The sequence below is a fragment of the Mus musculus genome, chromosome 6 (genome assembly GCF_000001635.26).
Source record: "Mus musculus strain C57BL/6J chromosome 6, GRCm38.p6 C57BL/6J".
In the NCBI taxonomy this organism is placed as follows: domain Eukaryota; kingdom Metazoa; phylum Chordata; class Mammalia; order Rodentia; family Muridae; genus Mus; species Mus musculus.
Genome location: NC_000072.6, coordinates 53,832,168 through 53,904,256, shown reverse-complemented (window position 1 = coordinate 53,904,256; position 72,089 = coordinate 53,832,168). Strand labels below are relative to the sequence as shown.

The 72,089-nt window shown below is 43.4% G+C and overlaps 1 protein-coding gene, 2 long non-coding RNA genes and 1 other non-coding gene across 16 annotated transcripts in view; 2 read left to right on the top strand and 2 right to left on the bottom strand.

Moving 5' to 3' along the window:
* The window catches only part of Cpvl (carboxypeptidase, vitellogenic-like), a 105,553-nt gene extending 74,417 nt beyond the window's left edge, over positions 1–31,136 (top strand). For 7 of the 10 annotated variants that reach the window (XM_006506615.4, XM_006506619.3, XM_006506617.2 and 4 more), the window contains 2 exons: positions 7,651–7,833; positions 30,733–31,136. In XM_006506615.4, the coding sequence (XP_006506678.1) occupies positions 7,651–7,833; positions 30,733–30,843 (294 nt within the window). In that variant the 3' untranslated portion in view covers positions 30,844–31,136. The remainder of the gene's footprint in view (positions 1–7,650; positions 7,834–30,732) is intronic. The other 3 variants (NM_001289714.1, NM_001289713.1, NM_027749.2) reach the window with 1 other exon arrangement.
* Positions 21,156–23,221, bottom strand: Gm33716. The gene is made up of 3 exons (XR_377691.3): positions 23,134–23,221; positions 21,775–21,988; positions 21,156–21,199 (listed from the first exon to the last, which is right to left on the bottom strand). It is a non-coding gene; the product is annotated as a predicted gene, 33716 (long non-coding RNA).
* A 972-nt stretch (positions 31,137–32,108) lies between the features above and the next one.
* On the top strand, positions 32,109–32,240 carry Gm22910. The gene has a single exon (XR_003956611.1). It is a non-coding gene; the product is annotated as a small nucleolar RNA SNORA17 (small nucleolar RNA).
* A 13,069-nt stretch (positions 32,241–45,309) lies between these two features.
* Gm16499 lies at positions 45,310–59,358 on the bottom strand. Of its 4 annotated transcripts, none has more exons than XR_001785253.1 (6): positions 59,147–59,358; positions 53,124–53,159; positions 48,208–48,616; positions 46,884–47,061; positions 45,652–45,739; positions 45,310–45,418 (listed from the first exon to the last, which is right to left on the bottom strand). It is a non-coding gene; the product is annotated as a predicted gene 16499 (long non-coding RNA). The 4 variants fall into 4 exon arrangements; XR_001785255.1 differs by having other exon boundaries at positions 48,208–48,613; XR_001785254.1 differs by lacking the exon at positions 48,208–48,616.
* Positions 59,359–72,089: the final 12,731 nt, after the last annotated feature.

The following is a 72,089-nucleotide window of genomic DNA, read 5'->3' as shown; positions in this document are numbered from 1 at the left end:
AGGGAAATTCCCTGTGATGTTAAATTCCAGACTTTTAAGTGCTTTTAGAGTATTAATAATTTAATAATTTATAGTTCCAACTTTTCAAGAAAAACTGAGGTGTTATAAGCAATGTGCATAAAATAAGTATTGGAAGATTGTTCTCTGGAGAGTTAGAGTGTGTATGTGTGTGTGTGTGTGTGTGTGTGTGTATGAGTGTGTGTGTGTGTGTGTATGTGTGTGTGTGTATGTGTGTGTGTATGCGTGTGTGTGTGTGTGTGTGTGTGTGTGATTTATCACACAGATTTATCCTGGCTGCTTGGCATCCTGCTGAGGATCTGTGTGTGAATTTCATCTGAAATGAATTTTCATTACATGTTTAAAACAAAAAACAAAAAAACTCTGCTGGGCACCTTCATGACCTGTTCATGGAAAAAACATCATAGAACATGAAGGTTTACTTTAAAAGTGTTTCCTGTGGCTGGTGAGATGGCTCAGTGGGTAAGAGTACCGACTACTTTTCCCTACTCTTCCGGAGGTCGTGAGTTCAAATCCCAGCAACCCATGGTGGCTCACAACTACCCAGAATGAGAGACACAAACCAACCAACCAACCAAACAAACAAACAAACAAAAGTGTTTCATGGGTCCTTTCAAGCCATTGTAAGGTAATCAGCACACTGGATGAGAGGGAGTCAAAACACTGGATGAGAGGGAGACAAAACTCTCTAAGCTAATGCACATCAGGTTTCATGCTGGGAGCTCTGAGAGAATCATCTGATTGATTCTCACTTCTGTTGTGTGGATGTCACCATGTCTGTGCCCAAAAAAGCATGCAGAGACCTCAAGACTCACCATGGTGCTCCTGGCTTCAGCATTCAGGCATGAATGGCACTGGTCCAGTGCTGTTTGCATCTAGATTTTGCAGTTTTTAGCAGTGGAAACATGGAATTATTGGTTGAAAGACATTATTGGGTCACAAAATTCTCAGAATGGATGAAGGACAGAGAAAAGAAAGGAACCAAAGAGGGCAGAGAGCTTGTACACTGTTCAGGGTTCCCTGTGTCCCTTTGCCCACCAGCCAAGTTGTAAGTGAAGAGCTTTGAGCCTCTTATCCTAATTCATATACCAGTACTTCCTGCAGAGAGGGAGATGGTGAGTGACAGTCTCTGAGGAGCCATGTTCAGTGTATACAGGGCACCAAAAGCAGTTAACAAGAGAAGTCAGAGTGGACCTGACTAGACAAACAGCAGGCGATTCCACATAACACGGTATAGAAACTTTGAAGAGTGGACTCCCCATCCCGGAAGCAACCGTAGATTTCATGGAAGTAGGGAGTGGGGCAGACACAGCATAGAGTCCTTTCCTCAAGCAGCTCATGGCATTCCACAGTAACCCAGGAAGACCACAGGCATGAGTTTTGAAACTACATATGTGAAAACACTGGGAAATGCTTCAGGATGTAGGACTTTCAGAAACAGACTCCACTAGTACAGGAAATAATAGCAAGACATTACCAGTGGGCACATAACATTGAAAAGCTCCTGCACATCAAAGGAAACCATTACAATAAAGGGACGACCTACAGAATGGGAGGCAATCACTATCAGCCATACATCCAGCAGGGGATTAATATCTATGCTACATAAAGAACTCCAAAATTAAAACATCAAAAATTTAATCCAATCATTGTTCAGTCAAAAGAATGGAACAGATAATGCCCAACAGTAGTACACATGTCCAAGAAATCTATGAAAAAAGTCTTCAGCATCCATAGCCCTCAGGGCAACATGAACCAAAACTGTATAGGAAGGTAGACATTTGCAATCCTGGCACTGGGGATGTGGAAACAGTAAGATTTCTGGGACTTTCTGGCCAGTTAGCCTTCCTTCTTGGCCAGTGAGAGGCCTTGTCTTAATAAAAACAAAAACAAACAGAAAACAAACAAAAGTAGGCAGTCCCTGAAGAATGATTCTCAGTGTTGTACTCTTTCCTCACATGCATGTGTGTGCCTATATACGTAAATATACACTCCTGCTCTGCCTCTGTCTCTGTCTCTGTCTCTGTCTCTCTCTCTCTCTCTCTCTCTCTCACACACATAACCAGGACCAACAAAAAACTCAGTGGAGATTCCATCCCCCCTCGCCCCCCCGCCCCCCCCAGAATGGTCATTGTAAAAACTAAAACTGAGGACAAACACTGGCGAGCAAGGACGGGGTGGTCTTGGTGATGGAACTTTCTATGTTGTTTTGGGGGAATGTAAGCTGACACATCCATTATGGAAGTCATTATGGAGATTCCTGAGAAAACTAAAAATAGAAGTGCCACATGGCACAGCTGCACCACACCTGGGTACATAACAGAGGAACGCAAAACGAGCATTCCACAGAGGCACTTGTACATCCATGCTTACTGAAGCACTGTCCACAACAGTGAAGTTACGGACTCTGCCTTGATGTCTGTCAGCACGTGCAGATAAAGCAAAGGTTGGATAGATACATACAGGGTGGAGTTTGATTGAGCCAGAAAGGAAAACAGAATTTTGCACTTGCAGAAAGGTGAATTGAATGAAAGATCATGTTATAAGAAACTATGCTCAGAAAATAAATATCAGATGTTTTCTTTCCTATGTACATTATAGGGGTGTGTGTGTGTGTGTGTGTGTGTGTGTGTGTGTGTGTAAACAGGGAGAAAAAGTAGGAAGGAAAAGGATGGATAGGAGAGTGATGTGGGGGTAAAATGAACAGAACACAGAAATCATGATGAAACCTAGGATTTTAATAATGAATACATACTAAAAACAAAATTATAATAAAAATCAAGGAAAGCCACCCTCAGGAGAGATGGACAAAGTGCCCAAGGTTGCGGATGGAGGCAAGAACTGGGTTTCACATTCACCCCCCCCCCCACTGCAGTTCCCAGGGGCACTGATCACTTAGTCACAGGGATCAGCATTTTCTCCTTTAGAAGGACTCAGTTGCTTTCTGAAGGAATTGTAGGTAAGAATTTGGAGGTCTGGGATCCATGAGTCCCCAAATACCTCATACACTCATGGCTTCCATAGCAACACAGTAGCTATATTGTCTGTAGCCCCTGCCTTAGTAAGAATAACACCATGTTTAGAGGGATGCACAGAATACAAATTAAAACACTTTTGCTGTGCCGTGTCTTTGCACTTTTAAATGTATTAATGTATGTGTGATCTATAAACTCGTGGACGGCTGTGCCTCAGGACACATGGATGTAATAAGAGAGAGCTAAAATGAAGAAATTTCTCTCCTGTGCATAGGTTCCAGGGGTGAAAGTCAGTCAAGCTTGGTGACAAGACACTTTACCGGCCGAGTCACCCACTGGTCCACCCTCTACCTTTTATCAAAGATGAAGAGACAGTTGCCACCCTTATCACTTAACCGCTCTATCGTGAACACTTCAGTTTAGGGATGAGGTTTTCTATGAACCAACATGAAGTTGTTTTATCTAGTTGCTATGAAAAACTGGGGACTAGTAGTATTGGAAGTTTGCCGGTTCTTTCCCCAGTCATATTCTTTGTCAAACTGCAGCACCTGGCTTGCCCTGAGTATCCCTGCCTGTTAGGCAGTTTTTCATTAGGACAGTACTATTACCATGTGACCTAAAAGACTCGGATGCCGACCAAGCACAAACAAGTTGAACATCCTTTGGCTCCTTGCAGCTGCCATCACGTTTCCTCATTCTCTCTTAGATTAAAAGGATGCACGTGGTTTAAAAACATGGCAATTACAGGGTATAAACAAGTAGGCTGCAGGTTTTGATCGACTTTTTCCATACAATAAGCATGTTTCCATGTTAGTACACAACAACCAGTCCTACTGAGCTAACCAGCTGGCCCTCCACAGAGCAAGGGAAATGCTCCAAGAATGACTTGCCCTTTATCAGCCTCACAGCTGACAGGCAGGCGTGTGGTGGTGGGTGGGCTGGGGCATTCAGGGTGTTGCCTGGTTCATCTCTGAACTCTGAAAAACAGCTCCAACTGTCTTTCCTTGCTCCACGCTTAATCTGATGTACTATGGACAAGGATGTGTAGCTAAAATCTCACGTCTCTCTGTTCTCCTTGTCTCTAGACTTCCTTTGCTTTAATTACCTGCATACCCAGTGGGAAAGTTTCTGTGACTCCCTGCTCTTAGCACTGAAAGTCCCGATCCTGGGAAACTCCTCAGTCTAGGACAGATAGGATTAGATCTCTATTGACCAGTGTGGGAGCAGCCAGGGTGTGTGTGCATCTTTCACTGTTTGCAGGCGTATGGTACCCAGCACAGCCCTAATTCTCTGTGTCTCTCTGGATGTGGATAGATGGCATGCACTTGTGGCTTCCCGACTACAAGCATCTATCTGGGCTTCTCCACTCACTGCTGCTGGATTCTGGGCTCTCTGACCAACTCATTCAGTCTAGAGGTTGCCTGATAAAGACCAAGAAGCCACGCACCCAAACCCCAGGGACTGACAGGTGTGAATGTGCATTGAAAACCCGGAGAATCTGAGTCTGGCGTCTCTGAGCAATGGCAATACCACACTGCATCTGCTGAAGATGGAGCATGCAGCTCACAGGCTCCCGCTTATTCTTGACATTTTGTTCCATCTGGTCCTCCAGTGTGTTAGAGGGTACCATTCAATGTTGAAGGAACGTGTTTCCCCATTTTGATGGTTTGTGTATGCTTGGCCCAGGGAGTGGCACTATTAGAAGGTGTGACCCTGGTGGAGGAGGTGTGTCACTGTGGGTGTGGGCTTTAAGACCCTCATCCTAGCTGCCTGGAAGCTAATATTCTGCTAGCAGCCTTCAGATGAAGATGTAGAACTCTCAGTTCCTCCTGCACCATGCTTGCCCGGATGCTGCCATGTTCCCATCTTGATGATAATGGACTGAATCTCTGAGCCTGTAAGCCAGCCCCAATTAAATGTTGGCCTTATAAGAGTTGCCTTGGTCATGGTGTCCTTTCACAGCAGTGAAACCTTAACTAAGACACCCATTAAGTTCACTAACCTACACCCCAGTTATCTCTGGAAACACCTTCATAGACACATGCAGGATCATGCTTCAGCAAAAATATTTAGACTTCTCTTAGGCTAGCCAAGCTGGCAACCAAGATGGTCACAAGCATTTATTTGATTTCTCTTTGGCTGCATTTGATTTGTGTGCCTTTTAGAAATTAAAAGTAATTTCCCTGCCTTGAAAAGATGATATTCATTGGCTGCTCCCCAAGGTGAGCTTCTACATCACTCTGCACACGCAAGGATTGTGCATATTGGATCCTCACTGCCTTGTTCTAGAATGTTGGTGTTCTGGTTTGTGAAGAGTTTGGAATAATAAGGAAAACAGTCAGGGGTAGGCTGTGTTTCAGTTTAGATCAGCAAACATATCCTGTAGTACTGAGAAGACAAGCCTCTAAGCTATGACTTTAGTTATTGTCCCTTAAGAATGAAGCAAGAAATAAGTGAACAACAACAACAACAAAATCTTACATTGGTTTTTAAGATAGAGTGATGAGGGCTGGAGAGATGGCTCAGTGGTTAAGAGCACCAGTTGCTCTTCCAGAGGTCCTGAGTTCAATTCCCAGCAACCACATGGTGGCTCACAACCGTCTGTATTGGGATCTGATGCCCTCTTTTGGCGTGTCTGAAGACAGTGTGTGTGTGTGTGTGTGTGTCTGTGTGTGTGTGTGTGTCTGTGTGTATAAACTGTGTGTGTGTGTAAAATAAAAAAGATACAGTGACGATATTTTTAAAAAATAGCTCTCAATGACTTCTGAGAGAAGATGCTGGTTTGCAGTGTGGCCACGAAGAGCCCAGATGAATGAACAACCTGGCAAATTGCTAATAAATCTGAATCTTTTCACTGAACTCTGGAAGGAGACTTATTTTGTACATGATTATCTTTGTTAATCAGCCATAATGAGGCCTTCTGAGAACAGTGAGGAATTTGAGCTTTGTCTGCTGGTCCCCACCACGGGTAATTGTTTCCATACTTTGGAGGCTTTGTGCAGGCCATAAGTACTGGGAGCCTTTGAGGCGGTGTTTTGTATAAACAATAGCAAATATTTTATTGCTCAGTTGAGTCAAATCTTTAAAAATGGCCTTAAATCTATCAAGGACTTTTCCCTTTGCGTTCCCGTGTTGGAGAGGGGGTGGCGAGGGTGACTGAGCAACATGAAAGGCAACATGTTCCTATGGTGGAGGCCCAGGACTCTTTCATCTTAGCCTGAATCCTATCCCACCTCTGTCTGAGGCTTGGGAGTGTGTCAAAGTCCTGGGCTTTTTAATTATGTTAAAGCCTTTTAGGAAGTCTGTGCCACGCAGAGATGGAAACATGCGGCAGAACACTTGATAGCCAATTTGAAGACAGAACCAAAGGCCAAAACAGAGCCTGAGAGCAGATCAAAGGTTGCATAGAATCTAGGAAACCCCTCCTTTGGGTGAAATGTCGATGCTTTATAGTGACGAAGAGGTTAGTCCCTCGAGAGCAATGTCAGAAGTACAAAAGGTAAGGGAGGAAGTGGCTCAGGTCTTTACCGTGTGAATTAAGGAACCACATCATTTTCCAAACGTTTCCTTTCACATGTGTGTGTTTGTATATAGAGAGTGTGAGGTCATTGTGATGTGGCTTATGTCTGACTTTCAGCAGTCGTATTTCAAATCTAGGATAAGCATATCCCACCTCACTTAAATGACTTTATATCAGTCCAGAGAACTCCTAAGCCACTGAACACTTAGCTACTCACCAGTTACAGGCTGTTGGCTTTCGTTACGTTCTTGGTTATGATGAGACTCAACATGCATAGTTGTATGCCTCTTAGTTTTCTTTCTTTCTTTTTGTAGAGTGCAAAATGGGGTTACAGGGAACAGAGAGTATCCATATTTATAAATCCTTTCTATGTAAGTTTTGAGTTGTGTGGGAGAAAGCAAGCTGTTGCGACATTCTCTACGGTCTCCATTTATGTGGGAGGGAAAGATTTGTTCTGGAAAGGAAGGACTCCTTTGCATGGATGGATATGATATAGTAAAGCCAAAGAAGTAGCATGGGGCCAATGGATTTGAGAATTTGCATCTATCTTCCTGTTTCAAGAAGCTGTAATTGCTTCAAACCTGACACAGGCGGACTAGGGAATACGGACTTCAAAGTGTAGTGTCTCTTGGTTCCATTACAATGTAACCTCCTTGTTTATGCACACATGAACACACACACGCGCGCGCGCGCGCACACACACACACACACACACACACACAGCTTTTAAGTTCTGTTTTAAATCTTTTAAGAAGGCTGCATCATGAAAGTAGAGATAGCATACACAGTGAAATTCAATTTGAGAACTCAACCAGAGGTCTGCATTCAGACCAAATTGGAGACTGGAGAGATCAACATCATACGGAGTCCAGGAAAACCTCTTTGCTTATCTTTTGGGACACAGTTGTCTGTTGACTTTGATAAGTTAATTTTGGAAGGCTGTTACTAGCTGAGATGGGATCGGAGTTTCTTTCAGGTTGTTGGCCTGTGTGGTGATCTGGGAGCAAGTGAGCATCAGATCTGCTAGGGCAGCCTCTAGGGACCTCTGTCTGCTTCATCTTCACCCTCCATCCCTGAATCTGCCCCTTAGTATTCCTTCTCAATTTCATGTTTGCTGACAGTTGGAATTCATTTCAGGTTCTCATCTACAATGGCCAACTGGACATCATCGTGGCGGCTGCCCTGACAGAGCGCTCCTTGATGGCCATGGACTGGAAGGGATCCCGAGCATACAGAAGGGCACGTCGAAAGGTCTGGAAGATCTTCAAATCGGATAATGAAGTGGCTGGTTATGTGAGGCGTGTGGGCAAATTCCATCAGGTATGCAAACAGTTGGGGCACACAGGTTGTAGGATTAGGTTGGTAAATGTAAACACAAAGCACGAAGGCCAGTAAGCTATGGCTGTCTGTGAGCAAAGTCATAAACAGTCAAGGTGTAAGTATGTGCGCTCTATAGCCCAGTCTTCAACGGAGAACGTATGGCACCATTATCAAAGTTAAGATCACAGATGTCATCACAGACAGAAGTCTAGGCATCTCAGAGGACATAATGAAATGATAGAAAAGTTCAAAGTGGAGCAACATTAATGAGAAAATCCCAGTCTGTTTGGGAAGCAAAGGGAACTTGACCAGTTATTTGAAGAAAATTCAGTGCAACCTCCTCCCACCATATGTGCACATGTTTTTATAAGCCATATGGAGAAATAACTAGAATAAGATCTCTCGCTAGCTGACCCACAGTCTCTGCAGAGTGACTTCCACTTAGAGCTTAAGTATTACTCCCGGAGTTTTCTCTTCGAGTTTTGAAAACAGTCTTTTGTGAATTTTGTAACATGCCTCAGTCAGCATCTCCCATTCTAGTGTCCAGTAATAACTGCCAGTGTTAGGGAACTGTGCAGGTAAGGCCGTCTGACCATGAAGAAAAGACTTCAAAGCATGTATTCAGTTTAACAGAGAATTAATGGAATTTTCCTGTTTCTAAGAAAACATTATTATAGGCTTTAGGGTTTTTTTTCCCCACAAACTACTCAATTTCACCTAAAAATTTAGAATTTATGAGCTCCTACAACTTTCATTTAAGTCCTCCTAAAGACCTGTAGTGATATCAGAAATTTATTTCTCTCTTGCCTGAGGCAAAACGAAATTATTACTGATTTCAAGTAACAAATAATATTACCTTTGTTGATTTTTCCATTGTAGTTTTGTGTCCTATTTTATTATTTATGCCTTTATCATATTATTATCTTTATTGTGAATTATTTGTTATCATTTAAAATTCTTTAAGACAGAGGCTTAGATGATGAAGCTTCAGCCTATTCTTTATATGTGCATTCAATGTCTGTTATATATAGGTTAAGCTTGGTATTAAGTCTACACAGAGATTCATTATAGTTTCAATAATTTAAGTATTTACAATTCCCATTGTGTTTTATCTCCTTTGGCCAGTGGGCTGTTTTAAAGTGTAGTGTTTAATTTTCAAGCATTGTGACTCTTCCTTTCTTGAATTTACTATAAGCAGAAGGGGATATACGCTATCATAGCTTTGTGGTTTAAAAACCCACATATCCTTTCCGGTTTCAACCATTTAAAATTTACTTTCTGGCTTTCAAAGTGGTTGTTTTAGCAAACATTTTCTGTATACTTTTAAAGCAACCACATTCTTTGGTTGTTAGTTGTAATGCTTTTTATGTCAATTAAGGTCTTTTAAAAACATTTTTTTACACTTATTATTTTAAAAATTCAAAATCACTCCCAGACAGCCTTCCCCCATAATTCCTGTGCCCCCTAGTGCCTCTCAAGTTCATGACCTCTTCTTCTCCAAATTATTGTTATACATGCACATATACACATATGCTCATAGGTATATGCATTTAAGGCTGATTTCGTGAGACTCTATAGCCTAACGGAGGACTCATCTCTGACAGGATTGACTCAGTCTTTCTTATTAGTCACTAGTTGGCTGTTGCTCTTCTTTGGGATTAGGGCCTTGTGAGATTTCCTCCATCTATGCTGGGATGTCAAGGGGTGCTGTTCTTACGTGAGTCTTCTTTAGGTGGCCATAGTGTTAATTTCATGGGTATAACTCTGTCTTATATAGAAGACACTATCTGGAGGCAGATGTCCTGTCCGCTGGCTCTTACAATCTTTCCATAACCTCTGCTACAATGCTCCATGAACTCTAGGTATAAGGGCTGTGCTGTCAGCAGGCACCCCCCGCCCAGTCCGTTGTTCTCCACATTTGATCAGTTACTGATTTCTGGAATGTACTTGGTGGTTATACTAGTTTAGAGAATTGGCAGGAGAATGCTCTTCACTAAGTTCTATGACTTCAACAGCCATGTTGCTTGGTTGGCTAGGTTTATAAAACCAGGCATGAAGTTCCTCCTGTTGAGTGGGCTTTCAGCCTAATTGGATGGCTGCTAGTTGGCCAAAGAAAATCTACTCTCACACCCTCAGATGTTGCCTGCCCTGATGGTCATTGTACTTCATAGGCTTTAGAGCTGTGTAGAACAGTTCTCCCCACCCCACCCCGTCTCTTTCTCTCTCTGTCTCTGGTCTCCTCTATCTCTGTTTCTCTCACTCCTCTGTGGGTGTGGGTGTGTCCCTTCCTTCCATCTCTCCCTCCCTTATCTTTTCTTGCCCACAGTTAACAAGAGAGATCTCTTAAAATCTGCTGCCATATTTGAAGTTTGTTTAGTTTTTCCTTTTCCTTTGTGCTGTTCACTGCCTACAGCCACAAACTCCTTGTTCCACATTCCTGGCACTAAATCTTCCTTTCTTATGAATTATCCTGTTTGTTTATAGCAATGCTTCTCGTCTTAAGGCGACTTGATTGATGGTAGAGCAACTATGCCAACTTTCTTTTGAAAGTGTACACATGGGATACTTTTCTTTTTATCAGTGTTTCCCTTCTTGTCATTTTATTGCACCATATTTACGACATACTTTTTAATGCAGTATAGTGGGTTTTATTTTTTGTGGATCCTGACAATATTTTGAATTTAGAGTTGCACATTTGCATTTAATGTAATCACTGATTTTTTAATCTACTGTCTTGTTGTATTGTCCCTTTGGCTCTATGTTTCTGTTTCCTTTAGTTTAAAACTCCTTGGAGCTTTATGTCATTTTATTATTTCCATCAATACATTTGAGTTATCATTCTTTTGAAATTGTTTTTTTTTTAACAGTACTAGCACAATATGCATTCTAGGCTTATTTAATACTAATATAAATTAGAATTTTACTGTTTTTCAGATAAATGTGAGAACCTCAGAATAGTTACATCTTTGCCTATTTCCCAGGGTTTTTGCTATTAAAAACACAACACTTCTATGTCTCCTATACACAGGCACTGTTTACAGCATTTGGTCCAACTGACACTCACTGAGAATCCACCACACATTTAACCTGTGAGAAAACATCAGCCTTTTGTGCATTTCTTGTCCCTTCAAAAGATTTCTCTAGTATTTATTATTAAAATGTACATTGACAGCATGCTCTCTATTTTTGCCTATTTGTGCCTTTCTATCTCCTTCAATTGGGAAGGCCGTGTCTAGTGAAATAGGATTTAGCTGTTTTCTGTGAGCTCCTGAAGGCTGTGGCTTCTGTCATCTTCTGTACCCTTGTGATGACACGTCAGACATTAGCTTTCTTGATCCTGCTTTAAAGGTGATTTTGTTCCGCTTATCACCTTTCAAGATTACCTGTGTGCTGTTTTCTAGCAATTCTACTATTCTGACCTTTGAGGTATGAGGATGACAGTCCCTTTTGCTGTCAGCATTGAGTGAGTCTTGTCTTGTTTTATTCTGACTTGAAACAAGTTAGAATGCCTGGGACGAGACAATGGCAATTGAGAAAATGCCCTCATCAGACATGGCTGTAAGTCTGTAATGCTTGCTTATTGTGGGGAGCGGGTGTGGCGGCAGTCCCAAAGGCGCCAGGGACTGCAGCTAAGTCATATGACTTGCACCTGACTTCCTCATATAAGACACAAACATCTTGAGTGCTGCGCAGGTGTACCAGGATACAGGTGAATCCAATTTGGTGGAGATTTGCCCCTGCTGCCCTGATTAGCTGAAGCTGCGTGCCTGGTGAGGTGGCGTGGCCTGCTGTGCGTGGATGGGAACTGAGAGTATATAAGAGTGAGAGGCCCGGGTTAGAGGGAGGATTATTATTCGAGAGAGGATTACTATTAGTGGGGGAGATATAAAAACAAGGGAGATATAAACAAGGGAGATATAAACAAGGGAGAGATATAAACAAGGGAGATATAAACAAGGGAAATATAGAGAAAGAAGAAACAGGACTGAATAAACGTGTGCAGAAGGATCCTGTAGCAGCGTCATTCTTCCTGGCCAGTTGAACGCGGGTAACAGCTTATTTTACTTATTTATTTATTTATTTATTTATTTATATTGGGGTAAGGACCCCTGTGAGAGGGTCCAGCCCACTGTGAGTGGTGCTACCTCTGGGCATGTGGTCCATAAGAAAGCAAAGCAGGAAGCCAGGGGAAGCAAGCAGCACTCCTCATGGCTCCTGTGCTGGCTTCCCTCCGTGATCCACTGTTAGCAGGACTTGTAAGCTGAGGCAAACCCTCCTCTCCATGCTGCTTCCACCATGCAGAAACCAGGACACTGGGTGTGCATCCTGCCTGGGTTCCTTTAGCTTTTGGAAACTAATATTTTAAGTCATGTTGTTGTTGTTGTTTGTCATATTCATACAGTTCTCAGCTTCTACTCCTTCATGGGCTGGTCATGTTCTATTTCTCTCTCTCTCTCTCTCTCTCTCTCTCTCTCTCTCTCTCTCTCTCTCTCTCTCTCTCTCTCTCTCTCTCTCTCTCTCTCTCTCTGTGTGTCATCTAAGACTGTGTTTAGGTGTTGGGTGTTCACCCAGCTGAGGCCCTGGGTTTGATCCCCTAGCCTGGAAAGGAAAATAATTACCAAAAGATCCTTCAGAATCACCCCAACACATACACACACATTTACACACACACACACACACACACACTCACACACAAACCAACAACCACCACCGCAACAACAACTACCACCACCACCACAACAACAACAATGCAGAAAAGACCATGCCACATTCTTCTTTATGCTTCAAGTTTCTTTTCTACTGGTCTTTCTTTTGGTTTGGTATACTTTTTTGAAAAACTTCTATTTTAAACATATTAGTTAACCCAGTTGTTCATGTTTTGAAGATTTCATGTAGCCTGCTTGCCCTTGACCACATTTTGTGCACACACATGTACAAACACACTTATCCAATTACTATAACCCTACCCCTAATGAATGCATTGTGTGTGACCTTTATGCACCTAAGGTCAAATGAATGTAGGGCCTTTATTTAATGTCCTTCCTCCTCTTAGAAGGGGGAGACACCAGAGAAACACGATCCTGCAAGGTGGGAGAGTATCATCTCCAGAGGCGAAATTAGTCAGTGTCTGGATCATAAACTTCCCAGATGTTCCTCTGTCTTCCTGCCAGAAACCTTTGACGTGATTCACAGAGAGCATTGCTCTTTCTACTTTTATTGTCATTATAGGGGTTGCTTACAAGGATGCATATAGCAAAAGGAAAATTATAAAGGGTGGAATTCATGATCTAAGAAAGTACTTTTCATTCAAAGCCAACCCATAAGGGGAAGCTAGATGTTGATATCTAGGCTACGGGGGCAGATAGATGGTACCTCCCTGACCCACCATGCTCATCTGAGAGATGCAAATCTCAGAAGCACACAGAGATCTCCTCAGCCACCTATCCCTGGTTGCCCACACATCAGTCTTGCTAATTGCTACACTACCTGAGACTGCACACATGTTCTTTTTACATCTTGCAAAAATCTACCAACTAAGGCAGCCAGACTGAGGCTCAGGGCGGTGTGTGTCACAGAGGTAGAAAGAGGAATCAGCCACTCACCAGTCAGAAAACCATGACTGCTCTCACACTAAGCCATCTGACTCTTTCTGTGAAGGCAAGACACACTGAAAGGCAAAATGGTACTGAGGTGGTTTCCAAAAGATGAACAGAAGAAGCAGGAGGTCCACATAGGCTGGCTATAGGGTGGGGGTTGCCTCACAGCAGGGAACCTACATTCTGCGTATATGTTTTAAGCATGCCCAGAAGACCACCCCATCCCACCAACTCCGGCTCAGTGCCTTGGAGCTGCTTGGTGGTTGTTGGGGATGAGGGACTAGAGGTAGGAAAGGAAGACATCGTGCCAGTTCATGGATGACTGGCTGCTTGGTTTTTGTTTGCTTCAGAGCTGGGATCTTCCCTAGGCCAGGCAAGTGCTCTACCTCTGAGCTGTATCCGTGACTCCATTTTCACTTGTATTTTTAGACAAGGTCTCATTCCGATGCTGAGGCTGGCCTTAAACTTGCAATCCTCCTGCCTCGGTTTCCTGGGTAGCCAGGATCACAGGTCCCCACTAGGCTCCAAGGATTTTCCCCCGAGGTTATTCTGACTCATTGAGAAAATTTTAAAATTTTCTGTTAAAAATTTATTAGGTTTCTAGCTACATTGATGAACTGTTCGAGGAACAAGTTTCTATTTTAAACTTCACTAAGCTAAATATTTTGAAGAAAACAGTTTAATCATATCCATTTTTGAATCTTTACTGAAAACATTTATTGACACTAATTATTCTGTGTGAAGATTGTTCAATCTTGAATTACCTGCCTATTTTCATTCCTCAGTAGAGTCTCATTTCTGAGTGAGAAGTCTGTCAAAATTAACTTTTGCATAATTAATAAATCTAAGTTACTTAATCTCAGCTAGCCATAAGTATTGTACTATACATTTTAAGTATCAGAATCAATCTACATTCATTTAGGGCCCGAGGGATGAGTTATTTCAACTAGGAGCTTCTTATAACTGGTACATAGATCTCACTGTCCAAGTGAGGACACCAAGTACCAGAAGCTAAGTATAAGTTGTTTCTGTGTTTGTTACTTTTCAATTGCTGGGTGAAACATTGCAGTTAAACTGACTCATAGAATTAAGAGTTAATTTTGACTTATGGTTCCAGTGTGATGAGAGTTCACCATGGGAGGGAGGCATGGCAGCAAGCAGCTGGTATGGTGGGGGAGCAGGTAGCTGAGGGCTCACATCTTCAAATGTAAGTAAGAGAGAGAGAGAGAGAGAGAGAGAGAGAGAGAGAGAGAGAGAGAGAGAGAGAGTTGGAAAGGGCACAAGGCTTTTAATCTCAAAGCCTATACCTGGTAATGCACTTCCTCCAGCAACACTGTACCATCCAAACTTTCTCAAATAGTGCCACCAACTGAGGATGAAGTGCTCCAGGACTCCAGGGGCACTCCCATTCAAACCACCACTGCCACCTCCTCTCCTCACTTCTTAGTCCCATTTCTTACTGTTGATGAAATAGGATTCTAAGAGTCCTGCTTCTGATTCCATGCTTTCTTACCTCATGCCTGATGATGGAAAGGTGGGATCACAGTGGTGTCCTGGGGCACGAGACCTTGGAGACTGTAGACTTGACTGTCTTAATTAAAGCACCGACTGAATCCCGGGTGGTTACAGTGCCCTGTAGACATAGGACGCTGGGTTTTAAGAGAGCTGTAGAGCTGGGTTGGAGGTGAGGACAGCTTCATCCACTGGTAAGAAGAGGTTTAACTAGGAACCTGGGATATTAATTAACTAACAAAGGTCAGAAGTGGCTAAGTAAGCAGAGAGAACGTGGATGGGGACTTGGATAAGAGACCTGAGCTGCACATTGGCTCATGGTCCAAAGCTGAAGGGGAGCTGGGAAAGAACTGGAAGAGAATGGTGGGGACTGGTGTTGGGTTCAGGGGTGTATGCTCTAGTGTTTGTGCAATTGGAAGTTGCTAAGAGATTTTAAAGGCATATTTATTTACAGCTGCAGGAGAACTTTCAAATGGCAGTGATAGGATGGGTTCAGGCCAGCGAGGCCCTGGAAACATGGTGTCCTGTTAGTAGCTTTACTGTGAGAATGTGGCTTATCACCTTCACGAGGTTGCCTGCTTGGTGATGGATTCACAGCTTTAAATAATGTCCAGGCCATAAAGACAGGTTTCCAGGCAGAGAGATGTTGCTCACTCTGTGTTCATGTCTCGAAAAAGCTAGTGAGGCTCAGAGGAAGTGTGCTCATGGGCTCTGTCCTCCCAGCTGTCCTAAGAACCTCCAGTCCTTGCAGCATATCCCCAGACAAGCTTATGCCAGACCCCGAGGGAAGTCTGTCCTGCAGATCCCTCAGACTTGAGATCTGCCACAGTCTCAGGAACCTCTGGAAAATACCTACCCTGATGTTTGTCGAGAAGGGAAGGGACACAGTGGCTCCGAGCTTGACTCTTCCGGAGATTGGTGATGTTAGATGCAGGTCATTGGTTAGTGAGCACAAGGCAGACTATTGGTTTAGATAAGCCTGGTTTGAATTTAGTTTGGCCACTTACTAGCTACGGGCCAGTTACCAGCTATGGGCCAGTTACCTGTTCTGCAAACCCAGAGTAAGGACAGTTACTCTGTAGGGATGTGATGGAGTGCAAGGGAGGTGCTAAGGATGGTTGACAGTGCTCCTGCATTAGTGAGGCCACCTCGAGCTGTGGCCTGCCAGGTGCGTCTTTATCCTTGGGTTTATGGGATCCCCGGTGCTGCTCTGTAATCTACGGTGATACATTTACTCATTTATAAATGGGGAACTGGAGGCTTCACCTGAGAAACTTGTTCAATGCTTTAAAGACCATAAAGTCATAGTGTATGTTAGGCAGGACATCTGGATCTCTCCACTGTGCCACAGAGAGTGCTGAGATGCCTGAGGACAGGGAAGCAGAGTGGGATGGGATACTCTGGTGGGCAGACCCAGGGCTGCATGCTTGCCCATGGGGTGCATCTGCAGCGGTGATGTCCATAGTACTTGGCAGTGCATCCAGACCACATACAAGACTTTGTTCCCTAAAGGCAAGCGTACCTCTTAGGAGGAGGAGGAAAGAGAGAGAGGCACAAATGTGCAGACAGAAAATAAGACCACCTCAGCCCTCCAGCTGCACAGTTTTAAAACTAACTTTAAAGAGTAGATTTGTGTATGTGTGTGTGTGTGTGTGACCACACATAATTCAAAAAAGAATAAGTGGGAGTGGCCACGAAAGGCCTGTAAATGGAAATGAAAATCAGGTGAGGATGCTTTGACTTTGACTTTGAGGAAAGACACCCAGAAAACACCACGACCCCATACCTGTATTTCCCTGTTGACAATTTATTGATTTTTGTTTTATTTTTACAATTTTAAGTATTATGAGAGATTGTTATGGATGATTGACTTCAAAAAGGTCTCAGCAAGCCCTTGGTGGTATTGACATTATAAAAGGAGGCAAAAAGTAATCCATGCAACTTTGACGTTCAACTAGGTAAGAGAAGATAAGTTCTTTAAAAACAGAGTAAATAAAAATATTCAGAACAAATATACCTATGTCTATATTACCAGATATAGATTAATACTCAGAATGTGCCCTGGATTTGTTATAGCACTTGTTTAAAAAAGATCTTCATCCCCACCCATCCCCCAACACTGTTGCCTTCTGTAGAGAGGTGTGTCCTGACTCTTGAGTTCTATGTCTCCAGACCTGCTGTCTTAGGATCTTACTGCTGTGGACAGACACCATGAGCAAGGCATCTCTTATAAGGACAACATTTAATTGGGGCTGGCTTACAGGCTCAGAGATTCCGTCCATTATCATCAAGGTGGGAACATGGCAGCATCCAGGCAGGCATGGTGCAGGAGGAGCTGAGAGTTCTACATCTTCATCTGAAGGCTGCTAGCAGAATACTAGCTTCCAGGCAGCTAGGATGAGGGTCTTAAAGCCCATACCCACAGTGACACACCTACTCCACCAGGGCCACACCTTCTAATAGTGCCACTCCCTGGGCCGAGAATATACAAATCATCACACCTGGGAATTTTTGTGTTTGTTTGTTTGTTTTTTGGTTTGTTTTGTCTGTGAAATCATTGGCAATGAGTAAGACCACATGGAAGCTACAATCGGGGTCTCCTAAGGACCTTAGGGATTATGTCCTAAGGACCAATGGTAATAGAAGCAGGAAAGGAGGGCTGGAAAGATGGAAGATAAAATAAGATGCAGGCAAGATAAGCCAGAGGGAGCTCTGGAAGAGGACTTCCATCAGGCCAAAATACCTCAGCCACTCAGCTATCACATGTGGGCAGGTCATGGTGACCATCATCTTGAGATAGGCTCAGGGATGGGACACTGCCAGATGAAGACTTCTACTCGCTGCATCCCTTGACAAGAGTCTGACCATACTTAGCGTGTCTGCTGCCAGATGATGCTCATGGCTGTTCTCTGTCCTGGAGGATAAGACAGTGGGAGCTGATGGTTTGGGTAGGACCACACAGGAAACTGTCTCTCTTGTTTTGTGTGATCTACAAAATGTTCAAGCTCAGTACACATTTGTCTTCTCTCTGCCTTAGAGATATAGTAGGGCAGGGTATTCACAGGAGCAAGGTATGTATGTTGTCAAACTATGTACGCACAGAAGTCATAATAATAGTCATAATAATGAACCCTCTTCTGAATGCTAATAAACATTTAACTTAAGAGCAAAGAAAGATAGGTTGGACCTTGGCTTTCAATTCATAGATAAGTTAGGAACTCTAGTCTCTCAGGGAAAAAGAATTGACTAGGACTCTCTCTCTCTCATTATTTACATAAGGCCACAGTTTATTATTTCTCACAAGCATGTGGAGAGATTGGACTTTGTTGGGTGTTTTGATTCAGTCAGGGTAGGTTGAGGTCACACACATACACATCTGTATCCATCTGGATCTTGGCTAAAGCTGGGTTAGCCAGCAGGGGATCCCTCTCCAGAGCTTTGTCTTTGGAGCCTCCTAGGTAGCATGCTAGCCTGGAACTCCTTACAACGTGGCAGCAGGCCTCTCAAATTGAGACTAGAGAGTTGACTGTCCGTTTAAGGTCTGCAGTCAAAAATCACAAAATACCTTTTTTTCTACTGTGTTGTCTTTGTCTAGAAAATCCCATACAAAGGTCAGATTCTTTTAAGGGCAAAGAATTTGAAAATAAAAATTATGTTGTCTTTGGTTCCTGTTGACCCTACTTCAGCCTCTATCTTGCAGGAGCCTCAGGTGACTGTGGACAAACTTCCTCTGATCCACAAAGATATCACCAAATCCCAGCCTGTTTTACTGACTAGCTTTCCAGCTAGAAATCAGAGAGCACAGATCTACTCCTGAAACACCAGCAAGTGGTCAGACACATCACAATATTAGATGACTCTACTGCTCAGTGGAGTCCACATTACAGCCTCGGTTCACAAAAACCTTTAGCCAAAACTTAAGCTAAATTTCTACCTTCTGTTCTTGCCATTCATTTTTGGTTTACAAGTAAGCCTTGTTCTCAAATCACTGTGAGACTGTTGATTTAGATTCGTAGAAAAAAAAAAACGCTCTTATTTATTCAGAGCGTCAGCTTCCTTTCTCAAAAGCTAGCAGTTTTGTTCTGTGCTGCAATTATGGGGGGTTTGGTGTGTAGTGATCTTAGATAGTAGTGCATCTGTGTCCCTCTCTGACAGAGAAGGACTTGTATGGGGCAGTGTCTGCTTTAAATGCCAACCAGAGTGTTGGTTCTCAACCAAAGCACTGGCCAGTGGCCACTGGACACAGAGGATTCCTTTCTATTCATTGTTGCTCAAATACTATAAGAGGCTGGTAGATTTCTATGCCAAAGGGGAGAACGTCTATTGTTTCAGCCTGTGTAGTCTTTTAATGAGTAAACTTAATGATTTTTTCCCCCAGTTATTCCACAAAGCTTCTTAGCGTAGGACAAGGGTCTTCTATGGCTTGTCTTCAAGAGGTTGCTGAACTTAGAAGGAAGAAAAAAAAATCATGTCTTTATTTTTACTAACCCTTTGCTGAAAGAGTATTTCCTTCCATTGTGAATTATGAAATTTGGCATTTCCTTTTACTTTTGAGTGTCGGAAACGCGTCCCAGTGGTGTTGGCAGTGTCTTTGAGTACCTCACCAGAAAGAAGAGCTATTTGCATATCGGATTCGCTGTCACAGATCCTGCTTTTGACATCTGGACATGACTTTTATGCTCACCATTAGTTGAAAGCCACAGCCTTACTAAAGTGCATGGGACAGTGGCTGAGACACGCCCTTCGATGGCATGCTGCTCCCAGTCACCTGCTGCCTCCGACTTGGCCCATCCTCTCAGTAGTGCCATTCTATCTCAATAGTGAGGTTTCAGACTCCTCAGTAGATTGAGTTGTCTGTTTATTTGTTTAGACCTGAATCCAGATGTCCATTACTTCTACAGTGATTTGATCCATCAACCAGGGACAAAGCCATCAATCCTTGAGCCTTTTGAGGGATACTTCCTATCTAACCCGTGCTATGCCTGGGCAGGTCACTGCTCTACTCCCTAGCTGGGTGACATCAGACAAGCTATTTGACTTGTCCCAATGGTTCCCCACCCATGACACATTAGATTTCTTAAACTGGCTGGCATGGATAATAGTGTTCATCTCTGGTCTGTTTTCCCTTGCACAAGCATTGCTATTGTTGAGTATACACTCAATATCTCAATACTTAGTCTTAAAGAGAGAAGGAAAAATTCACAGGAAGTTTTGGTATTGTGATTATTGAGATAATGTACACTGATTACGCTGCTGGACACCCAGTGAACACGTGGTATTTGCCTCTCTCTGTGTAGCCGTCTCCTACGTTAGTCTGTTTTCAGTGGGCAGGAAACTCCCCTCTGTGTTCATGGGGTCAGTCACTGATAGTTAAAAGTTCAAGCGATTAAATTACTTCAGTAATGCTTATCAGATTGACCTGGAGCTGGGCCCAGTTATTGCTTCTCTGCGGGGGGAGGGAGAAAACCATCTCTATTTGAATTAGAGGTAGGGAGAGCCGAGGTGGAGTTTGCCATTCATTTTTCTATAAAGCGCTCCATTGATAAAAGTGTCTAAGTTAAACAAGAAGTTAGTTCTTTCCTATTTTCTTTTAATTGCCTGTTTGGAGATAGGGGCTCACCATATAGCCCACACTGATCTCAAACGTGCATTCCTCTGGCTCCGTCAGTGTTGGGAATACAGATGTGTCTCACCATGCCCGCATCCAGTATTGAATTATTTCCAAACCCTCCAGTCTCCTGGTTCAACAATGATCTGAAACACACCTGTTGACAATAAGGGAAGAGCACCCAGCCTTTCATTTTCTTTTCATTTGTACCAAATTTCTAACATATGGGGGGAAAAAGAAGGGAATTGTAGCAGGCAGCGGGCAAGCATCAAAACAAGAAGGCGAGCTCCCTGGGCCTGCGCTGTCCAGGGTGGGGAGCTCCATATTTATTTTTGTTTCTACTCTTTATTTCTTTACACAGCAGCCTGAGTCCCAAGGTTTAGCTTCTGGCAGCTCTGCCTTCCTGGAGCTGCTGTGTGAGGGGACTTCCAGCTTTGGTCTTTGTTTCAGCTCTGTTGCTTTGCGGAGTCCTTCCCACCTACTGGGTTGAGACAGGGCCTAACCTCATCCTCTCTCTGATGGAAGACCAGAAAAAGCCACAAGTCTCCCACCGATCCCTGGTTGAGAGCTTGGCAGCATCAGTAGGCATTTTTTTTTCTTTTTTCTAGTTTAAAATTAAATACTGAAGGCATGCTCCGTAGTCACAACACTGTGGAAAGGTGAGACAAAGCAGAGATCAATGCCATTCTCTTTGCTGGCAGATTAAGAAATCCAGTGTTCCTATGACCCTGGCCTTCCCTCCCCAACTCCCTCCCTACTACCTCTGGAAGGAAACGTCTTGTGTTTGAAGTTTATCATTCTCTTCCTCTGCTTATTTGTGTTAACAATCCTTTATATACATAATCTTTTTCTACAAGTATGTGCTTTGTCTTTCTGTGCTTAAGCCCACATAAAGGGACCGGTTGGTGTGTGTTTTGTGGTAATATAACTTGTGCCAGCCTACACTGGCCTGGCGAGGTTCTCCCACATTGGTGAACTCAGTTGTGCTGTTATTTTTCAGTGCACGATCCGGTTGTGTTATTTACCCATCTATTGCTGGTGGACCCTTAGGCCACTCCCAAGGCTTTGTGCCTACAAATGGTCTCACTGTGAACATTCTTGCTCCCAACTCTTTGTGCCTATGACGTGACTAGATAGCATGTGTCTTCCACATTGGTTGTATCCTTGAGTCTAAGAGGTCGGGTTATTGAACACGGGTCTTCTTCCTTGTTATTTTTTACTCACCTGGGCTTTTTATGTGAGGGAGGCTTCACATCTTTTCTGTGCCTTAATGCTTGCGGTTAGTAGTCTCTTCCTCTTGCCTTCCCGCCGCCTACTTTTCTGGCCCCCATCAACTGCACTGACTGTGGAACACCCATGTCTCCGGGTGCTTTGGTTGTAATAGTGTTTGTTTCTTTCTATGTATCCCCTTGCAACTCAACTCCATCAGCCAGTGGTTCTGCAATAAAAACCAACTAGTCAGCAATAAGAAACAACTAGTCAGCAACAAGAAGCAACTAGTCAGCAACAAGAAACAACTAGTCAGCAACAAGAAGCAACTAGTCAGATCATCGGGTTCAGCTGTTCCTTGCAGCTACAGCCCAGCCTTAAACAGCAGGAGAGAGAACCCGATTCTTTCTTTCAGAATCCTTCTCATTTCCATCACCTGCCCATCCAGACAAGGAGGAGACAGGATTCAGCTGGTTTGCTCTGCTGAGATCCTGCTTTGCCATAAGCCTTACCAGAAAATGAAGGAGAGCCGTCATTGCCCCCCCCCGCCCCCCCCACCCCCACCCGGTCCTCAGCTGGCATCTCTCACATCTGCTTTGTAGTCTCCTGCTCTCGTTGGCCTGGTTCGATTCATTCCCTAATGCTCGTCATAGAAACCACAGAGAACTACTTAAAAAGCACAGCAGTGCATTCATACAAAGCAATAAAAATAGTGCGACGTTTAGGGGAGCATTGAAACGCCATAAGGGCTTTCCCACACTGAAAATTCCCAAATGGAACTCAGTTGCCTTGTGGCAGTGTTCTAAAGGATGCCGCACAAGAGCATGCTAAATTTGTATTTATAACTGCCATTGTTTAATTCTTTCCTTTCCCAGGAGCTCCTTAGCTGATCTAAACTCATCCGTTGACCCTTGCCTCAGTACTTTTCCAAACTGCAAGTCTGGTCGTGCTTAAAGCCTCCAACTTGACTCCCTTGGCTGAAGTCTAAACTCTACTTGGCTTAAAGAAGACTTGCTCAGACTACAGACCTGCTTCCTCCCCCCCCCCCCCCCCCACTTCCCAGTTAGAATTCCGAGGGACAAAGCAAGACACCATTCACAAGTGCTGAACCTAGCAAGCCCCATGGGTTCTCACACCTGCCTGATTAAGTGCTTGCTGCTTGAGCTACTGAACTACCCCCCTTTTGCCTATCAAAACTCAATTCTCAGGCTCGGTCCAGGAAGCCCTCCTTGATTCCGCTCCTTCTCTAGGATTCTGATTAGGTACATGCCCTATTGTGTCTACTACCCTGGGCACCACTGAGAGCCAGCTTCTGATGGACATGAAGGCGCTTGAGGCTAAATAACGTGTCATGGTTGGTTACACACCACTCACCATAATCCCTGGCACGGAGCGCATTCAATCCAAACTGCTTCCGTTTCATCCTTAGACCTGTCTCTCCTCTCCTTCCCTTCTCCCTCCCCCATCCCTCCTCTCCTATGACGTGTGAATTTTCGTGTGCATTTTGATCCATCTCCCAGGGAAAGCGATGTCTTCTCTGCACTTAGAGAGGGCAGGGTGTCTTCTAGGCACCAGACTAGACATGCCGAGATAGTGAATCGTTTAGAACAATCCGGGGCTGTGTTGTTTATTTCAGCCACAGACCATTTCCCTTCTGTGTTCCCCGTTCTGAAACATGGTGTTATGAAAGAACTCGCAGGCTTCATTATCCTGCTGCTGAGGACAGCATCCTCTCCTTTCAAAGACTGGATTCTTGACTTTAGTTTGGTTTCCTTAGCTTAAAAAAAAAAAAAAAAAAAAACAATCTGCACACAGAGTTTGCTTCCTGAAAACAAAGGAAACCGTAAACAATAGCCACTCCCAAGTCATTAGCCAGCAGCAGCCTCCTTAGTGCCCTTGGTTCTCTTTCATTAGGGAGGACTGCTTAGCACAACAAGAATGCTTCTAAATTAAGCTGTCTGAACTGCACTTAGTTAATACTCTGGGAACTAATTTATTGTATGATTTAAAATATACACTGGCTAGCAGATCTATTTATTGATATATTACAGCTAGGCAACAATGCATAATTTTCTCTTATCTGTTGAGTGGGTTTTAATAATCTATTGAAATTGGAGAGAGAACCATTTCATTAAATGGGAAGTAAGTCCTGTGAGGTCTACCATTTAAAGAATTGTCTACCCATGGAGAATGATTTTAAAAATTAATGGCATTTTCGGGAACCAGCAAAGAATTGGGTTTGCTTTTTAAACTTTTTGTTGTTTGGATTCAAAGTGTAACCAACAGTCCCAAAATCACTGTGGAGATGCTAAACAGAGTCGGACAATAAACAAATGATGGAGAGTCTAGCAGGGTGACTGCTACACTGTTAGTTGGACCAAGGAACTGCCTCTCCTCACAGTTTTGGGCTCTGCATTCAACTGTTTTATTTCAGGAAATGTCATCAGGAATATTCTAACCTTTAGCAAATTCTCTACCCCAAATCCCTGAGACCCAGGAACAGTTGTGGATTCTGGGATCCGTGTAGATAGTGGGTCAATACTACAGTTAAATCCAAGTACCCTGGTCTGATGTTCCTCTGAACTGCCCAGTGTTGGAGCCCGCTCAGTACTCTCCTGTAAATGCAACCAGCCAGCACGGGGTGGATAACCTTGACTCTCCTGCTTGCCAGTTACACCAGAATCCATGCGGCAGGTATGGACAGGCAGGCAAGCAGGTAACAGGTCTTTTCATCTTTCTGCAAATACTTGAAATCTAGCCCATCTGATTTCCAGAGGCAGGGTTTCGGCGAAGTTTGGGGCCTTATAACTTACGTTTCAGTGAACATTTCTTAGTGTGGTGGTAACTTTCCATCGCCGTGACAAAACCACCTTGAGAGAACTGAGTTAAAGGAGCAGAGGCCACTCTGATCATACTCTCAGTGGTCTGGGAACATGGTCAAACTAGAGAGACCGGAAGAAAAGCAAAACTGTATACTTCATGGTGACTAGGAAGCAACAAACAAACAAACAACAAACCAGGAAGAGGCCAGAGTCCAATATTCCTTTGAAGGCAAGAGCTCCAGTGATCTTTCCTTCTACTGAGACCTCTTAACCTTCCCACTGTGGTGACCCTTTAATACAGTTCTTCATGTTGTGGTGACCCCCAACCATAAAATTACTTTTGTTGCTACTTCATAACTATAACTTTGCTACTGTTATAAATCATAATATAAATATTTTTGGAGATAGAGGTTTGCCAAAGGGGCTGCCAAACTCTACCCACAGGTTGAGACCCACTGTCTTAAAGGCTCTGAGGGCCAGGGACTAACCCTTCAACACATGCGTGTTTGGGGAATACTCTATATCCAAACAATGGCACTTCAGTTTACTTTGAAAAGAGGAGACATATGCCAGAGTGTACTGTTTGGGAAGGACAAAGATGTAAGAGAGCCATTGTCTGGGAGTTTATCAAAGGCCTTCGTTTGCACCGTTTGTCAGGCTCTGTGGTCTTGCCGACACTTCAGCTAAGTTTATGCCACCAAGTCTGGAGCTGGGAAACAGACAGTCCAGTTGGCTCTTCTGATTCTGGAGGAAAGGCCCACCCAGCAGAGTCCTGTGAGGACCACCCCATCCTGCTTTTGGCTGGAAGTAAAGTCTGGGTGGGTTGGCAGGCTCACAGTGTGTGATAGCCAGGGCACTGTGAGCCATCTCCACTGTTAGAGGGCATGGATGTCTCAGCTGCTGCCCCCACCCCCACCCCAACCCTCGCTCAAAAGAAACAAATACAGATCCTGAAGTAAGATACTGGGTAAGGGTAATAATGAGCTGGGTTGTGCTTTCTTCCTTCCTACGGATAGCAAATATAAAAACTGGAAGGGAAGCTTCAGTCACTTTTTAATTGCATCAAACATTGTGTTATAAAGTGAAGCTTTGAAAAAGGGACAAGGCAGAACAGTTTCTGGCCACTCTGCTAAGACAAGTACGGTCTTGCTTCCTTGCCTGCTTGTCATTTGTCTGTTGTGCAACAAGAGGGGGGTTGGCAATACCTGGGGGAGGGGAGAGGAGGGAGAGAAGGAATGGGATGGATGATGGGGCTGGCAGTGGAAGGAGTAAGTCAGCCCCCAGTGAGGGCGTTAAGTAGAGCATGCTCATGGAGGGACGCTCTCCTGCGCCCAAGAGCAAGAGGGAGCCCTGATATGGGAGTCAAAATACATTTGAAGATTAATATTTCCACTCCTGATGAATGAATTGTAATTCTTTTATTCTAAATAAGTATGTTAATATGTTGTATATACACATACACACACATGTGTGTGTATGTGTGTATATATATAGTGTGTATATATATATATATAGTGTATATATATATATAGTGTATATATATATATATGTGTGTGTGTGTGTGTGTGTGTGTGTGTGTTAATTTTACTGCTGCAAATCCTTCTCTTACTCTGGTAATTAAAAGGGAAAATATTTGACCATAAAAACTTAAGACAATAGTGCCGCGGCCAATCGAGTGCTTATGTTTCTCTATCAGCAAATGGAGTGGAAGACATGTTTGTTGTAGACAGGCTACCAGCTATTCTTTCATGTGCACTCTCTTTGATTTCTTTTAATTTTTTTCCTTTTTTGGAAATTTTTTTCTCACATGCTACCTCCATTAGTTTCCCTTTTCTTTATTCCTCCCAGTTCCTGCCCACCTCCCCTTCCATCCGGATCCACCCCTTTCTGTCTCTTATTACAAAATAAACAGGTTTTAAGGGATGATAATCAAATCAAATATAATATAATAAAAGATAAGATAAAACGAAGACCAACACATAGGAATTGGACAAGACAAGCAAAAGAAGGAAAAGAGCCCAAGAAAAGGCACAGGAAACAGAGACAGAGACCTGTTTGTTTGCACACTCAAGAATCCCATAAAAACACTGAACTGGAAGCCATAAGATATACACAAAGGACTTGTGGAGTAAAAAGAGAGAAAAAATACATAAAATAAAGTAAAATTAAAAATAATAAGATAAAAATTTAAGAAAAAATAAACAAAAAGAAAGGCCTGACATGATATTGTGAGACAGAAATCTCCAAAGGCACCATGGAGCCCCTTCCTCCTTAGAGTGACCAGCCATCCCAGATAGTCTGACACTTTTTATATTTAAAACTAAAGTCCTATATCCTCCAAATCCCTCAATCCTGAGCCAATGGGACACCTGATGACCATCTGGGTTGCTCTGCACTGAACGCCCTCCACATTGCACTGTCCCTTTCCGTGTCAGCTGACACCAGTGTCCAGGGAGAGAGCAATGCTGATGCTGACCTTAGTCCACATCAGGACCACAGAGTGAGCGAAAGGCTCGAATGATGATGCAGGAGATGAAAACTGAAATGAGTGGGAAGCTCTCTCATAGCATGATGCCAACCTGGCAGGTAAGGCTGCATGACCCGATCTGCGGGCCTTTGCCTCTCTGCTATCGTGGGATATCTGAAAAGCAGTCTGTTTCTTGATGGTAAGGGTCCGTCTGTCCTAACACCTGATCACGAGCTTTGCTTTTCGTCTCATGTGTGATGTCTCTTCCACATTCTCTTTGCATCCTTTTATCCCACCCAATAGTTAAGAGCCATTGTGTCCCCCATTATAATTTACTAGTAACATATGCTTTTACTATCTACCCACACTTAATATTTGCCTAAGAATCAGGGCACAGATATCCTAATTTATAAAGTAGACCTGGTTTGGTATTCTTGCCACATTCCAAGCATACAAGGAGACCTTTAACTGTTTTTGCTCAGTTTACAACACTTTTGTGTAAATGGTATCTTTTCCCCGTTATTATTAATATTCATTATTTTTGTCCATCATTTAGGGATCAGTTTTTTTCTTCTGCTTTATGAACAACCTTTAACATCCTGTTGCCAAAATGTGCCCTCCACCCCTATCTCTCATTTCCTTGAAAATGTCTCAGTGAGCCTCTTTGTGTAAAGAGATGCTAGACTGGCAAATCTTTCAGAACTCTGGGGACACTTTTTAACGCTCCAGTTTTCATCATTTCTATAATTAACCCTCCTTCTTTTCCTGGGAAAATGGTTTTCCTTTTTTAAAATATTTTATTTTATTTCATGTGTGTGTGTGCCTGAGTGTATGTATATGTACCATGTGTGTGCCCGAGGTTGTCAGCAGAGAGAATCGGCTCCCTGAGTTAGAGTTACAAGTGGTTTTGTGTTGCTCTGTAGGTTCTGGGAAGCGAACCTGGTCTTCTGCAGGAGCAGTTGGCATCTTTGATTGCTGAGCCAGCTCTCCACCCCATCCTGTCTTCAGTTTCAGCACCAGACTGTTATGTGCTTAGATGCCATTTTCTCTGTATTTATCTGATTTAGCTTGAGCTTCCCCAAACTGGGAACAGGTAGCTTTTATAAAGTCTGAACAATTATTACCAATAATATTGGTATATTACCAATCAGTATTTCCTTTGCCTGGTCCCTTATGTTTGGAATCCTTGAACTCCAGCCAAGAATAATCAGCTTCACTGATGTCCCTGGCCTTTCTTCTCTGTTCTTTGTACGCTACGCTGCTATTCACCATGCTTTAGCCTGGATGTTGTTGACTAAACTATTAACACGAGCTTCTGTTTCTAATGTATTTTACTTTTAGTATGTCTAAGCTACTATCATACTGTCTGTCCTCAGTTTCAGTTTTATTAGAATTTATTTTTGTTGTATGTGTATATGAATATATGTATCCATTGTATGTATCAAATGTATTATAGGATAAGTTTGCCTGCATGTTCATGAACCTTGTGTGCGCATGTCACCTATGAAGGTCAGAGGAAGGTGTCATAACTTTATTCAGCTCAGTGGTGAGCGGATTTCAGTGGAGCTGACAGCTGGATTTCTGAGGCTTTCCCGTCTCTGGCTCTTCCTCCTTCTGCAGACACTCATGGATTTAATGGGAAGTTTACCATTTCCCAGTGCCAAGCCTGCACTTTCTTTTCTTTGGAGGTTTTCTTTGGGTTTTGCTCTTCCTCATACCCCTCAGACCATAAGGTCCTTTCTCTTATACCCATAATGGACACAACTCATACTAAAGCTCCGTCTAGATTCCTCTAGGAACACGTAATACTGTGTTAGCTACATTTGGATCCACTGAGGCACCTAGAAGTCACATTTCACCTCCTGTTCAATAGTCATTGCTAATCTGCAAGTGTATGATGGGAAACCCCTCGGCTGGCTCCTGCTGTATGTTGCTGAAGCAACCCTGCCTTGATCGGTGCACTAGTTATCTTGAACAGTTCTTGCGTCACTCATAGTTAGAGGTGTCTGCTGACGATCCGTGGCTTGTTTCTGATGCTTGTCTTCAGTTACTTTAGCTTTTCAATGTGACTTTTTCTGAGTGTATATTTATTTTAGTTTGACCAGTAGTTACCATCTGATAGCTAGAAGCCAAGATTTCATTGACAGGGTGTGTAATGAAGGTAGTAAAAGGACTTAAGTTTACATCGGAAAGTCTAGCTAGTAGGTGTCAGCGACTACAGGGATGAGGACTAGGCAGCCAAAGGATCAACTGCTGTTTGCTTTGGGACAATGAAAATAATCCACAATTACCTACTAGTGATAGAGGATGCACTAAATGTGACTGGATCTTATACCTTAGTGATTAAAGATGTAATTTCATGTTAACTATATTTTACTGGAGCTAAAAATAAATCCCAAAACATCTAATTTGTTCATCGCAGCACATCCCAGCAGGCCTGTATCGTGTGGTTGTTTGCCAGTTCAGCTCTTCTCTATCTTATCCCATTCCTTGATGAGTGGGGCTGCATATAGAAGTGCATGCCTGTTGTTTCCTGCACATTAGGGAACAAATTCCTCTATTGGCAGTGCATCCCTGTACCCCTGCACCCCTGTACCCCTGCATCCCTGCACCCCTGCATCCCTGTACCACTTCATCCTCTGCACCCTTGTACCCCTGTATCCTACATCCCTGCACCCCTGCATCCTGCATCTCTGCACTCCTGCACCTTTGCATCCCTGCATTCTTGTATCCCTGAATTCCTGCATCCCTGCGCCTGTGCCTACTCACCATTGTCAGTCCAGGAATCTTTTCCCCCAGAGATTCCTGAGAAGTCTGCCCTGACATGTCTGCATCACAAGCCAGTTGTGACTTCCTCTTGTGTGCTGGATGCTGAAAAAAGCCCCACCTGAGAAGCCTCTTCTGCTAGGTCCACATCTGTAGGTCCAGGGAGGATTGAAATAGCTTACTAAAAACTACCTTAGAGTGATGGTTTAAGTGCTTGCATAACCCTTTTAAAATTCATGGCACACTATGACCCCGCAGAACATCTGGAACACATGAGCTTAGAGGCTCCCAAAATACATCATTTCTGAGGATGAGGCTATTTCCATCTGTGGGGCCTTGAGATTAATCTTGTCACATTTACATATGTAATCACAAGCCTACCACATTTGGTCGCTCACCTCTGGGAGCTGCTGAGTGACTTGCATCCTTGATTTGTGAGTGGTGAGACTTAGCTGGCTAATTAAAAGACAGAGTATGCTCTGATCAGGCGCCACCTGACCTAGATGGGAAAACCTTCCTACCTCAAGCTCCAGCCAGGTAAAGTTTAAGAGGGAAGCACTCACTCTCAGCTACACTCAGGAGCAGTGAAGTGGGAAAGAGAAATCATTTGGAAAAAGATGCAAATTGGTATAAAAGCTAAGGACTGGAACTGAAAAACTTTCTGGACTCTAAGGTAATTTATCACTAGAAGAGCATACGACTCCAAGGCTTCGGGAAGGGAATGGTCTGTATCTATTTCTGTTTTCTGTCTGGGGACAGAACTCAAGGTCTCTACCAGCTAGGTAAGGGCTCTACCACTGAGCTGTAGCAACACTATTCTGAATGTCACATATTTAAAATAGAGTTTCATCTGAGTTTATACTTTCCATGTATTGAAAATATTTATTTCCCTGTGTTCTTTTGTCTTTGTTCTCCAAGGTAATCGTCCGAGGTGGAGGACACATTTTGCCCTATGACCAGCCAATGAGATCTTTTGATATGATCAATCGCTTCATCTATGACAGAGGATGGGAACCTTATAATTCATAAGATACTTTCCTGAAACAGGAGTCTCAATCACAAAATAATATTGTTTAAAAAAAACTAAATATATCATGTAAATTTAAAATTTATCATTTTTATATTTTCAAGGTACTTTTTAGTCAATAAAAGTTTCCCTGAAACAAGTGACCTTTTGAATGACAGTTAGGGATCATGAGCACACTTAAGTGAAAATCATGTGTGTTGATTTATGGGATGAAAAAAAATGGGGTCTGAGGCACTAATGGAATATCTAATCCCTTCCAGGGCAGAAAGTGCAATAAATTGATAGACTCATAACATCATCTGGTTCTGTAAATACTAAGAGGGTTTACCTCATGATACATCTGTCCTAGGTACTTTATTATTGTTCTTGGCAGCCAGAAGCAACTAAGGAAAGGTAGACTAACTTTGGCTGGAGGTTTCAGCCCATCTCAGCAGGAAAAGCACAGCAGGGCTCAGCCCCTGGCAGCAGGAGTGTGTAGAGAGGCTGTTCATATAGTAGTGGGCCAGGAAGCAGAGCTAAAGCTGGGATGGGTTCCTTCAGAGTTCACTCCTGGGTCCTCAGAGCTGAGCCCCCGACATCCTGGGTTCCACAGCCTCCAGAATCGGTTTAACCACCTGGTAAATGATTGTTCACAACATGAGCCTGTGAAGACACTTCAGATTCAAACTGTAACAGCCTCTGATGATGTTGATGAATATTACGGAAAAAAACAAAAAACAAAAAAACAGCTGAGCAGTTCATCCCAAAGAGAGGATGTAGGTATAAGAGTCTCCAGAGGGGATTTTAAACACAGGAAGTCTCCTCATAGAAGTTACCTTGCAATTCTCAGAGACAGAAACCTTCCTTGGAGAAGAATGGTCTGTCGCTAACTCTCTGTAAGCTGGGACTCTGATGCACAGAGAGAAATCAATCTACCTTCTCTCTCTCTCTTTTTTTTTTTTGGAGTTTGTAAGCTTGGTTGCGTTGCACACATTCAGTAAACAGCCTGTAGGGCACATTAGATGAGTCGTTTTAAAGTCGCTGCTTCCTGCAATAAATAAGGGGCAACCTAACTTTATGTCATTGTTAGAAGTAAAATTTGAGCTAAGGTGTTTGGGAATATACATTCACCAGCGTTCTTCTGACTAAACGGCCACATCGGGGCTCATTTCTCTTTGGCACACGCGTCTTTGAAATTCTACAGCATACTTAGGTTTTGAGCACGCATCACTCAGGTATGATTTGGCTCACTGGAGAATTATTTTTTTCCCCTTTATTTGAAAATAGACCTGTTCCTAGAAGCTTTGCAGGTGTGGCTGCTATGTCACATGTACATCAGTAGGTGGCAGAGAGGAGAGAGGCTACATCTATGTTGAGTGTTCTGATTTGTGAATAGATGAATGTTTAGTAGCCTAAGATTCCCTGAAAAAAAAAAAAAAAAAAAAAAGAAAGCCTTAGATGACCCTCAGTCTGGTGCCTGGGGGCCTGAACAGGGAACCTGAGATGGTCATCAAGGCCCAGACAGGTTCCCAGGATGGAGTGTAAGCTGGAGACTAGAAACCTTCCTGAGACCATAGGCCTTTGGTGAGAATAAACCCAAGAGAGACAATCCTCCATACCTTGGGGTGGGCCAGGGAAGGAGCAAGCCCAAGATGACCTCCAGACAAGAGCCACGGGGCCTGGACAGAAAGCTAGCCTAAGATGACCACCAGTCCAGTGCCTCACAGGCCTGCAGGGTAGGCAGACCATACCCAAGATGATCCCTGCCCAGCACCATAACACATGAGCAGGGCAGGACACTTCTGAGACCTCTCCTGAGACAGCCGCAGACACTCAGGCCACCCCAGGCACACTAAGAAGAGCAAGTAAGTAGTAGAGAAATGGGACATAAAGGGAAACAGAAGAACGTGGTCGCAGCAAGAGGGGCAGACCTGGAGACTCGAGGGTAATTAGGAACAGCCTGATTCAAGTAGCCAATAATACCACCTGGGACCTTGGCTTGTGCTGCTACTGGAGGCCACATCTTGTACTTGCAGCAGCAGGGGTCTGTTGTCACCGAAGGCCAGGCAAACGTCTCTGATCTGAGCTGCCACAAGCCCTGTACATTTCTGGAGTTGCAGGTGAATTGCCCCAAGGATACAAGCATTGGAGCTGACCCTGTCTTCCCCTTGACCCCTCACCACCTGTGGAAGGTAGGAGACCTGACCCTGGGGTCATCAGAGCTGGAGAGCTGGCCCTTCCCCTCTCCTGCTGTAGCACTCAGGAGAGCAGACCCTGCACCATGACTGGACAGCATGGTAAAAATGGCTCTGGATATGGGGATTGTGGGTAAGCTGTCCTGAGGGTGTGAGTGTGGGAGAGCCAGCTCTGCCTCCTATCTGCTGTACACTGGTGTTGAGGGAGAGATCCCCTCCCATCCCTTTTGCCCTTGTCACCTGTGGTAGGTGGGAAAGTTGGCCCCAACAAGGTCATGAAAGCAGGAGAGCTGTCCCTGCTCCTCACCTGTTGACCTGGGCAGCACAGTAGAGCTGATTCTGATGGAGAGGGTGGAGGTGATGGGGGTGGGGGCAGAGTCAGCTGGCCCTGAGGATATGAGCTCTGGAGAACCAGTCCTGCCTCTTGTCTGCTGGGTGATGAGGTACAGGTGAGGGAGAGACACCCTCCCCTAACACCTTTGTCCCTTGCAGTCTATGGCAGATGGGAGTGCTGCCCTGGGGTCATGAGAGTAGGAAAACTGGCCATGTGTCTCACCACCTGCCACACTCAGGAGAAGGGACTCTGTATCTCATCTGGGCAGCAGGATAGAGCTGGTCCTGGTTGCTGGGGGTGGGGTGTGGCTAGTGAGCTGACCCTAAGGGTGTGAAAGCAGAAGACCTGGGCGCTGGCCAGCTCAGATACCTCTCAGCACCAGACTCAGGGCTTTGAATAGATGCATTCCAACATGGACTCCATCAATGAACTGTGCAGAAAAGCTCTGGTGCAGTTATACAGATCCAAACTACAGGATTTTTGTCAGACAAACATCTATTTTCCTTTTTTAATGTTTTAGTGGTTCTTTATGAATTTCACATCATGCACCCCAATCCCTCCCACCCTCCCTGTGCCCTCCTCCTACCCGCCCTCCACCCTTGCAGCCTCCCCCCACCCCTGACAAAATCTCATTGTGGAAGCTGTAGTGTGTCAGAGTGTGACCTACAATAAACCCTTTGTCCACACTTCTTTGTCCTCCCACTTTTTCCTCCCCTCCCATCTGGATCTACCCCTTTCTGTCTCTTATTAGAAAATAAGCAAGCTCCAAAGGAATAATTAGGAACTGATATAAGATAAAATACACTATGACAAAACAAAACAAAAAAAAAACCCTCAAATATTGGAATTAGATAAAAACAAACTAAAGGGAAAGAACCCAAGAAAAGGAAGAGACCCACTTGTTTGCACACTCAGAAAGCGCATAAAACCATTAAAATGGAAGCCATAGTACACACACACACACACACACACACACACACACACACACAGAGAGAGAGAGAGAGAGAGAGAGAGAGAGAGAGAGAGGATCTGTAGGGTAAAAAGAGATAAGCAAAAAATATTGAGAGATAAAATTAAGATTAAGATAATTTTAAAAGAAAGAAAGGAAAAGCCCCAACAGGACATTATGAGACAAGGGAACTCCAAAGATACCACTAAGCTCCTTCTCTGTGGGCATCTCCTGCTGCGCATGCGTCCTGCCTCCCCTTCGGAGTAGTTTGTTTCCCCAGTGAGATTCCCTTGGAGGAAACTAAATTTCCATTTGCAAGTGGTTATCAACTAAAGCGGCTTCTGTGTTAGAGGTGGAGGTGTGTGTCTACTTCTTCCTTCAGCTCCAGGACTCCTGGGGCAGACCATGCAGGATCTGCGATTTTTTTTTTTTACATTCAGTCTACCAGTTGTTTAAAACCGTGACCACTCTCAGGCTGCCTCAGTCTCTGTGACTTCATATAGCTGACGATCATGTTGATTTTGTTTTCTTGGTGTTCTTTCCCTCCTGCATGTAAGTGACTCTGACTTTCTTCTTCCTCTTCTGCATGTTTTCCTGAGGAGGGAAGGGCTGGTGAAGACATGCCATGTAGGCTCAGTGTTACAAGGTTTCTCACTCTTCTCACAAGTGTCTGGCTGTTCAGTTTTTATATTTGTCTTCATTTGTTTCAGGAGGAGACTTCCCTGTTGCTGGCTGAGCAGGTCACTGATCAATGAGTATGCTAGAATGCCATTTTTTTATTGCTGCCTTGCTTTTATTTTTGTTTGGTTTTGGTTTTAGAACAATAGTATTTGGTTTTACCCTAGGTTCTTGGTCACTCAAACAGTGTTGGGTATGGGTTCCATCTCATGAACGGTGTCTAAGTCAAATCAGATCTTGGTTGGTTACTCCCATAAGCCTTATGCCACTATTGCACAAGCTTTTCTTGCAGGCAGGACACCACTGTAGATCATGGTTTGTGGCTGAGTTGGTGCTTACATTTCTCCTCTGACAGGGCAGAGTTCCTTCCTGTACCAGAGACACTAGAACAAGGGGGTAAAGGTTCTGCCTAGGCCCAGCTTGACATCTCCACGTTCAGTGAGCTGTGTAGGTGTTGCCTTCAGTAAGGGGGCCTTGCTGTCTCGGTTTGTGGAGAACAACTTAGGGTCTCAGCACAGCCTGGGTTGTTTGGGAATTGCCATAGATGTCTTTGGCAAACGTCTCAATTAGTCCTGGAAGTTTCATTTGGTGACAAGAGACAGCCAGTTGGAGCTCTGTCTCTGCTATTATTTGGTGATTTCATTTAGGTATTCTCCATAGATAAGTCTATTTTAAGAAGCTTTTACTGTATCAGGTTTAAATACTCCTTAATTTTAGTTGTCTCTCTCTGCATTTCCTCCTTCATGCCCCCTCCCCTTCCCTCTTTGGTCCTCCCATTCCAGTCCCCCCTCCCTGTCCATCCACAGCCATCTTTTCTATGGCCCTTTCCTAGAGAGACCTATCTGTCTACCTCAGCCCTTACTGTATATCTAACTTCTGCGGGTCTATGGATTGTAGCCTGGACAGCATTGAATTAACCACTAATATTAGCACATATGCAAATACATAACATACCTTATCTTTCTGGGTCTGGTTTATTTCACTCAAGATTTTAAAAGCCACAGTTTGTACTTGCCAAAATCCTGGGATTATACTTTACATTTTAAATTTCTCATGCTGTACCTGATTTATTCAGGTTTTTGTTTTCTTTTCTTTTTGAGTAGCAGGTATGTTGTTCATTGTGTCCATATAAGTCATAAAGTCAAGCAGACTTCATTATCCCAGAGAGCAGAGGGAAGGCGAATTGCTTTTCCTGTAGCCTATTCTGAAAGATGCGGAGGCTGGATTTGGTTCCATGACCATGTAATGGGAAGGGTACTGAGCCCGGCTGAAATCCTGGGACTTTGTCTCAGTGAGCCCACCATGTACTTGGTACCAAACACTTTTCCTACCAAGAATGTACTGTTGTTGTGTGCATAGTGGCTGGTATGATATGTGTAGTGGAGATCATAGGGATTGTCTCCATCTCCATCTCTTTGTTCAGGAGACATGAGGCAGTATTTGGTTAGGGAAGGTTAGCTTGCCATGGCCCCTGGAAATCACACTCATCAGCCCTTCCAATGGGACAGGCCTGTGGAGGTAAATCTGTAGATAATTAACTTTAAGGTATGTGTGTGTGGGGGGAGGGGACCAGCCAAAATTAAATATGAAAATTCCATAAAGAATCCTGCTTCTCTTTAAGCTAACTAAAAACTAAAACTGAAAATAAAGGGGAAAGGTTAGCTCAGAGGCGTAAGAAAACCGGGTTGTTAGGGTTAACTGCAAGGAGTCATTTGTAGGTATTTTACAACTGGGGTGACTACCCCTTGCGAGATGTCCAGGGGTAAAGTTCTAGAATGTCTATATATTTGTTTCATTTTGAAATGAGAGCATAAATAAGCTCTCTCATATTGAAAGCTGATGCTCACTGTGCCCTTCCAGTCTATAAACCTGTGACATCTACAGAGGGTGGCTGTCATGGGGAAGGGCCCATAGAAGCCGCTTCTGGTGTCTCGGGGTCCAGCATGTTGCCAGGAGCTGTACTTTATAGGAGACATAACATCACCAGAGATTAATTTCTTCAAATTAACTTCATAAAAGCTTCCCAATCTTTGCAATACTTTGCTCCTTTCTCAGTGTTTGGATATTTGTGATCAATGATTATAGTACTTTGTCATGAAAAATGTGGTCCCTATATAAATGAGGACACACTAATAAAATATATCTCATCCGGTTTTCACCTTGTTATAGCTTCGAAATAAAAATGAAAAGGGACAGTCAGAAGAATGTCAATCCGTAGTCATCATGGAAGTCTACTAAGGTTCTGCCACACAATCAGCTTAACAGAAACACTCTTTGCAAACTGTAGCACTCAACTCTTGGTGGGGAAGAGACCAGTGGGTCGCTGTGTCACTCCATTACTTTGTGACAGCATCTCTGTTAGCCAGTGGCCAATTGCAGCACGCCATCTCACATGCATTCTTCTCAAAGGAGGCTCAGCTTTGCCTTGCAAGGGAGAGAGAGAGAGCGGCGTGCCACAGTTAGAGAGGTGCTGCTTTTTCTCAAGACTTGAATCTATAACGAGAGAATGTAAAAACAGATGTTTGCAAATGTTTCCATTTTGCTATAAGGACATTACCAAAACAAAAGCAAACCCTTAAAATCCAGAACAATTTCAAAGAAACCTTTGCATGAGAGAGACAGGACGGGGAAGGTCTCTGTCTGGTTAGTGTGGTTCCGCAAAAAAGGACCGGCTTCTGCTTGCAGCCTGCAGCTTTGTAAAGTGGACTTTGCAGTTGCTGTGGACTTCAAAACCATGCAAGAAAATAGACAGAACACACAACTAGACACAGCTGCCACATTGACTCAAAACTGCCAGGCTAACTCAAGGATTTCCCCAATGGCAAAGCATAGCCACACACTGATCCCATTAAAGGTATGAACAGTGACATTCCAGAATGCAAACACTTTGTACCTTAAAAGTCAAACACATTTTAAAGAAACTAGATATTTCATATATACATATATGTGCCTGTATTTGTGTGTGTCTCTGTGTGTGTGTGCATGTGTGTATGTGTGTGTGTGTCTCTGTGTGTGCATATGTATGTGTGTCTGTGTGTGTGCATGTGTATATGTGTATGTGTGTGTGTGTGTCTGTGTGTGTGCATGTGTGTGTGTGTGTCTGTGTGTCTGTGTGTGTGCATGTATATATGTGTGTGTGTGTGTGTGTGTGTGTGTGCACGGTGGGGGGAGCCTGAGCACATACCTGCCTACACGGTACACTTGTGGAGGACACTTGGTGGTCAGGTCTCTTTCACCGTGGGGTCCCATTGACCAGATTCAGGCCGTCAGGTTTATTTGCAAGAGCTTTTCCTGCTGAGGCTTTGGCTCACTCTTTACTTTACTTATAAAGTTGATTTTTGTGAGATAGGTTTTTATTTAATTTGATTATTTTATTGTATTGAGAAAGGATCTCACTATGTAGCCTTTCATGGCCTTAAAGTTCTGACAATTCCTCTGCCTCTGCTTCCCAAGTTCTGGAATTATAGATGTGAGCCACCATACCCAGTAAGAACTTAGATATTTTAAATTTCATATTTATTTCACCTTCTGCAGTCTCTATTTCAATTAACATGTCCTATGTTTGTATTATCCATATGTTAAGAATGTAATTATATACTTGACTATACCATTAGGGGTTTTTGTTCGTTTGTTTTTTGTTTTGGTTTTTTTTTTTTTTTTTGGTTTTTCGAGACAGGGTTTCTCTGTGTAGCCCCGGCTATCCTGGAACTCACTCTGTAGACCAGGCTGGCCTCGAACTCAGAAATCCAAAGCCTCCTACATGTTAAGCAAGTGTCCCACCAAAAACTGCACGCTTAAACAACCCATGTGTTTTTGATGAGAAGTCTTAATAGCAACAATGTTTGGACACTGCTTTTTAGGAGGCAAAAAAAGACTTTAATTTAAAAGTCGCTTTAAATTTAGTGCTGATTTTCTGAAGTTAAAAGAGGACAGGGAGAAAAGGAGAGAGTGGGGAGGGAAAGAGAGAGGGAGGGGAGAAGAGGGGGGAGGAGAGGGAAAGGGTAGGGAATGAGGGTGGGAAAGGATGGGCGGGAAGGAGAGAGGGAGACAGGGAGGGAGAGAGGGAAGAAGCAGTGGACACACCGTTTACTTTGAAAGTTGTCTCCACTGGACTCCGAGAAGCTACAGAGGCAATGCTATATATGTGATGAATGCATTTGAGTTATGAGTCTCTGCAAAGTTCGAAGATGTCTCATTTAACGAATGCTGCCAAATTATCTTGTGTTGTGCCACCAGAAATACAATACAAATGGCCGGAAAACAAGTCCTGGATCTTGTTGTGAGTCACAGGTGTGTGACTAAAACACCTGAGGAGCAGAAAGTCCGGTATGGCTCCCTTTGCCCCTCTCTGCATCTGCTGATTCATAGGCCGTGGTGCTGTGTCAATCTTATGCTGTTTAAGAAATGTCCTGTTCTTCATGCAAGGTGCTTGAGGGGTAATGGCTGGCTGGGGACTCTTCAGCTCCACTTAGAGAGGGAGCCTGTATCTGGGGGATGACAGAGCTACTTGCACAAGTGTTTTGACTCTTCTCACATAGTATCATGGTTGTTGCTATTATAATGCTGGAGATTTAAAAAGCATTCAGGAAAGAAAAATAACCCTGAACGTGACTAATTTTTGTTGTCCTTAGCATACTGAGCCTAGGAATTAAGCAGGGGCTGATGTGATTTATATCTACTGGAAACCAAGAGAAGACGTCCGCTCAATCATTTTAGCAGGACTTTTGGCAAGCTGGGCTGTATGATGTAGGGCCGAGTGCATCCCCCTGGGCTCTGGCTGCATGAGGAAGGCAGGGCTGTAGCTGCTGCCTCAACGGATCTTACAGGAAGTGTTGTTGCAAATCTTTGTGGGTGAATATTCACCTTTTTCTTAAATGTTTAAATTTCAAATTGTGATAGTAAATAAACAATCTCACAGCACAAGCAACTGAGTGACGGCTGTGAACTTGTACCTATGTTTCAAAGACTGACATTTGTGGGAGAGACGGGGAGCCACTACCAAAATATCACACACACACACACACACACAGAGAGAGAGAGAGAGAGAGAGAGAGAGAGAGAGAGAGAAACACTCCTGGAAGACACTGTGACTAGAAGAAAGGGGCACAGATGCACCAGATGCTATGGCAGCCAGCAATCAAAATCTTCCCGCCACACACCAGTGTGGAATCTCAGCAGAAGGATGAAGGGCGGAGTCTGCCTGTTGTTGACCTGCAGTGGAAATATTGGAGAACTTCCCAGTGGATATTTTCAAGCAGAACTCACGTGTATATCTACAAATGTCTTAAAATAGCTGAACTTCTCACACATGGAGAAAGAGAGGGCAGAACAGGAGCTACCCAGGACGGAGGGAGAGAGCAAGTGACACACTCAGTAGGACTGCCTACAGCAGTCAGCCGTGCTCACAGACCTTTCTCCTGCCGGGTCCTTCTGCTGCCGCACACCGTGATGAGCCACACTAAACCAAGAGGCAAAACTTATTCCGTGTGACAAGGACCTAGGGGCAAATCTGGCCTAGTGCCCTGCCCTTGAAGCCTTCTAACGGCGAGAAAGTGCTTGTGGATACTACCTCAAGAATAACTCCAGAGCCTGTCCTCCAAGAGAGGAAGCTCCAGCGTGGCTAGAGAGTGGAGGACGGAGGGTCTACTCACTCCCCGATGAAGGTGTGCTGCCCAACACTGAGCCTCAGCATTGCTGTGCGGGAACAGTGAGGCTCTGTCTCTTAGTTTTCTCCTCTTATTCCCAATAATTTTTTAAAATATGAACTCACAAATAACTTCCCTAAACCCCTTTAATTGAGAGACGAAAGGCATCAGGTCCACAACCAGCTGACTGAACTAACTTCCAAGTTCCCCTTCTGTGTCTATATACCCAGGAAAAGATCTGAAAGTCCACCTACCAAATGGTATTGAGAGAGTGTGAAGTGGTGTTTCTGTATTAAAATCCCTACACAGGGGTGGGTAGGTGGCACAACAGCAGCAGCTGGCACAGGCTGTCATTTACCAAGCCCAGTCTCCCCAGGGAAGAGAACTATTCTTTAAGGAGGACATTTTTGAAATGGCCCTATCCTGTGATTCACTGGAGGGAAGTGACAGGATCAGGGGCCAAAATCAACAAAAGTTCAAAAAATACACTCGGCTTTTATGACAAAAGCTTGAGGTGCCTCTGCATTCGAAAACAGGAGTTGACTTTGGACAGGGTGGAGGGGCCATGGGCAGGGACTTGTTTACCCAGACAGCAAGACCTTCTCAGGGGCTTTTCAGCCATTGTGGTGAGCTGTAGAAGAAATAAGATCTCTAATACATCATTGTTCACTCAAACGAGCTCTAGTGTCCCCAAAAACCCTTCATATTAGTTAGGCTTGAGTCACAGAACAGCTCCTCAGAGGTCTGTTCAAAGCCAATGAGATACACGACTCTCATATGCAGAGCAAACTCCGAGGAGCCTCCCTTCTGCACAAAAGCTCAGGGCCCTTCGGAAGTTTCTGCTACTCTCACTTGCCAAAGGCTCCTTTTTCTTCTGCCTCTTTTGCCCTCTTCCTCTACCTCTTGTGCCACTTTGTAAAGAGTTTGTTGTCACAGATTCAAGTCAGAAGCATCATGAGAGCGAGAAAAGGAACCAGGAATCCTGGAGTTGGAGCAATGGCTCCGTGGCTAAGACTACTGATTGCTCTTGCAGAAGACCTGGGTTCAGTTCCCAGCACCCAGCACCCAGCACCCAGCACCCAGGAAGCAGCATGCAAACAGCCATTACTCCAATTCTAGGTGATCTCATGCCCTCTCCTGACCTCTGCTTGGACCCAGCACACACATGGTACATATAAATACATGCAGGCAAAATAATTAAATGCATAAAAATAAAATCAACTACTTCACAATCTTTGTGTTCAAGCATTCTGGCCTTGTACTTGTGGGCTAAAGAAGAAGTGAATATTTTCTAGCAAAGATAGTGTGTGGGACTTAAAGCCCCAAATTTTATTCCCAGCGTAAAGGTCTTTCCCCTTACATCTACCTGGATAGGTCTCATACGCGGACATCAGGAGAACCTTGTTTACTGGAGAAGAGACTTGAGATTACAGAGAGGGCACTGTTCCTCAACAAATGACTGTTTTTTTTTACATTCAGTCTAGCAGTTGGTTAAAACTGTGACCATACTCAGGTTCCCAGGTGACCCTGTGGGTGGCCTTTCCTCTCAGCAATGACCTTGTCTCTCTCTTGACTGAGAAGGCCAAAGGGAGTAGCCTGACCTGAGCTCACTGTCTACAGCTCCATGTGTCCCTGTGGAACCAAATCTAACATAAGCAGACATGGCATCCTCTGTCTTCTTCAAAACCAGCAGCTTCCTGGCTCCTGCTGAGAACAATCCTCTTTGCATAGCTGCCAGCCTCCCCTTGTGCCCAGCAGGTGCCATGCATGGTCTGTGTGTTCTCTGGAGTGCCACACAACTCCTAGACGGTGTCTTGCTGCTGGCCACTCCCCAGCCCACTTCCACCCACCTAGACCATGCTGCCATTGTGCTCTAGAATGCTCAACTCAGAGACACCCTGGCTCAGTGACTGCCAGGCGCTAACAGATAACATCAAGCCCCCTGGCTTGGAAGTCCTTCCACAAATTGGCTCCAGCTGCCATCTTTTAGTTTCTCCTACCTGCAGTCAGGTGAGATTATTTACCGGCAAGCACACCCAACTTCTATTTCTATCTTTCTTTTGACTATTGATCATGCTGTATCCAAGTAAATTGAAAGCGACCTTCAAGATCTAACTGGATGTGAGATACCTGCTTCCTCTGTCCTCCCACCCCCTGCCCAGTATAACTACTTTCCCATACACTGCTTCTCTGGTGGAACTCGAATGCTTGCCCTCTGTCTAAGCTCTTGGGCATTTTCTACCCCACCCTCACTCCACCCCATCCTTCTCCATTTGTGCAGGCTGCTGTCTTCACAGCTCACAGTCCTTCCTGCAGGAGGAGAAGGGTGAGGAGCAGCAGGGTTCTGGAAATTGATCTGACTTTTATTTTCCATAAGCCAGAGGCCCAAGAGGAAGATGGGGTTTGAGGAATCAGAATGGGTTTGAAAAGCAGGTGAGAACACCAGACTGAAAATAAGTCTCTCAGCAGAGAAGTTCTGTGCATCCTCTTCCTGGTGGGGCCCAAGATGGATTGACTTCAGGAGAGAAGGAGTTGCTGGGGGAGGCTCTAGAGAGTCAAGGATTTCAGCCTTGCCCAGGAACTGCAGAAGGCCACCAAGTAGGTGTGACCATGGGGACTGGCACGGGTAAAGACCTCATTAGCAGAGGCTGCTCTCCAGGTCCAAGGCTCTCTGGCCTTGACACAGCCCTGGGCATGTAGGCAGGGTGGAATAACAGAGATAAGTCTCCTACTTGCCAGTGTGAACTCAGCATGTAAAGGAATATGGTGTAAAAATGAAAAGATGTAAGTTTCTTATCAACCAACTTGTGGACTGATGTATTTTAATACACAAGTTGTAGCTATTTCCCTATGAGGAAGGGAATTCAACTTCATTGGACAATATTAACTAAATGCGTACTGTGAGCTAGGCACTGCTGTAGATAGTAATGAAGAAGACTGTAGATTCCTCCTGAAAGACATGACAATTGGTGGAATTTCACTATTCTAATTATACATATCTACATATATTCATATATACACATATTCACATATACATAATATATACATATACACATATATATACATACACGTATACATATATACATGTGTGTATGTGTGTGTGTGTGTGTATACCAAACACACTGATGAGAGCTGGTTATGTTTGGATGAGAACTGTCCCACTACAGTGGAAGCACTTAGCCTCCCATTGGTGGATCTGTTCAGGAGGTGGGGCCTAGCTGGAGGAAGTGAAGTCAACCAGCTGCAGCTCTCTCTACTTCCTGACCCCTGTAGTAGTATCATCCCAAGATGCCTTACTTCTGGTCCCAATGCTATGAATTCCTCTTCTCTATTTTTTTTTCTTCTGTCACAATGATGAGAAAAATAATTAATTATAAAGAACATATTGTCAGGGTCAGTGGAACACAACAGTTGTGCAGGCCTTCCTGATGGGCCTGCAGGAATGACCAGGTTATGCTTATAAGCGGAGCTGTACATAGCAAACACTGTGGAACCAACAATGGAAGGGGTCCCAGGCCCTGGGAAGAGAGTAGACAGGTTGAGATGGCAGGACTCTGGGAGATGGCTGGTCACTGGTGAAGGTTTAGGACTTGTTTCTCTCCCAACTCACCCTTAGAGTACCAAGTACACAGTATGAACTTGGAAAATAATTATTAAATAGAAGATGGACTGCATGTGGCTACTTATGCTTCATTGAAAATAATACACAGCACAAAAATGTAAGTATGTGGAACTTGAAAATTCACCTATAAGCCCACAGCATAAATAGATCCACTTTTAAACATTCAATCTGCTTCTTCTTGTTTTAATTTGTAGAGTTTTCTTTTTCCATATTGAAGAGATTGTGCTCTATTTTTCTCACTTTAACATGTATAGTTTTTAAAATTATATTAAAAGTGTTTTTCATACATGTTTTGACCAAATTCTTGTGTCCCACCCAATTTCTGTCAGCTATTTTTTCACCTTCCTATCCATCCATCTTCATGTTGTCTCTCAAAAAGGAAAAGAAGGAAAAGAACAACAACAACAAAAAAAGAGCATCAGAATAGACACACACACACACACAAACACAAACACACATATACACAGAGAGACAGAGAGACAGAGAGAGTGCACATAGAGACAGTTGTTCATTTTAATTACATCCTCACACAAATCTTGGCTTCAGCAATTTGGGCCGAGTTCTTCTGAGGCCAACAGGATACTCAGCCACTGAATAGGAGGAGGAGCATGCCTGTGGCCACCAAACCATTACTGGAGGTTGAGTGACAGCACCAAAGACTGGCCACTACCTTAGGAAAATGCTTGCTTCAGAATGCACAGGGTTTGTCATCATTTGAGAGACCAAATCTGTGAAAATCCCCTTCTGGGTTTGGGTTGAACCTTGGACTCTGTCCTAGAGAGCCATTCTCTTCCTCAAGCCCTTGTATTTACAGCTAGTGTCTGTCCCCAGCTGTTCCTAATTCTGCCATGGAGTGACTCAGCTTGCTTCAATATCTGCAACTTGTGACTTCTTAAAGGAGCCAAGCAATATCATTTTTAACAAAAGAAAACAGATCACCCCCAACTTGTATCACCTACGGTTCCCTCTATAAAAACAAAACAAAACAGAACAAGACAAATCCATAAAATATACTTAATTTCAGTGTGTAGGTAATAACTCTCAAGTTTGGAAATAAAAACGTGCCTTTAACACAAATCAGGGTGCAGAGGAAGCCTCCTGTTCTTCTGTGTGCTTTGGAGACAGCCTTCCAGAAAACTGTGGGGTCTGTGCTGAGGGGAGTCAGGAGGCGTGTTCTAGGGGACAAAGGAGAGGCACTGTTAAATGAGAAAATGCAAATTCTACAGGTGAGCCAACATTTTAATGGTCTGAAGATGTATTTTGGCTCTGGTGCAACAGTTTTTGCCCATGAGCAACAAACAAATTTATTCAAGACTTGCATTATTTTAAGGAAAACAAACCAAAAACATGGCAAAATTAATGGGAGATTGAAAGAAAACCCCATCCCCTATGACTGACAAATAGTCACCTTGGCCAAGATGATTAGAGCCAGATGAAAGATGGACCCCAGGTGCCTAGGTGAGCAGGACGTCCAAGGAGAGAGCAGCTTCTCTTCCCTGGCAAAGCAGAGAGACTTTCTTATTCCCTCCCTCCCTCCCTTCCTCCCTCTCTCCCTTCTCCCCTTCCTCCCCCCTCCTCTCTCCCTCCCTCCCTCCCTCCCTCTCTCTCTCTCTCTCTCTCTCTTCCTCCTTCCACTCTCCATCCTTTCTTCCTTCCTTTTCTCCCTTTCCCCTCTTCTTCCTACCTCATCCCTTCCTTCCTCTTTCCCTAGAGCAATGAGGCTGTTCTAGGGACCTTTTTAAAAGTGAAGAAAGGTACTGTACAGAGGGACTGGAACAGGTGTGACAGCAGAGTTGCCATCGCTTAGAATCAAGAGCTAATCTGGTCAATCTCCCCAAACCATGGAATTCAAAATAACATTTCCATTCCCGAGATAATAAAGGGTGGCCATAGCTGTCTTGCAGCCGCCTCAGTGGGTTATTGGATGCTCTGAGCCTAAGCAGACCCGCAGAGAACCCCCAGTCTAATTCCATCATGTCGATTCTAATGTCATCACACAGAGCCTCTGGCAAGAACCCATTTTCCAATTGCTAATATCCTTTCCCTCCTGCGCTCATTCTGCCAGAATCACTCCCAGCTCTGTGTCTGAATCGCCCCAGAAAAGATCATTTCTTTTCTTTGGCAAAATGGTTTCCAGAGGACAACAACTTCCATGGGGAAAACATGAATTTAAAACTCATTCATTGCAGCCAGTACAACAGAATTAAAAAAACACTCGAGGCACTGGTGCTGAGGGAGAGTTGCAGGAATTCTTTGCATAAGATTTTTTTTTATTATTATTATTTCCCTTTCAACATATTGGCGACCACGCCCATTTAGGGAAGGACAATTTGGTAATGTTCTAATTCAATCCAGAAGCCATTCAGAAAAGCAACGTGAGGACTAGGAGGACCTAGCTTTGCTCCTGCTTAGTCCTGGATCCATAACTCCTAATAGAGGGCCTGGTTCTTGGCACTCATTTGTCCGTATTTGTTATTGAATGAACTGGGGTATTCTCTAATGGGAAACTGTGTTTAACCATCTTTTGGATTTTGTGGTATACCATGTGTTTATCCACCTTGAATTAAGGAAAATCTGGGCAAGTTCCACTCTTAGAAGACGGGGAGGTCCTTAAAATAGAATGTTTAAAATCCAGCTTACTTAGAATGCATAAACTTCCTCTCCACATTAGGAAGCCAGCCCCTTTTCCATGCCATGGAGCGTCAATGTAGCGTCAAAGCAGACGCGAGGAGCTCTCAGCACTTGTGGGTTCAGTCTCGCTGGAAATGTTGCATGATTTTGTCTCCTCTCATTCTCTCAGTGGCTGAAGGAGACAATTCTGGATTTGGGTAGAACATAATTCAAATTAGATATGCTAAGAAGGTATTTATTTCCTCAACCCCCCTCCTCTTTGGGTACATAGAAAACACCCGGTTTTAAAATCTATTCCTCTTTTCTTTATTCTTCTTCACCAGCTACCGGAGCCAGTGGTTAAAGAGCAGAGTGTACAGTTCCAGCCACTGAGTTCTCCTTGCAAGGACAGCTGATGCCAGCATCAGAACTCCAAGAATGACAGGCCCCATGCCAGATGAAGTGGGGCAGCCCTTCTTGAGCAACTTTTAAAAAGTCTGTCTCACTTATAATGAACTAAGTAAGTCCAGATTGCTGTATGAATTTCCCCCAGAGAGATGAGTCTGTCTCAAATGTACTCATAGATGAGTCCCTGGTACCCTAGCAGCCAAATGGGATAAGGATGTGAGAGATAGAATGGAGTCTTCTGAACAAAAACCGATGGAGACCCAGGATCTAGAACTTTCTTTGCCCTTGACCTAGTGGGCCTGTGTCATAAGGGCAAAGCTAATACAGTGATCATGTCAAACCTGGGACTCTGAGGGATGGTCTTGCATGTTACAACTTATGTGTGAAATCCTAGTGAGAAAAATGAAAGCACTAAGTGATCTCCAGTGTGCCACCACGGCTGGAGGATGAACTTTCATTCCTTCTGTTTTGACCATTTAAAACCTATTTCCAATTGGCTTGGTGATGTGGTCTAAGCCTATAATCCTTACCACCAGGTAGGTTGTGACAAGAACTTCACAAGTTCAAGACCAGCCTGGTTAATTTTGCATGATCCTGTCTCTAAATAAATAAATAAATAAAAACAGGCTTGGGATTAGATTGGCCTGGTCTATGTTCAGTCCTGAGTTTAACCCCCAGTCATGAAAAAGAGTGTTAAACATGCCGACGATCCAGTTCTAAGCTCATGTGTAGATGTAGCCACCTAGAAAATTAGCCAAGCAGGGTCATCTTATCTTAGATGATTGAGGCACGTATTCAATACTCTGCCTTCACTGTTCCTTACAGATTATTAGAAATGGATGCAAATGCTAGGTGTCTGTCACCAGGGATGAAATCCAAAAATGAAAGCAAATGATCCTCCCAAGCCTCCTGACGTTTTAGCTGAGTATTTAGAAATATAACTCACGCGAATCTTCTAGAATTCAGCTCCGCAAAGAAGAGATGCAACTCAGCCATGTTTAAACTTTTGGAATCAGCAGTGGTTTTGACTGTTGGTGTGTCTTACCAGGATTAGCTGATTAGTACTAGTAAGTCATTTTGTTATTGTGGCCGACAGTGAACTTGACCATAGAACAGCTTTCCTTTGCAAAGCAGCTTTGGCTTTAACCTTTAAGTAGAATTTCCCAATGGATTTGGCAAGCGTTTCTGCCTCATGGGGTCGTGTTCAGGATGATAGAACATATATGTCCTTGTTGAGTTTGGAGGAGACTGGAGGCTCATCTTAGGATTTGGTGCCGTAGGCCTATTGGGTGCAATGCTTGCGGATGTTTGAGGATTCCTGCCACATATCAGGTTGCTATGACATCGTGGACCTGCTGAAGAGAAATCCTGCTAGGAGAAGCCACTGAAAGTTGGCCTGGCAATTGGAAATGCCTTCCCCACTTTGGAACACTACAACAATTGGGGAAACAGGAAGTAGGGTGGGAGCAGCATCTGAATGCCTGAGAGTTGAGAAAGCCAGGTGGCGGAGACAAATAACCCAACAAGCAGAGCTTCGCGCACTGTCAGCACAGAGCTGACCTTCATAGCCGAGGCCTTCTGTCTCCAGCGAGTGGAGGCAGATTGCTGTTTATTGGAGAGGAGACTGGTGTGGCCTCAAAGGATGGAGAATAATGGGATGGTCTGGGCAGTCCTCCAATATGCATGTAACTGAATAGGCAGCACTGCCTACAAATCATTTAAAAGATTGTAGCCATTCCAGCCATGAAAGGGATGCTGAGCAAGCTCAATAATAAAACCAGCTGAACTGACATGAACTGACTGCTAGCTCTGTGAATAACTCCTTCGCAAGCTGTAGTCACGTGAAGGCATGGCAGAGGTGGGGCCCTTTATACACCACCAGGTGAATAACCTATTCATTTGCTGGTACCCACTGAGGGGAAAGCAGTGTTTACATTATTTCATAGAATGGAGGAGAAGCAAGCCTTGAGGTGCTTAATCCATTGAAAATATAAAGCCAGGGCATACATAAACAATACTTTCAAATAAATAATGAGCTACAGATGGACACACTCTGGATTCCAGTGGAGTTTAACTCTGTTTCCTAACTCAGCCATTCAGTTTCCGGCATAAAAGTGTTAGCATGTGTGATTCCAATCGGGAAGACACAACAAATATTGCCTAGTAAACTGGACCACTCTTTCCGAAAAAGGGAATGTCCTTATTGCTCCTACTGATTGAAAGATAGATACCAACTAACTACTCACTTGGGGGAGGGGGAGTCTCATGAAAATGAAATTTATTCTTTAAAACAAAAACAAAAGCAGAACCCTAGAATGAGGAAGCTTGTACTGTGACATGGAGAGATCTCTATCCAAATGTCATTCAGTGTCCAAACAGGAAAGCAGAAACTACTTTATAGATTCTAAGCAGCAGAGAATATAATATAAAGCATTGGTGTGAAAACTGCTGCAAGAGCTGAGAAGCAAATAAAACAGGGACCTCTTACTGAAGTCTGGGAAGCTACCTCCGTCCCTTGGCAGACATGAGCAGACTCTCAATGCTGTCTTGCTAAAACTATGCCTAGGCTGTCACAGCTTGGAGCACACACAATCCAGCCCTGTTACATGTCTTCTGCTCCCATTGTCAAGGGAAGAAAGCAGCCAGCCTCTTCTCTGACACTGGAGTCTGCCTCATTGCTTCCACTTGTGGTCATCTAACATGAACTTGGCTAGATGGAAAGGGAACAGAGGAGGTCTGGAAGCCACGATGTGGAGTTAAGAAACAACACAGCACCTCTATCTTAGGCTATTTAGCTACATATATTCCATTGTGTCCACACATCATATTTCAAACTTAACATTATCTGAACCTTTCACATAGATGGAACGAGGTTCACTCTCTATCCAAAAGAGGAAATCATAAATCATACCTCTGGAGGAGGTAGCACCAGCCACTCTATGCCCCTAAGAGCTATGTCCATTCTTCTCTTCTAGATATCATGGCAGCTTGGACATTCTCCTAGCTAAAGGTTGAGTAGAACCATTAACCACATATGTATTCTGGGCAGGCAGAGGCTGCCCTGTTGGGTTGTTTGTGTTGTTGTACTTATTTTGTTTTGCTTTGTTTTGTTTTTTGTCAATTTGACACAAGTTAGAGTAGAATTATCTGGAAAAAGAAACTTCCCAGATGGGAAACGCCTCCGTCAGTCAGACTGGCCTGTTGGCAAGTCTGTGGAACACTTTCTTTGATTAATGATTAATGTGAGAGGGCCCAGCACACTGTGGAAGGTGACACCCCTGTGCAAATGGTCCTAGGTTGAATAAGAAAGCAGACTGAGCAAGCCACAAGGAGCAAGCCGGTAAGCAGTACTCTTTTACAATCACTTGCTTCATCAGTTTCCTGCCTTGATTTTCTGCCCTGGCTTCCCTGTGTGATGGACCACAACTGTAAGCTATAAAGCCCTTTCCTCCCTGGTTCTTTTGCGTGGTTTTTATCAGAGCAATAGAAGGTAAATGGAACATAGGCAAAGGAGAAAGAAAGCACGTGAGCTGCTCCAGTTCTTGTTCTGATAACTGGCAAGAACTCAGCAGACAGATGATGCTCATCTGTGAATAGCACTTGGTAATGAGCTCTCCTTGCTTCATGACCTCTTCGCTTCAGCCTGAACCTTAGTTGCTTGTGTCTCCTTTCTTTATTAGGGTGATTTTAGCCTATGTCTCTGAGATGGCTGAGTTTAAAGGTCTTCCATCTTGGTCTCCTATTCTTGTGACTTCTACTGGACACACAAATTTCAGAAGTACCTAGGAGATAATATATCCCAGATTGTGTTTGAATGGGTCCCTAAGGCCTAAGTAAGTGAAGTGGAAACTTAAGGGTTCTTTGGAGAATCAGTTGTGTTGGATGGTGCTTTGCTGGGGCAAACACATAAAGGAGTGTTTTCCTGAAAAGGACACAGATGAAAGACTAAGGCAGACTTGTGAGGGAACACTCCACTGAAGCAAACACAGGAGGATGTTCTGCTGAAGCAAAAATGTAAAAGGCCATGGGATAGAGGAGTCTTTGCTAACAACACGCATGTATTGGTCTGCCTTACATTGTGTAGTTGAGCTGCATTTGTCAGGACTCCAAGGACTGGGGCTGACTGGCATGTGCTGAGGCAAGACCTGTGCTGTAGCAAGGCACGTGGAGGACACGTAGATGTTTGGAGGATCTAAATAGGACTCCACAGAGTAACAGAGACAGAGCTTGGCTTGCTGCCATAGCTAGCTGTGTAACACTTGTAGGTCTTGAGTCTCTGATTCTCTGAGAGTAGCACAGCTGAGAACTTCTCTGTGTCCCTCCAGGTTCCTCCTGCTAACTTGAGTGGGGCTGAAGCCTGGCTGTCTCTGCTAGGTCATGTCACTGCTGTTGCTAGCCTGACTCTACTGAACTGGACTGCTGGTGTATCCGTGAAGTGTTTGCAAGTGGATTGAGCTGCTGCCTGCTAAACTGTGAACTGAACACAGCCAGGAGCTGCTTCAAAGAACCTTCCTAAACAGCCCGGCTTCCCTCGTATCCTTTCTTTTCCACTACCTCTGGTGGGTAGGATGCTGCAAGGGAGGTTAAAGGTTTTTTAGAACCATCATTAAAAATAAGGTTTGGAAAAAAATTAAGTTACAAGTAAGTGTCAAGTTTGACTCACCGAGCACCTTGTTTTGTTGTCATTTTTCTCTGTCAGTTCACATCTAAAGCCTCTTGGGATAAGCAAAGGAAGAAGAGATTTGGACCTGGTTTACAATTAATCCTTATAATTTGGAAGCATCTACTATATGTGGGCTGCTTATACACTACACCTCAAATTATGAATGAGGCACAGAAGTCCTCCCAGGGACACACATTGAGTGTGTGGTGTAGCTGGAGATGTCTGGATATTTACTGGTCATTGTTTACTGGGCTGCAAATGCAGGCCTCTAGGCCACAACGTACAACCTACCTAGTTACTTCTCAGAGATTCTGTTCAGACACCCCAGCCAAAACAGTAAATCTCTCCTTGAGTGTTGACTCAGTGCAGGGAAGGCAAATAACCGAGCCACCCCTGTACTCATTCCTTTGCCCTACGTCTGAGTATCCTCACTTGGAATGACTTGTTTGTTGATGAGTAAAAGCAACCCCACTTTCTAAAAGAAATCCATGAGACTTCTGGTGCTGTTTTTGAAACTTCAATGATCTAGTCTAATATTCTGTAACAACTGCTTGGGTCAATGGGATTCATAGCAGGTAGTCATTCTCAGAGCATGGGACCAGGCTTTACTCCTGCACAGGACCTCATGTCAGAAAATGCGCGCTGTTAAGTTCACAGATGGTGTGACTGTTGGAAACAATGTGGCCAATGAATGTCTAACATATTTAGGAACTATATACATTGCAGAATGGAAAAAAATCATATATTCCATAGCGTAATGAGTTCCATGAAATGATTTTGTTACCTGTTAGTCAACTGTTCTGTCCAGGGTTGGTAGATACCTGTCAGCAGGTTTGTTAGCCGCACCAGCCATGGTGAACATTCATATGGATACAGCCTGTGCCACATGGAGAAGTCTTATCTGCAAATCTCCCATAGGACATCCTTGCCATCACCAAGTTATGCAAACCAACTAACGGTTCATGTACTATGTGTGTTGCTCTCTCTGGTCACAGCTCCAGCCACACCACATGCTCAGGGTGCATCCCTGAAAGAACTTCTGCACCTCATTCATTCCTGATTTGAGGTATATTGCCAAGTGCATCCAAATTATGAGGATCAGTTTGTGTACCAGGTCAAGAAAGAAAGAAAGAAAGAAAGAAAGAAAGAAAGAACAAAATAAAGGGGTTGGGGATTTAGCTCAGTGGTAGAGTGCTTACCTATCAAGCGCAAGGCGCTGGGTTTGCTCCTCAACTCTGAAAAAAAAAAAAAAAAAGACAAATGTCTTCTTCTTTGTTAATCTTTAGATATGAACAGAAGAAGAAAACAATATCGACCGGGCATGGTGGCACACTCCTTTAATCCCAGCACTTGGGAAGTAGAGGTAGGTGGATTTCTGAGTTCAAGGCCAGCCTGGTCTACAGAGTGAGTTCTAGGACAGCCAGGGCTATACAGAGAAACCCTGTCTCAAAAAACAAAACAAACAAAACAAAAAACCCACCCCATCCCCCAATAAAAAGAAAGAAAAAGAAAACAATATCAACAAATCAGGTGTTAGGTGAGTCTAACTCATCTGGTCATACACTTTCTTGTGTCTAAGGACTCACTCAAACTCAATCTGGTATATATTATTCCTACTAGGTGATGGATTTTTGCTATCTATGTCAAACGTGTGGCAAGGTGGGCACTGCTTATGTGAGAATGCTGGGTAAAGTGGCTGTATTTGTTGCTTATTTTGTTGTGTGGCCAGATAACCAATAAGAGCAACTTAAGGACTGAAAGGTTTGTACTGACTAGCTACCATGACAGCATGAAGTAGCTGGTCGCACTGCTACTCAAGAAGCAGGAAGAGATGGATATATATGTATGCATGTGTGTATGCACACCCACATATGTATATATGTAAAGATCATGAAAGAAAAACTCGCTCTCCCTCACTTTGGCTGCTTGTCCTCCCTCTCAATAGTACATCCATTGCTTCACTGGTATTTGAGCCTTCTTCCTCAGGATTCTGAGTATACTGAAGACCAGCTGAGAAATATATATATATATATATATGCATATATATATATGTGTGTGTATATATATATACACCATATATATCATATATGTGTGATATATATGATATGTATGTATCTATATATTATTCTTGTGTGTATATATATATACACACAAACATATAACATGTAGCATATAATGTGTAACATGTAACATCATATAACATATAACAGCATTTAACATATAGTTATATAATATTTAATAACATTTATTTTTAATATATTATATTATTATATTAAAGACAAATTCCTAGTAGACTCCTGTCTGTATTATAATATATAAATATAAATGTATATTATATAAATAAAAATTATATAGAACAATATATTTCTATATTATATAAATATTATATTGTATATATTGCTCAGTCAAAAAACAATCTTATTTGTATTTCCCAGTGTGTTCTCAAATCTATTCCAAGAGAGATTTCCATTTCATTGTGTGGGTGGAGCTGAGGGACTCTACAGTTTCTGATCCCTCCAGGATGTAGGAAGAACAGAATTAGTTGTTGGGATCAGGTTTCTACATGCTTCCTAGATGTCTCAAACCAGTTGTCTGGTTTGGGAATTCTTATGAGAACCCCATCAAGAGAAGACACCTGCATTACATAGGCCTCTTTATATGGTCGATTCTGTGCTTTTAGAAGACAGAGCCAAGTGGCAAACTTAACTTCTGAAAGCACAGTGGGCACAGTTATTTTCCTGGGCAGAGAAGTTGGAAGAACAAGCAAATTATCATAGTACAAAGCCATCTTTATTACAGGTAATTTGTTTGTGACTCTAGAGGCAATATAGACAGGCAGTATACTAGCAATTTGTCTTAAAGTTCTGTTTTTGTGAAGAGACACCATGACCCAGGTGTCTCTCATAAAAGAAAGCATTTAGTTGGAGGCTTGCTACTAGTTTCAGAGGATTAGTCTATTATCATCTTGGCAGGGAGCATGGTGGTGTGCAGGCAGGCATGGCACTGGAGAGACAGCTAAGAGCTATGTCCTGATCCACTGGGAGCAGGCAAAGAAGGAGACACTGGGCCTGGCTTGGATTTCTGAAACTTCAAAGCCTGCTCCCTGTGACACTCCTCCTCCAACAAGGCCACACCTCCTAATCCGTTCAAACAGTTCAACTAGGGACTAAGCACGCAAATACATGAACGTATGGGGCCATTCACATTCAAACAATCACAAAACTATTAATTTATGGAATTGGAGAAATCTCCAGGTCTAGGTAACACATACCTGAGTTGTTCAGTACAGAGTAGTAGATTCTGATCCAAGTCCCAGATCAGAGTCAGTTCCTAGACAGAAATTCTAAAGCCATTGACTCTCAAACTGTGACCCAAAGTATTAGCAAAAGAGGCACCTGGGAATTTGTTTAAAAGGTGACTTTCCCAGCCCTTCTGAAACTCACAGAGTTAGCAGCCAGTCAGGTCATGGGCATGTATGTGCAGCAGCCCTCACTGAGTGACATCAAGGCACTCTTGGCACTTTGGGCAGAGCTGTTGGTCTTCTGGGTTCCTCTTCCCCTTAGTACTCTATTGGAAAAGGCCACCTTACTAGGAAGTTTGCTTTTAATCAGCAGGAGGGTTGACAATACAGGCTGCGTTGCTTCTGCTCTGTGGGACTTTACAAGGCACCATGCTGACACGTGTCTTAGGGACATACTAAGCAGTAAGAATAAATGCCTTAGATCCCTAGTGGGACACACTCACACCGGGGGGGGGGGGGGCAGGAGATAACGATGAAGAAAAATCAAAGGCTTTGGTTGGTGACATTAAAAAGGTCTAGTGGCCTGGGAATATAACATTTCCTTCAAAAGCCAAGAAGTTACTGTGCTTTGTACTGTCCCTCAATAACACAGAGCTTTGTATCTCTTTTGATGTTGAAGATAACATATTCTCCTTTAGAGTATACTGCTCAGAGAAGTCTGACTGACAGGCAACAGAGAAGAAACTCAGTGACAGTACTGGAGCTGTTGGCCTTTGTAGGATAGTGTGATAGCTATTCTCAGTTGTTAACTCGGCTACATCTGGAATTAACTAAAATCTGAACAGTTGGGCACATCTGGGAAGGATTTTTTTTTTCTTCTTAATTAAATCATTTGAAGTGGGAAGACCCACTTCTAATCTGTGTCTTTGAGGTGGGAAGATCCACCTTTAATTAGAACCACACCTTCCGCTGGCAGCTTATGTAAAGGACGTGGAAGAAGAAAGCTTGCTCTCTCTCCCTTTGCCTGCTTGCTCTCCCTCTCAATAGCAAGTCCATTTCTTCACCGATGTTCAAGCCTACTTCTTCAGGATTCTGGGTATACCGAAGACCAGCTCAGATATGCTGCCTCATGGACTGAACAGCTATTGGATTCTTAGACATTCATTGGTAGATGGCCACTGTTGAACTAACTAGACCACAGCCTGTAAGCCATTGAAATAAGTGAAGAAAAAAAAAAATCAAAGGCTTTGGTTGGTGACATTAAAAAGGTCTAGTGGCCTGGGGAATATGACATTTCCTTCAAAAGCTAAGGAATTATTGTGCTTTGTACTGTCCCTCAATAACACAGAACTGTAAGTTTCTCTCTCTCTCTTTATATATTTATATCCATATCTATATCTAGCTCTATCTTTACCTATATGATCTACATCATGTATATCCATATATTTATCTATATGTATATCAGCGTGAAAGTTCTGTAAAGAACCTGGAAGTTCAGACTTCATAAATCATTTTTTGAAAAATATTTATATAATTTCTTCTCTTTTAGTAAATAATAGCTATGTAGACACAGTATACACGTAAGTCTGTGGGTTCTGCTCTGTTCTGAAGAACTATCTGCCTATGGGGCACAGAAATGCAGCAGAAGGCCACAAGGATGTGTGTGTGTGTGGTTGTGTGTGGTATGAGCATTGTACATGCATCTGGCTGGGGGTTTGCATGTGGCTTATAAAGCAGGGTTTGATCAGAGGCCTGGTGCAATTTGGTAAGTGCAGGCCCTGTAGTTCTCTGGACATCTAAGTGGAGATATAGGTTATTAAAACAATACATGTGAGATAATGGCATACAGCATGGCTGTTAGAGGTCCAGGTGGTCAGGTTCTGGATATATTCTAATGGGAGATCACACAATATTCCTAATGGTGGGACATACAGTGGGAACAGAAGAATGCAGCTAAGAATGACTACAGTGTTTGGTAGAGTTGGGGCATAGAGACTGTTACCTGAACTCAGGAGAATGCAGGAATAGAAGGTGTAAGGAGAAGACCAAATCGGAAATGATTTACTCAACTCTCCATGGTCTTTGAGCCGAGATGTCAAGCAAATTTGACACACAAGACTGTTTTAAAAGCAATGAAGGCCGGGACTACTTAGGAATCATAGGGTGGAGAGAGCGCTTAAAGCCATGGAATAAGATTTGTCAGGGCACCGGCAGGATTCTGGCTTGAATACTGAGTTCTGGGAACTTCAAGGCGTTATAGAGGTGAAAGGCAATGTGAAGATGTGTTGTCTTCCACTGTAGAGATGGAAGTCAACAAGAAAGTCAGGTGACACAGGGAAGCTGTAAGGCCAGAATAGGGCATGATATCATCTAGACCAAGTGAAGGCAGGGATTCCAGAAGAATGGACAGAGCTGCTGGCAAGCAGGATACAATGAAGGCTAAATTCTCATCACAGTATAGAGCAAGGGTCATTGTAAACTGCTAAGAGCAGCTCTGGGGATGTGTAGGGCTAATGACCACAGCAAGAGCAGACAGTAAACAGTAGAGAAAGAAAGACAGAAGAGAGCAAGTTAGACATTGCGGTTTTCTAGAAACTTTACGGTAAACAGTAAACAAATATGGCAATAGTCAAGACAGCAATTGTTCGTAAGGGATTATTTTGTTTGTTTGTTTGTTTGTTTCAAGATATGCAAAGGATTGTTTTTTTGTTTTTGTTTTTTACTGATAAAAAAGACAGTATGCTTGTGTGTTAATAGGAATTATCCAGAGGAGCAATCAACTGCTTGGGAGAGAAAGGAGTTACTTCTGTTAGACAGACACCAGTGGGTAACACCCACTCTGAAATGTAACTTGTACATTGCTTAAGATTAAAAAAAAAACATCAAATTATACATCCAAATTATAGATGTACCTATTCTTTGACCTATCAGTTTTACTTCTAATATTCTATTTTAAAGAGACACAATTATTTATATCCTATTTATTATAACATAACTAATGACAAAAAAATCTAGAATAAACTTAAATTCAGATGTATCATTATGATGAAATCCACGATTGGAATACTGTGTAGCACTGAAAAGATGCTGAAGATGATAATCTGGGATAATCTTTAAGAAATAAGATTATATTAAATAATTAAAGAGTTCAGACTATATTTTCTTGTGAGAATAAAGCAGGGACCAAGATGTAGAATTATACGTGAAATATACTTTTATACATGCATAAACATTCCTTCCAGATCTTCTGGAGATTCACCTTGCACCCACTCTCCTTTTCTCAAGTCTTGATTGTTTTTTAAGGAGTGTCTTTATGAACAAAAACAAAGATGAGAGACCCTGGAGGGCTCCATGGCTGACTGGTGGTGGGAAAGTGGTAGCTCCAGAACAAACAAAAACAGGCCAGCCTTAGTGGGAAGATGCTTTTTAAAAGTGGACGTATGAAAATGGAAAAAAAAAGAGATAGATTGCAGAATGGCCTGTGCTGCTTGTCCTGCTGGGAGTCAGAGAGCTCGCAGGGCAGTGGTGCCGCTTGCAACCTACATGCTCATGTTTCTGCCTGTTGGAGCCAAGAGGAGGCTGGCCTGGAGCTCCCCTGGAAACTTCAGTGATGAACCAGGGCAGGCTAGCCCCCAATATGCAGCTGCTGATGCAAATGCTGCTTGCCCGGCTCAGAGGCAGATAGTCAGGGGTGGGGGTGGGGGGTGAAGGGTAGCAACAGTACTGCCCTATGGCAGCCGGGAAGTTCATATATGGATGCCTGTGGTCCTAGAGCAGCCAGGGACTTTGTTGATGTCTGTGACCCATGTTACCGCCATGTTAATGTCCATGGGCCAGGCTGCCACCAGGACCATGTCTGGGTCCACGGTCCTGCTGGGGGCATGGCATGTTGATGTCCACAGCTCTTGTAACCACTGGAGCCCATGCAGATGTTCCTGGTCTATGCTGTCCCCCTGGAGCCATGTTGATGCCATGTGATACCTTTGAAGGCCACGCTGGTGTCCATGGTCCATGTTGCCCCGGAGACCATGTTGATGTTCTTGGCATGCGCCCACCTCGTCTGGCAAGGAAAAACGCAACACGGTCGGATTCTTCTCAACAGCTTTATTCCTGGACCGGCTTGATGCTACGGTCCAGGGAGGACTGCTTATATACACCCCAGCACTGGTGAGAGCTATGTGTCCTCCTGGGATTGGTCAGTCTGTCGGCACTTTGATTTGTATGCACCCGCTTGGGAGGGGTTGGCGCCAGATTTGGCTAGCGCCTGCGCAGTGGCGTTGTTTACAGCGGTGTACTGGAGGCCGGCGCCATCTTTTAGGTGCCCGGCTGCCTACACTGAGGGTTATGTTGGTGTCTGTGGCCAGCACTACAGCAAACAGCCATGTTGATACTTGTGGTCTGTACTGCCACTGGAGATCATGCTGAGGTCCGTGGCTTATGATGATGTCAGAGACCCGTGTAGGAGTCCGTGATCCATGCTCCTGCTGACTGTGAAAGGCAAGGAAGCTACTTTTGCAGTTATGACTGCAAAAACTCAATGACTGCAAACTCACAGTTGAGACAAAGGGACAAAGAACTGTTCTGTGGCACCCCCACCCTCAAAAGTAGCATTTTTATACAGGAAGCCATAGAAGAGAACTCCTAAAAATTGTGGTAAGGTCGCTTGGTGTAGCTCTCCACAATGAAGCAGGGCTGTGAGTGGGGTAGGACTCAGCTTTCTTTAGGGGGCTGGCCACTGGGAGTTTGACCATGCTCCAGTGAGTGTATGGGCAACACAAATTAGACTTGCTTTGGTTAGTTTCTTCTTTTGGAGGGAGTGATGGTCACAGGGTGGAGGGGATGGACCTGGGAGGAGTGGATAGTGAGTGTGATGGGGGAACATGATACAAAATTCCCAAATAATCAATAAAAGTATCATGCTGGAAACAAGAATCATATTTATTACTTTTATTATGAATAGAAACCGTTTTGATTTCAAAAAAGAGTTAACAATTCTGTGTCAGCTATTTTGCTAATGTAAAATATATTTTCCTATATACAATGTCTAAGGGGAAATTTCACTGTCTTCTAAGGCTGTTTTAGAAGATAAATGGGAAAGATACACAATAAATCACTCTAATTTTTTTTTAAACTGAGCCAGTAAGTAGCAAGGTCTTTATTCTATAACTGGAAATTTGGGACTACAAATTTTCATTACATATACCCAATGCAAAAATTTTTAGTTTCAAATATGTCTCTCTCAGGCATGCTACAGAGAGGCAATGAGAACTTGTTGTTTTGAATCTGATAACTAATTGCATGGATGCCAGCCCTCAGCATTTGGTAAATGAAATGTAAATCCAAATCCTTAATGAGGCTCCCCTGTTGGGAAGATGGCTTTATATCCTTCTGTAGACACACATAGGTGTTTAACACAGCTGGACACCTTCCTGCTTTACTTTTAGCTTATTGAACAGAATACAATGTTGCTATGCACTAAACCAGAAAGTCCCCTTCATACATCTTAGCATACAGTTTAGTCATGTTATACTAGCAGAAGAGATGGTACCAGCTGGAGACTAGAGGAAAAATGAGAAGAGTAATTCCCAGAAGCAGAAATAGTCCCTGAATCTAGAATTTAAATATATGGCTATATTGTACATATATATATATATATATATATATATATATATATATATATATATATAGAGAGAGAGAGAGAGAGAGAGGCATCAAGGTTTGGGAAGTTAGCTGTTCCTAAAAATTTAGCACGTGTCTGTCCTGGGCTTCTGTGATGGAACAGTAGAACCCTACTCACTTGTGTGTCTGCTGGGCAGAAAACACAGTTCAATGCCACAGCACATTCACGTGCTAATCTTGATGGGTGGCAATGCCTTGGATTTACTTCTAGAACACCAGGTAAGGCTATATATCTAGCAACATTCCTACTACAGTAATCAGCTTTGCAGTTCTAGTCCCGTATGCAACACAAACTCAATGTAACACTAAATGTTTCAGACTGTTATCTATTTAAGCACTGCTGATTCTTATTTCCCTACTTTACTGAGTTATTCATCAGCTTCACCAGATTCATGCTCTGAGCTAGGTGCTGTTTGTCTCTTGTTTTGCAGCTAGAATGCAAGTGCATCATGGACTTAAGAGTCTCCCCAGGAAGTGATCAATCACCACTGGAGTGGGAGTAATATATTTTCAAAATCCATCCTGACTTTTTCATTAATATTGGCTAACTTGTTGATTTCTCTGGTTTACTAAAAGGCAATGATATGTAGAGAATGTATATGTTTTTACACTGAAGTACTGTGACTTGAAGGCAAGATCCACCCACCTTGACAGGCTTCTCAGATGAAAAAGACAGAAACTTGGTTTGATGACAAAATGCCCATCCATTTAGATTCAACCTAAAATGAATTAGAGGAATATTCCCACATCTGTGCAAGACACTGCAGACCACAAATTAAAAATAGTAGCGCAGGCATATGGTCCTGGGGTCTCCTTATTAAGACACAGGGTTGAATAGATAGGTCTGGAATGTGGTCAGAGTCTGCATTTTGATATAATCCTGATATATGTCGGTGCTATGGCCAACAGTCTTCAACCTGAACACTAGGTATACAGCAGAGGTCTGCATTCCTGGCTACATGTGACAACCAAGTGTAAAATCGTACAGATGCCAGTTCCGATCCTAACCAGCAGAATCAGCAACCCTAGAGATGAGATTTGGCCAGTGCCCATTGATGTTTCTAGGCTCTTCAGGCTAAGTGTGATACCACCCCCACATACACACATACAAATCTATATGTTGAATCTGTGGTGTGATATTTGGAGATTTGGCTTTGGGGAAGTAATTAGCTTTGATGAAGTCAATAAGGTAGACAATCCCATGTTATGCTTAGTACTCTTGTAAAAAAGAAACATCAGATCTCTCTGTCTCTGGGTCTCTGGGTCTGTCTCCCCACAATGCACCTTGTGAGGACACAGTAAGAATACAATACCTGCCATCAAGAAAAAGTCTTACCAGAACCGACCATACTAAATAGCCTGGTGGCCATAGACCTTCCTGCCTCTAGGACTATGAAAACACATCTTTTTTCTTTAAGCCACTCAGTCTACTCCAAGGATTTCGTTCCATTTTGTCAGCCTGGCCAGACCAATTATTATTAGGTGAGTCTAAGAAATATGCAACAGATTGACAATCGCTGTTATAAAGGGTTCTGAGGGAGGCATGATTATATCTCTGCTTCAGACATGTGTGTTTGTGATCAGCTCTGTTGCTCAGCAGTTTGGGATCATCCACAAGCTGGTGCGTGCCACTATGTGTGACCCCTGTTTCTTTCAGAGTAGCATTCCAACACATGCCAGTTTGCTCATGGTTTTAACTGACAGTGGTTACATAAGTTGCTTTCAGTTGGAGGCTATTAACATGAGGCTACTGTGACTATTTTCTTATAATTAAAAACAACAACAACACGTCTTTGCTTCTCTTGGGCAAATATGTAGTGTAGGGTATTTCTAGATGAGGGACATACACAGGTTTAGCTGTACAAAGAAACTGAAGAACGATTCCCTGAAACATCAGTACCTTTATTTTCCTATCAGAAATGTGTGAGCATTTAGGAAGAAGCAATTGCAGATTAGGGAGAGGTGTCAAAAGTCAGGTTCTCTGTGAATATTTTTTCACTTAGTTTTGATATTGAACTGATACAATTTAATTAAAAATTACAACTAAAAATATCCTAGAACTGAAAAAAACAAATTCAACATGCATCTAGCAGAGTGATACTACATTCACATGGAAGCATTCTGGATTTGTGTAAATCTGTGCGCTCGTGATTCTCAGAAAGAGAGAGGCAGAGGGCTGCTGAGTTGGCTCATTGTCACCGTCATCTTCCATCAACCTGATTGGAACAAATTTGATTTCTGGGACCCACATGGTGGAAGAAGAGAATCATCTCCCACAGGTTGTCTTCCCACCTCCATCCTGACGCTACTACATGTGCACGTGCGCCTCCCATAAATAAATGAATAAAGAGATCAAGTGAGGACATGGCAGTTGTCATCAACTGAAATTATGACCAAATTTCCATCTTTGAAAATTGATGATTAAAGGGTCGATGTTTCCTGTTCCCTCAGGACAAACTGTTTCTCAGGGCAGCAAATGCCCCAGCTAATTGGGAAAGCTCCCCCCATCCCCCGCGCCCACCTCCTCCAGGAACAGCACCTAATGAGTCTGAAGAAAAAAGGGAACATTGAGTGAATCGTACTTAGCGTTTGCAATCAGTATCAATCAAGACAAGATGGTGAGGTTGGATTGGCCCTGAGATGAATGAATGAAGAGAAATATGGTGTCTGGATCACATTAAAGTTGGGTCCCACAGAGCACTTTCTGTTTACTCAGAGGATAACCTCACTAAGCTGAACCCTTGGAGGGCATTCTATAACCCAGACAGAAAGATCCAGAAGACAGACACCATCCGGCAAATCTTGCAGAGTCCAGTCCTGCCAAGTCCCATTGTTCCCAATGACTAATTACTTCTGGTCTCTGTAACCTGGTAGGAGTTTCTAGGACTGGTATCAGTGGGGCCATACAGAGTGGTCTTCAGTCTTGGTGGCACCATATGGCTTGCGCTTTCGTTCATAATGCTAAATGAAACATACCATCGCACCCAAGATGTATTCTGGAATATACATGATTTGTGATTATCCCTGCTTTAAGTCCTAACTTCCAATTTACAGAAAATACAGAGGATGAGAACAAGCAGGGGTGGAAAATATGGAGAAGCAATCAGACAGATACTGAGCCGGAAAATAAGTGCACTGTTTTAGATATTAAAATACCTAAGCAGCATATAATACTTAATGCACATTCCTGACCTGGCTCTGGGTATCCAGGGAAATCTGAGTATGGTCTGAGTATTACATACGGTGAAAATTTATCACCAGAGAATACAACTACTGAAAAGAAATCAGGCAGGGCTGGGATCTGGATGTGGTTTGTTCCACCAAGTCATTACCAATAGAGCAGTGTGGGGGCTTGGTGGGATCTTATGAGTCACTTAGATCCCAAGAGCTCTGTCCTCACAGGGGGATCTGTGACTTTCAGGGGATCATGGGTTAATTATCGTGGGGATGGATTCTTCTGCTTTATCTCTCACTCAGAATCTCTTCCACACAGGCTCACATCCCTCTTGCTCCCCCGGCCCCACATGCACAGCACAGCACAGCACAGCACAGCACAGCACAGCACAGCACAGCACAGCACAGCACATGCTCTTTATTGGAAGCTGAAAAGATGTTGGCACAGTGAGCTGGTACCTCCCGAGCTGTAGGCCAGAATTAGTTCCTTTCAGATTACACAGCCTTAGTTATTATCTCACAGCAATGGCAAACAGACATTGGCAGGAAGGTTACAGCTTTATGGTCTCTCATTATTTCTAAAAAAGAAAGATCACCGCCAGGCTAGAGAGAAAGCTCAGCAGCTGTTTAGCATTCTTGCTGTTCCCCCAGGGATCTGAGTTCAGTTCCTGGCACCCACGTTGGAAGAGCCACAACTCCCTATACGTAATTCCAGATTCAGAGGTAATTCCATTCCTCTGGCGATTGTAGGTACCTGTATTTGAGTGGACACATACAGAATTTTAAAAAAATAATAAAAAATAAATCTTAAAAAGTCTCCTGTATATAAAATGATAGATATAGACATGTTCTAGTTAGCTGATGTGATACATCTTTAAATTATTTTGTCATTTATTCCTTGATAATTTCATACATTTATAAATGTGTTTTGATCATATTCTTCCATCATTACCTCCTTGTAGCTCCCCCTAAAATCCCCCACCCCAACTCCCTCCAAACATTTTTCTTCCATTTTTTTGTTATTGATAATTCCTCGAGACCAAATGCTGCCCATATGTACATGGGTTTGATATCATCTACTGAGGCATGGACAGCCTACTAGCAGCTATGAACCCGAGGAGAGTCACCCTTCCCCTTTCAGCAACTACTCACTGTCCTTCTCCCCTTAGGCTGTGGCCTCAAGCCCCATCCCACCCTTTATGTTAGAATTCTAACTAGCTTGATCTTGTCCAGATCTTGTGCAGGTAATCTCAGTGACTGTGAGTCAATGTGTGCAGCAGCCCCATCATGGCCAGATTTATCACCTCCCAGCTCCCCTCCTCATCGATCAGTTCTTATATTGTTTCTGAGCACTCTTCTGCAATGTTCCCTGAGCCTTGGGTGGGGGAGGTTGACATAGTGGTTCATCCGTAGCTGAGCACTTATGGTTATTGATACTTGACTCTTTGACCATTCTCTTCATTAAACCTTTTACTCATTGGGAAAATAGACTTTTCGAATCAGAGTTGAGAACAGATCAGATCTATAGGTGTAAATGGAAGTATTTAGAAGGCAGTATGGCTCTCTAACAGAACAGTAGTAAATTATCCCTATAGCACTGAAAGTACTTGACAAGATTCATAACATCAGAAATCCTTCCTGCAGAACTCAGAACTGATCAGAAAGTTGTTAGCTATCCCCATAACCAATATTCCTCTACTATTGTACTGATAGGAACATCTAGTCTGGCAGTTCGGTATTGTAACATGCAGGCTCTAGCACTCAGTAAGACCATTGGTGTCTGGCATCGTGTAAGCTGGCCAACAGGTCTGATCATTCAAGGGTGATATCTCCATGTTCTCCATCCAAAGTGAATGATGTATCTAGCAAAAGAGTCTTATCATCTAGTTGCAGTGTAAAATCATGAGCAATTACAGTAGCCTGATTTGCTTTGAGCAACCCTGGTACCTCTTGACAAAGAACTCCTAGGGAGGTATCTTATTCATGACACTCAGATTTTTGACTAATGGCACATGTCTCCTGGGAGTAGTACTCTCTGCACATACAAAGTACTTCTGTTAAAACTCCCTTTTGTGTATTATATTTTTTAAAATCAGCTTACACACTAGTAGGTTTCTGCAAGGTGCTTCATACATCTTTAGTTTAAGGTAAATCACCCCACTCCTCTGTTTCCCACCCCCATTCCGCCTATACCTTTAAGCCTGTACAAGGCTATACTTTGATAAAGTGTAGATGTAGTAGTTTTCAATTGCCGTCATAACAAACTACTGAAAGTCCTGGTAGCATAGAGCAATATGCATTTGTTATATGTAGGTCAGAGGTTGTAGTGGCTAGTTTTGTTTCAACTCTATATACTCCAGAGTCATTTAGAAAGAGGAAAGTTCAATGAGAAAATGCCCCCATCAGCGTGGCCTGGATGCAAGCCTGCGTTACATTTTCTTGATTAATGTCTGATATGGGTGAAATCATTTCAATGGTCACTGTGGCTAGTGATACCTCTGGATTACTGGTCCTGAAAGCTATAAGAATGCAACATGCACAAACCATGAGAAACAAGAGAGTTAGCAGCAATCTTCCATGGCTCTGCATCGGCTCCAGGTTCCTTCCCTGGTTGAGTCCCTGCCCTGACTTCCTTCTCTGATGGACTGTGTGATATGGAATCATAAGTGAAATAAACTCTTCCTTCCATGAGGTGGTTTGAATAGGCATGGTCTCCATAGACTCATGGGTTGGAATGCTTGGCCCATAGGGTATGGCACTATTGGGAGGTATGGCTTTCTTGGAGTAGGTGTGGCCTTGTTGGAGTAGATGTGGCCTTGTGGGAGAAAGTGTGCCACTGTGAAGGCGGGCATTGAGGTCTCCTATGAGATGTCACATTGAGCTACACTCAGTGTGGCACAGTCCCCTTGTGCTGCCTTCAGATTAAGATGTAGAACTCTCAGCTCTGTCTCCAGCACCATGTCTACTTGGACAGTGCCATGCTACTTGCCATGATGATAACGGACTAAACCTCTGAACCTGTTAAGCCAGCCCCAATGAAATGTTTTACTGTATAAGAGTTGCTTTGGTCATGATGTCTCTTCACAGCCATGGAAATCATAACTAAGATATTCCACAAGTTGCTTTGGGTCATGGTATTTATTCACACAACTAATCCAGGCAGAAACTGGCCATGAGCCTCATTGAATCTAGTCAAAATATGGGTAGAGATGTTGTCCTTTAGTGGCTCAAAGAGCAAATACATTTTTCCTGCCTGTTCCAACTCCTAACTGTTCCCTATATTTCTGGCTCATGAACCTTGTTTTTTCCCCAAGTCAACAATGATGAGTCTTCATTACAGCTCTCAGAGATTTCTACCTGCCTCTTCCCTTTCCAGTCTCTTCCCAAAACTCTAGGATCTTCCCCCTTTATTACAGTCAACTGATAAGCAACCTTGATTACACAGACTGTTACTCTCTTTATCCATGTTATGGAGTTTAACATATCTTTAAGTTTGAGGAGCAAACACTAATTGCAAACATCTTTGAAGGGCCACTATCCAGCCACTCATGCTAAGGGTGCAGTATTTATTATTGTTTTTGCTAATGTATATTTTCTGATTTTCTACAATGCATATATACTGCTTCCACAATAGCAAAGTGCTAGTATAAAATAATATACCCAGTGATGCTACCATAAAGCAAATGACTATCCATCGATAGTAAGGATGAAGAAAATGTTGAGTTCTGTGTGAGAATAGACACTGATGGCTATAATCATATTTCAAAACACTGTAGTTCAAACAATGTATTTGAAGGGGAAGGTGAATTACCCTGGACAATAGTAAGTACCAAAACTGGCTATGGGAGGCTGAAGAGATGACTCTGTGTCTAATTCTACTCTTCCAGAGGACTGGAGTTCAGACTTCAAGCTTTCCCACACTCATGCTGTGGCTGATGGGCAAGCAGGCAAGGAAAGAAGACTCAGTCTGGAGGTCTCTTAAGCATGGTTTGAGTTCTGGTTCTACCAGCTCCTGGCAGGAGAGACAGGAGGAGACAGACTCTGGGATTCTCTACTTGAAATTCTTGTTAACTCTCAGTTCAGACTTCAAGCTGTCCTAGATCACCAAGGTGGGCAGGGTGACTGAGTTCCCAGCATCCAAACTAGATGGCCCACAGCCATCTGATACTCCAATATCCTTCTGACATCTAAAGGTATCCCCCTCCATACCCCCACCCTCCCCAACACATAAATAAATAAGTTCTTTAAGTGACTCCAAAATTCATGACAAGGACACTTAGGTCAAAGATTCACATGAAGAGCACACAGAGAAATTGTTTTAAACTGTTAAGTCTCAACTGTGTGGCTGTCTAGCTGGGTGACCTTGTACCTGTTACTGAATCTTTCTTTTTTGCCGCAGCTGCATTATCTAGGGTAGGATGGACAATGAACATTCCTGGAGTGGTTGTTGGGGATTTAGTGATTACTTCCAGAGGCCTTAGAGCTGAAGCTGGCACAGGATCGACAGTGTGGTGCCAGTCATTAATACTTGTTATTCAGGCAGATGTTTGTAGCCATCTGTTTTGGAATGGAAAATGACTCTGCAATTTTAGTTAAGCTAGCACTTACATGCTGTCACCTCCAGGGATAATGGGAATCACATCATGATTACCAAAGGGGCTTTTTCACCTGAGCATCTCTGAGGAGTTACCCTGAGGGTTTTACAATTGATGCTGTTCCAAAGGGCAGAGTTCCCAGGAATCACCCCATCAACACTAGTGTGGTGGCTAAGCGATACTTTGAAGAGTCAACAGTTATTTAGCCCAAATCCTCAGCATACTAAAATGGTCTTCTCAGCTTTGAGGTTCTAACATCTGTATCCTGGTGGAAGGAAGAGTCTAGTAATTTGTTAGTTTGATAGCTTTTGGAACTGTGAGAGACAGGTACAGGTTCCATATAAACCTATCCTTGTTGTGTATTAATACTAAACCATCTGATATACTGAGTTGAGACCTATGGTCTACTGTATAGCATACAGACTTTTAAATAACATGTTTCCCTAACACAGTGTGTGAACTGAATAGCATTCCAGTAAAGAAATGCAACTCAATGCTTACATTTACAGCTGGAAAGAAAGCAACACTTCAGAATTGTTTGGAATTGGTTCTAATGCTTTGTCTTTTTTTTTTTCTTTTCTTTTCTTTTTTTCTTTTTTTTTTTTTGTTTTTTGTTTTTGTTTTTTTTTGTTTGTTTTTTTTTTTTTTTGTTTTTTTAGAGACAGGGTTTCTCTGTGTAGCCCTGTCTGTCCTGGAACTCACTTTGTAGACCAGGCTGGCCTCAAACTCAGAAATCCACCTGCCTCTGCCTCCCGAGTGCTGGGATTAAAGACACGCACCACCACGCCCGGCCTAATGCTTTGTCTTAATTCAGCTCCCAAAGTCTCTAATCCAGACCTGAGGGTCCCTGCTCATAGCTGACTTCAATTGGTAATAAAAAGTTGTCATACAGCTAATGGCTGGGCAGGGAGATGGAGTGGGACTTTTAGATTGTGTGGGCAAGGGACCATGGGAAGAGGAGAAAGAGAATCACAGTAACGGGCAAGCAGAAAGATGAAACTTAAATGCTCGCCTAGGGGCCACTTCCCCAATTGGGCTGGTGTAACAAAGATGAAATATAGATTTTAAAAGATGTTAACTCTCAGGAATACTGGAGGGAAGTGTTTGCTAGCCGCAGGGAGGTTTGCAGGTGCCCAACCACTGAGCTACTCAAGGCACATTAAAATTAGCTGGCGTGTGTGTGTGTGTGTGTGTGTGTGTGTGTGTGTGTGTGTGTGTGCGTCTTTCATTTGTGAATGCAGAGAGCTCTTAGGCCGGTGCAGTGAGTCCCTCCGGGAGCCAAAGTGGTTTAACTAATACACCGCTATACAAAACATTTACCTCAATGTCCCTCAAGCCAGGCCAACGGTCTTTTATGACAATTGTAAAACGTTGCAGGATTTCTTAAAGCCCGAATTGGCTACCGTGCTCTGTGAGTCCCCAAAGATTAAGATATGGCAGTGAGGAGCAGCCTGCTATAGGATCGCCTCCCTGTCCTGCACGATTGTTTCATACCGCAAAGGCCACACTGACACTAAGACCCCTCTGGAAAATGCTACCCCCCCCCCCCCCACCGTATCACCACACAGGGCAGGAAACCCATGTGCAGTGTGGTCAAAGGATCTGGAGTATGAACTTGTGAAGGCACAGAAAGCCTGGAGCTAGGCCTGTCTGACCAGATTTCCAGCGAGAATATGGTTGGTGAAAACTGTGTGTGCTTAGAACTCAGGCAGCCCAGAGAAGCCAATATTGAAAGACAAAACCAACCTGCAGGAGAAGGCAGAAGCAGAGTGTGGCTTCCTCCTTGATGTGGTTTGTTTGCGCCCCTCCCAAGATTCAGTTCTGGTTTGGGTTACACAGGGATAGAGCTGCCTTTTCCCTCTGGAGGGCACAGCATTCAAAGTTTGCTCTTTTTTTTTTTTATTTATATGATTTTATTTTATTTTGATTAGTATTTCTTAGATGCCAGTTTGTTTTCTTTTTTTAAAATATTTTTATTAGGTATTTTCCTCATTTACATTTCCAATGCTATCCCAAAAGTCCCCCATACCCACCCCCCACTCTTCTACCCACCCACTCCCACTTTTTGGCCCTGGCATCCCCCTGTACTGGGGCATATAAAGTTTGCAAGTCCAATGGGCCTCTCTTTCCAGTGATGGCCGACTAGGCCATCTTTTGATACATATGCAGCTAGAGTCAAGAGCTCCGGGGTACTGGTTAGTTCATAATGTTGTTCCACCTATAGGATTGCAGATCCCTTTAGCTCCTTGAGTACTTTCTCTAGCTCCTCCATTGGGGGCCCTGTGATCCATCCAATAGCTGACTGTGAGCATCCACTTCTGTGTTTGCTAGGCCCCGGCATAGGCTCACAAAAGAGAGCTATATCTGGGTCCTTTCAGCAAAATCTTGCTAGTGTATGCAATGGTGTCAGCGTTTGGAAGCTTATTATGGGATGGATCCCCAGATATGGCAGTCTCCAGATGGTCCATCCTTTCATCACAGCTCCAAAATTGGTGAAACACGATCACTTTGATCTTGGGCTTCCTAGCTCCCACATCTATAATCAGTAACTTTTTTTTTCCCATAAACTCCCCAACCCCTGCCATTTTGTTATAGCAGCATATAGAGTCAAAGTAAGGCTTCTGGTTCAACCTAGCCTCTGCTAAATGTCAACCATTTAAATAAAGACCCTGTGTTGGTTGCTACCCAGGACAACAAAGCACCCCGGGTGGGTCTCTGTCTAAGCCTCGCGTTTTCATTGAGAAGACACTCCTGTTGAAGCATGGGCGCTGGTCCTGTTTCCTGAGCTCTGTGTTCTCCGCACTTCCATATATATTTTCCCAAACTCTTACACTGAGCAAGTATGATTTGTCCCCTTTCACAGATGAGAAAATGAACCCCGGATCACGAATGTGGTTCAAGGGCAGAGGCAATGCAGCTGGATGTCATCTCCTTATCACTCCTATTTGTCACATGGATGGTTTATGACAAGCATTTAGCTTTTTATGGCATTTGTGAAAGCTTTGGGGATATTTACTCTGTATACAGTAAACTGACTAGCCAAGGTTATTTCCATTACCAAGATTGATTTTTAAAAGGTTTACCAGAAGGGCTATTTGTAACTGAGAAGGACAGGGCAGGGCAATGGGGAACATTAGAATGTATATGACATCATATTTTTACTGCAGATTTTTAACTGGTGTAAAATTTTTATTGCAGATAAAAACAGAGGGGGGGGAACTGTACGCTCCTCAACCAAAGAAATGCAGTGGCCAGAAAGCTTTCTCCCCAAATTCCTAAGGCTAAGTGTACTATAACAATTAACAATTTGTGGCCATAGTGGCTCATGTTTTTAAGCCCAGCACTTGAGAGGTAGAGGCAGGTGTATTTCTGTGAGTCTGAGGTTAGCCCGGTCTACATAGTGAGTTCCAGGCTAGCTGAGCCAACATAATGAGAATATCTATCTATCTATCTATAAATAAATAAATAAATATATA